Source organism: Thalassophryne amazonica, chromosome 18 (assembly GCF_902500255.1).
Source record: "Thalassophryne amazonica chromosome 18, fThaAma1.1, whole genome shotgun sequence".
Taxonomy (NCBI): Eukaryota; Metazoa; Chordata; class Actinopteri; order Batrachoidiformes; family Batrachoididae; genus Thalassophryne; species Thalassophryne amazonica.
In genome coordinates this window covers 40470426-40525316 of record NC_047120.1, presented here as the reverse complement: position 1 = coordinate 40525316, position 54891 = coordinate 40470426, and the positions used below count along the sequence as shown (strand labels likewise).

General features: G+C 42.1%; 2 protein-coding genes across 3 annotated transcripts; both read right to left on the bottom strand.

Annotated features, from left to right (window-relative positions):
• Positions 1 to 328: 328 nt before the first annotated feature.
• Positions 329 to 29653, bottom strand: LOC117531610 (kelch domain-containing protein 1-like). Its single transcript, XM_034194750.1, has 13 exons — positions 29177 to 29653; positions 18384 to 18454; positions 18132 to 18249; positions 17136 to 17248; positions 15602 to 15692; positions 14491 to 14589; positions 14325 to 14399; positions 9560 to 9618; positions 9350 to 9462; positions 9116 to 9188; positions 6230 to 6314; positions 5064 to 5143; positions 329 to 719 (listed from the first exon to the last, which is right to left on the bottom strand). The coding sequence occupies exons 1-13, from the start codon at positions 29276 to 29278 to the stop codon at positions 584 to 586; spliced, it is 1215 nt and encodes a 404-aa protein (XP_034050641.1). The 5' UTR covers positions 29279 to 29653; the 3' UTR covers positions 329 to 583.
• A 5283-nt stretch (positions 29654 to 34936) lies between these two features.
• On the bottom strand, positions 34937 to 54726 carry plekhm1 (pleckstrin homology domain containing, family M (with RUN domain) member 1). 2 transcript variants are annotated; one of them, XM_034194748.1, is made up of 12 exons: positions 54605 to 54725; positions 50577 to 50666; positions 47289 to 47530; positions 46497 to 47153; positions 45781 to 46273; positions 44457 to 44613; positions 43276 to 44253; positions 43051 to 43196; positions 40602 to 40795; positions 40419 to 40482; positions 36973 to 37130; positions 34937 to 35782 (listed from the first exon to the last, which is right to left on the bottom strand). In XM_034194748.1, exons 2-12 carry the CDS (start codon positions 50628 to 50630, stop codon positions 35674 to 35676), a joined length of 3252 nt encoding a protein of 1083 aa, XP_034050639.1. In that variant the 5' UTR covers positions 50631 to 50666; positions 54605 to 54725; the 3' UTR covers positions 34937 to 35673. The 2 variants fall into 2 exon arrangements, with proteins under 2 accessions (XP_034050639.1, XP_034050640.1); XM_034194749.1 differs by lacking the exon at positions 43276 to 44253 and having other exon boundaries at positions 54605 to 54726.
• Positions 54727 to 54891: the final 165 nt, after the last annotated feature.

The following is a 54891-nucleotide window of genomic DNA, read 5'->3' as shown; positions in this document are numbered from 1 at the left end:
TTTCTCTGGACATGATCCCGGACTCCAGTGCCTAGTGTTGAGGACTCTAGCAACTGAAAAAGTACATGGGATCAGCCAGTTGGCTACAAAAGAGACTGCTACTTCTGGGAGGTGGGGACGGACCAGATGTCTGAGCGCTCAAGATTTCAAAACCTACACCCTCCCCTCCATTCAGTAATCACTTTTCTTCTTCCTAACATCACGTTAGGATGACAGCTATTGAAACACAAATTTATGACCAACAGAATGAGAAGAATCTTTCGATCTGGATGATTTCCTAGAGACTGATTTTGACATAAGTAAAGCAATAAATTTTGCAACATGTAACTACTGGTCAAAATATCAGTACCTTTATTCAGAGACAAACACTGTACAAATTGCTTTATGCCAAAATGGGCTGAAGTAGCTGTTGAAAATAAGACAGAAGGAAAAACTTTATTTACAGAATATGTGAATGTATAAGTTAGAATGAGACCTTGGTATCAAGGTTTTTTCAAGTCATTTCACATTTTGCTTAATTAAAAGTGAAGACAGTGAGGTAAAGAATGACTGGCTCAGAACTGTACTGCTCGAAAATCAACCTTTAAACTGTGGACACAGGTTTGGTGGCAGAGAAAAAGACAATTCTTTTTTCCAGTTTGCTCTGCAGTCTTGATGGCAGGTAGCTCAACTTATTTCCAAACAGGTTGGCGTTTCTTCCTATGAAGTCCTCACACAGTCTAAAAGAGAAAAATAAAAGTATGTTCAAATGGTTCAACTTCCTTCTGTCCACCTGCTCTGACACGACCGTATGTTGGCTTGATGCTAGCTGGCTGTTAGCATGCACATCATTTGGTACCTACATGATTCAAGAGGGGGAACCAGGAATTATTTATTTATTGTATAATCTGCATTTTTAATTCCGCCAACGAAGTTGGGCAGAAGCTTTGTTATGGCCCCTGTTTGTTTGTTTATTTGTGAACAGCCTGGAGACCACAATTTTTCATATATCAATATGAAATTTTTACAGATTACAGATTTTGTGGTCATTTAAATTTAATTAAAGTTAAATTTAACAAAACCACATGCCCCCAATCACTCTCATATCTGAAAGTGAGGTGCAGACTGGCACTCACTATCACCTGACAAAGTTTGATCTGGATCTGATCCAGATTGTGGATTTTGTGGACATTTGAATTTAATATTGAAAGGCCCATTTGGTTTACATTTTGCATTATATTTCAATCAAAACTGCCTCAATCACTCTTATTTGTGACAATGAGGCGCAAACTGGCACTCTCAGTGAATAAACAAAGTGAGATTGGCATCTGATCCATATTGTGGATTTAGCGGATATTTGATTTAAACATTGAAAAGCCCTTATGATGTGTATTTTGTATTATATTTTACCTTTTGAAAAGGCAATTCTAACAGGACTTTGACCTTGAAACATTTTTCCAAGGTAAAAATTTGTGGAATTGGAAACTAGTGGCGGACGTTTGCACTCTACGAGTTGCGGTGCTCTAGTTGAGAATTGCATTCCTTAAAGCCCCCATCACACAGCAAGAATATGGAGGAGCCATTCCGACATGGCAAATATTGCCATTATCCGACACGGTCAGGAGGAAAAGGGGCGTGGTCTAAAGGTATCCGGACTGCCTCATTCACACCTGCACGATGGCATCCAAAGCGTGTTTAGACAGCAGGTGGATGACACAGATTGCTGTCACACGGCCATAAACGGCCGACCGATCTCCAACAGTCTGCAGGGCACGTGCACGTCTGCGCGTGTGTGTGGGCGGCACACCTGCACACCAGTATATTACTATGTGCACATGCAGGACAATACCAGACATACCGGCAGGCATACTGTCCCAGATCTATCTCGAGGTTCCGTCATATGCGCTCAAATCGTTTTGTATCGCGTTTTGCCGCCATCAGAATATGTAAATTGCAGTTAGATGGTCCTCAGACTGCTCATGGCCCGCGGTCAGAGAAGTGTCCCATCTTGACCACACCCGGAGAATTATGTACATGTGCTTCACACTCGGGGCTACCGGCAGATTTTGACCAAGTGTGTCGAGTTGACTTCCGCAGATGGCTGTCAGAACGTTTTGGAACTGAAATCTGACACCTTTCGGATGTTCGCCATTTCATAAGTCCGATCCCACTCTGCGTGATTCCTGCTGTGTGTAACCACGGTATCAGTATATCTAAGAAACAAAGGTTAACAAGCAAGAAAAGAAAAGCTGATGATCATGTAGGAAAAAATTGGCACTGCTGAAAATGGAAGATGATACTATATTTCGGTCACCACATTTTTTTTTTTAAAAATGCCACACTGTCAAAAAATTAAGTGTAAAAACAGAAGAGCCAGTTGTAAGAATAATATAGAAATAATTAATTTTTAATCAGTCCAATGGTAAGAATATTTCATGAGGTGAAAGACGGAATGTTCCATTCAACATTCCATCATTCACCGCATGAAATATTCTTTCCATTGAACAAATGAACAAAACATTCATTATTTAGTTTATATAATGACTAAAATAGATCCTTGTCACTTGATATTTTATTTATTTATAAACAAGAGAAAGGGACTTACATTTTGGAGCATGTCACTGGTCCTTTGATGTCAACAGGTTCCAAACAGTCCAACACAAACTTTAAATAGCCTCCTGACTACCAGGACATATATATATATATATATATATATATATATATATATATATATATATATATATATATATATATATATATGTGTGTGTGTGTGTGTGTGGGTGTGTTCTGGTAGTCAGGAGAATAGAAGTCCAATCCAAAATCCAAAATTGTTCCCAATGAACTAGCAAAAACAGTCAGATAGTTCAAAAACAATCTTGATGCTGTAGTTCATAGGTGATGTGTGCATCATGTACAGACTGCCGTCTGCTTTCTCATTCCAGCGAAAAATCGCAACAGAAATGTATCGACCTCTTCATCTGACAGCGGTTCCACTTCACCTAGAGACGTCCCAACGAATACTGCAAATGCCTCCAAATGGCTTACGGCGTACTAGATTTCTTTTGTGTGTGTGTATGTGTGTGTGTTAGAAGAATGAGCAGCTCCCGCCATGTTTGTTTTTAAGCTCAGCGCCGTCACTGCTAGTGTGAGCCCGCGCCATGGTCCCAGCGTGCAATAGCACAAATCATATTCACCTGATTCAGGAAGTCGGGGGGGGGGTGGCTCCATTCTGTCAAGCAACTTCAGGTTTGCCACTGCATCAATGATTAGCTACGCGAGAACACAGTACGCTAAAAGTGTCCAAACATGAGCAGCATTAATTGTTCAATTCGCGAGTGTCACAACAACTGGAAGAAGAGGAAACTATCGCTTTCAGAATGATGTTTTGAATGTGGAAAGTAGAGATCTGAGTGCTGTGGAGGAGCATTTAACTTGTTCCCTCCTCCACTGAAAGACGAGGATCTCCGGTGCTGGCTAAAGGCGCTGAATTTGAAAAATCCACCCAGATGTCCCGATGTCTGTTCTTTTTTTTTTATGGAGAAAAAACCCACACCACTGGATCTTTACCCAGAGAAATGGTTGGACTATAACGCTCCGTTGAAGAAGCCACAGTGGATGCTAGTGAGATAAACGGGTAAGCTGTGTAAGTGTGTTTGTAGCATTAGCTGCTATCTAACTTGCTATCTAACGCATTTTCTGCTATTTAATACAACCAAGCACTGCATGAAATAACACCATACGTATATTAATCTTGGCATTACGGTGGTACTACTTGTCGGGTAGTATTTTAACTTGATTGTGCTTTTATATGAGCTTCAGCAGCACTGTGCCATGTGAAGCTCATAGTTCCTCATAGCCAAACCGTCCACACCGAGTGACAACACAAAGTAGTTAAAATAATCGAAGGTCACTTTTTCATGTCATCGTCCCCCTCTGTCATGACCCGTGTCCATCCCTTTAAGCTTTTCAAAAAGGTTTTTGTTTCTACCCATGTAATATCTTCCATTGTTCTATACTGAAAACCCCGCTCCCCGGAAGTACAAAGACAAAACGGAAATGCCTCTGTTGTAAAAGTGGGCGGGGCTGAATAATGTGAATAGTGCTTTATCATATAGGGCTAAACAGCACGATTGCACAGTAAGTGGAACACAATGGCAAATGATATGAATAATCCATGTCACGTGACATACAAACCACCAATCAAATGACAAGGATCATATTCTGGCATTGGTTAGTGGTGGTGGTACGCAGTAGCTAGCTAGCTAGCTATCATGGCGACCTATCTTATTGGGTAGCCATGACGTATCATCTCATTATCTTCCAAAGTATAAACTATTCTAAAAAAGACTGAGTTAATTTGGACTGAGTTGTATGACAATACGGGATGTTGTTAATTATATTACTATCAGACACACTAGCTAGCATGCAGATGACTTGGAAATTAGCATGATTATCATAAAATAAGTGTGTGTGAGACATTATTTTGTGCTCAGACTTTAAAATATGGTCCTTCAGTGGTGCATAAAAACTACACTCAGATTGTCTACTATACTATCAATATGTAATGTCCAAAACTTTTCTGATTTCTTTATTATTATAAGTTGTCATGCTGGTTGTTAAAAAAAACTACATTTACTGAAGTAGAACAAACATTTGAAGTTATTATCTGGAACTTTACCTGACAGAACCATAAAAGGGCCAAACAATACAACAATCTTAAAAAGAGAAGTCCAATGAAGTAAGAACAACTTGACTGGAGTAAACAGTTCATTCACAGGTGGAAACATGTACTTTATTTTACATACGTTATCACCTAAATATAATAGTGATGTAGTCTAGTAAAGTCAGCGTGTCTCTGGGTTGTTCAGCTCAGACTGTCAGAAGTGTGTGAAGGGTCTCTGTGGACTTGGGAATGCAAGATAGATGAAAACAACTTAAAAACACGCTCATACATGCTCCTGCCTTCAGTAACTGCATATAATGTACAGACACGCATATGACTACAAAAGTCATACTGTTACAGGCGCGCCAAACTATGCACAAAATATGAAATTAGATCACACAGAAAGACAGCAGAGACTGACCTGAATAGGGAATACGGCTGTGTCTGAAAAACAACCACGTCTCTGCAGAGATGTTGCCCCGGTGATCTCAGGACAGCTATCTGATGTCAGAACAAACAACACAGAAATGAGGATGCACATTAATGACAGCATAGCAGGTCCAAAACACTTATATGTCTCTCATACGTGTAATAATAAATATTAAAATATATTTCACACATTCTTGCCTGGAAGGAGGAGTAACAGGAAGACAGAGGACGGGAAGGACAGGAACATTAGCAGCCAGTAAGCCAATAGCAAGCAGTATTTATATATGTATTTACATTTTGCAAATTATTTTTTACTTCTACATTTGATACCCTGTGTGCTGCTATACAATGCTGCTGGAACCTCAATTTCCCTGAGGGCGTCTTCCCAAGGGATGAATAAAATTCTATCTATTCTAATCTAATCTTGTCATACAATTTCAGACACCCCTAAAATGTATGACCGTTTTTTTGTCTTGTTAAATGTCTAGTCTACCTGCCTCACTCCCAACATCATCATTTAAGTTTATTGTCCAGTGGTAATGTTAGCTAGCGTTTGAATTTAGACTGAAGTTATAGTTTAACTAACATTAGCTAGCTAACGCTAATGTGTGCCTTTACATTACCCCCATCCCCAAATAGTAAGAACTCCAAATGTCATGGTATAATTCATACTCAGAGTATTTTTGATCAACCCTTTGTAATTGACTACGTTCGTGTAAAGAAGAGAAGGGCACTGATACTATGTCTAGGCCATGTCAAAAAGTTCACTGCCTTTAAAGCAACACCTATTCCAAATTTAATTTCCACAAGCAACAACTTTGCACCATGTTTAATTTAAACCAGCTTTTTTGTGCAGTAATACAACTTATCAGACATTGGTGAAAATATATCGTAACTTCATTGGCGACAGTAGAAAATGTTCAGATTTCTTTTGTACATGTACACCCTCAATATTGAAGTATTCTAAAGTCCCATGGTTTACAGAGTCAAATTATACAGGTGTTACATTCAGGTGCATTTGTTTTTTGTATTAATATAAGTGCATACTTTGTGTCTTTAAACCAATTCTGACATCTTAATTTAACATAACCATAGTAGACATTCTGCTGGGAAAAACTATGAAAATATTCAGACATATCACGTGTTCTCATTACATACCGTGTCCACAAGTACACAGAAGTTGCTGCTTCCCCCAAACATAATAACATCATTATCTCTTCCGACACATGCTGTGTGGCAAACCCTGAGGAGAGGGAACATTTGGGTGATGATTTGTGAACTACAATCACTTCTCTAATATGACACGGACAGAGATACGGCTGAAACCGTAACACTGACTACTTATCCACACAATCAGGAATTTATACTTGCTTAAATAACAAAGGCAAATAAAGAGATTCAAGAATTTAAAGGGTCCTTTTATGAAACACTTTTGGACTTTTGTAATGTATATCACAGAAGTCTAAAACAACCTATTTCTCTCCTGAATTTCATTTATGGCAAAGTAAGTTTCAGGGTTGGGATGTCTATTCATAATAGTAGCCTACGACTAACCCAACAAGGCAACTAATTTTCTTCTAGTCAACTAGTTGGGTAATTGTGACAGCATGATTTTCCTACAATTTAAATGTAAATCATTAAACATACATACATATATATACATATATATATACATATATACATATATATACATATATATACATATATATACATACGAGGGCTGTCAATAAAGTAACGGTCCTTTTTATTTTTTTCAAAAACTATATGGATTTCATTCATATGTTTTTACATCAGACATGCTTGAACCCTCGTGCGCATGCGTGAGTTTTTCTACACCTGTCGGTGACGTCATTCGCCTGTGAGCACTCCTTGTGGGAGGAGTCGTCCAGCCCCTCGTCGGAATTCCTTTGTCTGAGAAGTTGCTGAGAGACTGGCGCGTTGTTTGATCAAAATTTTTTCTAAACCTGTGAGACACATCGAAGTGGACACGGTTCGAAAAATTAAGCTGGTTTTCAGTGAAAATTTTAACGGCTGATGAGAGATTTTGAGGTGATACTGTCGCTTTAAGGACTTCCCACGGTGCGAGACGTCGCTCAGCGCTCTCAGCCGCCGTCGTCAGCCTGTTCAAGCTGAAAACCTCCACATTTCAGGCTCTATTGATCCAGGACGTCGTGAGAGAACAGAGAAGTTTCAGAAGAAGTCGGTTTCAGCATTTTATCCGGATATTCCACTGTTAAAGGAGATTTTTTTAATGAAAGACGTGCGGATGGGTCCGCGCGTCGGGACGCAGCCGACGCGGTGCGGCGGCACAGGAAAAACACCTCCGTGTTGATAACCATTTGTAAAATCCAGGCGGCTTTTGATGGCTTTCAGTGGAGTGAGTATATGAGAAATTGTTTAACAGGCAGGACATGTTCCAACTTGTCCTTAAGGCTTTCAACGGAGGTGTTTTTCCTGTGGCGGAGCGTCGCGGCGGCTGCGTCCCGACGCGCGGACCCGTCCGCACGTCTTTCATTAAAAAAATCTCCTTTAACAGTGGAATATCCGGATAAAATGCTGAAACCGACTTCTTCTGAAACTTCTCTGTTCTCTCACGACGTCCTGGATCAATAGAACCTGAAATGTGGAGGTTTTCAGCTTGAACAGGCTGACGACAGCGGCTGAGAGCGCTGCGCGACGTCTCGCACCGTGGGAAGTCCTTAAAGCGACAGAATCACCTCAAAATCTCTCATCAGCCGTTAAAATTTTCACTGAAAACCAGCTTAATTTTTCGAACCGTGTCCACTTCGATGTGTCTCACAGGTTTAGAAAACATTTTGATCAAACAAAGCGCCAGTCTCTCAGCAACTTCTCAGACAAAGGAATTCCGACGAGGGGCTGGACGACTCCTCCCACAAGGAGTGCTCACAGGCGAATGACGTCACCGACAGACGTGGAAAAACTCACGCATGCGCACGAGGGTTCAAGCATGTCTGACGTAAAAACATATGAATGAAATCCATATAGTTTTTGAAAAAATAAAAAGGACCGTTACTTTATTGACAGCCCTCGTATATATATATATATATATATATATATATATATATATATATATATATATATATATATATTTCAAATAATCATATAAGTAATACATTTTTATAACTTTAATGTTCAATTCACTCATAATTTAATGTAGACATTTTCACTGTACTTCCTGAGGAACAAAGATGACTTCACTGAAGGGCTTTACATCTAGCAGTACCACATTTTTCCATGTAGTTCATTGTGTTAATGCTATGTTTTGAACTTGCAATTCTACAGTTGTGTTTATATAGTAAATTAAATTCAATATAGACTTTCACCACATAGATTTGACCATATTATATTTTTGTCAAGATTAATCATCGATGACTAAAGGTACCTAACAAGTCAACTAATGATTTTCAGCAGTCATCCCAAACCTAGTAAGTTCTATGGTACATACAGAGTCATAGAATTGTAGGACTTTGAGGATGTTTAACATTAAAACCCTGCTATATGTAATTATAAAAAGTCGATTAAAAGAAATTTTAAATAATATGATCCCCTTTGAAATGCTTTGTGTTTCCTGATCTTTTTCATATTTTTTATGAAAAAACGCAAGGCCATATTTTCTATATATGGCCTTGCGACAGACTGCCGTTCTGTCCAGGGTGTACTCCGCCTCATGCCCTGTGACTTCTTGAATAGCACACACATTAATCTGCCGCTATCTGATCAGTTATGACTAAATTAAATCAAATCAAATCAATTTTATTTATATAGCGCCAAATCACAACAAACAGTTGCCCCAAGGCACTTTATATTGTAAGGCAAAAGCCATACAATAATTACAGAAAAACCCCAACGGTCAAAACGACCCCCTATGAGCAAGCACTTGGCGACAGTGGGAAGGAAAAACTCCCTTTTAACAGGAAGAAACCTCCAGCAGAACCAGGCTCAGGGAGGGGCAGTCTTCTGCTGGGACTGGTTGGGACTAAATATGTACTTCGGCAGTCAGTGTCAAAACACAAACGTTTCTACCTGGGCTTGTTGTTATGTGTTTGTGTCATCTTTGTCCACTCTTTCTTGACTGTGTGGAACCTCCAGGCATCATCTAAAGGGATGATTGTAAAGATAAATGAGATTTGAATATTCACTTTTATTCCATGGGGGAGAATTAAGCAGATGTCCCTGGACAGCAAGAGTGATAGCTTTTGTTTTTGGAGCTGAATTAAAGATACACTCACTGGTAGTTACTCGGGACCTGAGACTTACTCAGAGTGTTTCCATCTCTCCCGAGACCTCCGTATATGAAGAGTGTGTGATCTGATACGGGTGTCATGGTATGCATAGAGCGCCCTGGAGGTGTGAAAGACAGGGGGGTGTCGCTGAGGACAGAGGAAAGTGCAACAGTGGTAAAAAAAAACATTGAGAAGAAAAGATGAAGACGTCAAAAGTGCATGTTGGCTTGTGTGTGGGAATTACAATGCAGTCCAAGTCCAGGTTTCAAGATCTAAGGAGAATATGTCCAACTCTGCTCTGCCCTGAAAACCAAAGACAACAGTCATATTTATTTATAAATGCACATTTTTTTTGACAGAGACAGTCCTCTTTTCTGCATGATTAAAAGTTTAATTTGGCACAGTGGTAAAGTTTAGTGGTGGCACATTAGCATCTGGATTTGGTCCCCAGGCACTGGACTGTGGCTGCCCACTGCTCCTAGAGGTTGTGTCTAATTGTAATTAGGATGGGTTATTTATTTGCAGAGGACACATTTTGGAGTATATTCATACATGCATGTACAATGACAATAAAGGCATTTCATTCATTTGCAACTTATCCCATTTTCCAAACATAGGACAGCACCCCATTCTCATCCCAAGGCATCACATAGCACAGTCTTTTCTCATGAAAAATTTTTCATAAAACATATGAAACGTAATGCACAAAGGTTTCTACACATTCATACATATTTTTCAACCAAACTCAGTATCAAACATATTCCTCCACTGGGAGATGATGACGACGTCACCGACAATAAGATGGCGGATCATCCAAATCATCTTATATTTATTATTATTGTTATTGTAACCATAATCAAAATGCAAATATGCATTTCTGAATGTTAAATGCAAAACATGCGCTGCACGTGTGTCGACGTTTGTAGAAATATGTGTGAAATGTTGCACTTTTCATATCATACCATATAAAACTCATCGTGAAAATATGTTTTACTGCATCACAACGCAGAAGGCTAGTTTTTGACAACATGCACCAAGAAGCACAGAGAAAAGTGCTGGAACCAGCAAAAATGGTGGATGTTGGAATTCTCACAAGATCAGCTTTGCGCCACAGCTCCAGCAACAGTCACCTTGTGGTAGTGCAAATTTTGTGTGCAGCCATTATGAAAGAATGGGTACACTACGGAATGCTGGACATGGATGTTCTGTCATGAAGCCAGACAGTTGGAAGTAAAAATGAACCTTTAGAGAGAAGGTAAGGGTGCAGTTTAGGCTTCAAGCTGGTTTTACTGGCAAGCATTTAAGCAGATATTACCAGCTCAAGTCTACCAACATCAAGATGTACCTTCTATGTATACTTGGTAATGCTTTGACACAGCAACATGATGTGATATCTTGAAATGGTCCAAAGACACTGATTTGTACACATACAGTCATTCTACAGTCTACAGTTTGAAGGTAGCCACCATGGTGAGTCAATACCAGTCCCCCACCCCCACCCCCCGCCATGCATAATACTTGTCATCGTCATGCATATCAGACTTGGTAACCCTAACCCTTTTTTGAGTTCTCCAAATGCATTTTCACCACCAGGAAATGATATTTTTTGGAACGTGAAACCTGTTAGACAACTTTAGTCAAAACTAAAAACAAAGGTGGACAAAAGTTTGTTCCTCCTCAAACAAACATGTTTATTACATAGAGATATGCATTGCTCTCCCGTGATCCGATGCTGGATAAGCGGTTGGAGATGAATGATATTGATGTATTTCATCTGCAGTGGTTCCAATAGAAATTGTTGGAATTCAGGGCCAAGTCATGACATGGTATTTTGTCCCAGGAATACTTCATAAAACTGATTTGACAAAAACAAAAAGTGGTTGAATCCAATAATTTCTCTGAGATCAAAACCTGCATTGAACAATAAGGCAAATTGATACACTGAGCATCCGCCGCCTGTAATCTGTAACGTGGTCTACAATTGGCTTGATCACTTTAGTTGGTAAATTAGGATGTATTTACTGAACTGTGTCTTTTATATTCTGACACTGCATTTGGAAATAAAAAATAAAAACAACCAGCTGTGTTACTTGCCAGATAATGTTACCACATTGGACAAACAGAATGTTGGTACAACCCCTGGAAAAAATTATGGAATCACCCTGTAAATTTTCATCCCCAAAACTAACACCTGCATCAAATCAGATCTGCTCATTAGTCTGCATCTAAAAAGGAGTGATCACACCTTGGAGAGCTGTTGCACCAAGTGGACTGACATGAATCATGGCTCCAACACGAGAGATGTCAATTGAAACAAAGGAGAGGATTATCAAACTCTTAAAAGAGGGTAAATCATCACGCAATGTTGCAAAAGATGTTGGTTGTTCAGTCAGCTGTGTCTAAACTCTGGACCAAATACAAACAACATGGGAAGGTTGTTAAAGGCAAACATACTGGTAGACCTTGGAAGACATCAAAGCGTCAAGACAGAAAACTTAAAGCAATATGTCTCAAAAATCGAAAAATGCACAACAAAACAAATGAGGAACGAATGGGAGGAAACTAGAGTCAACGTCTGTCACCGAACTGTAAGAAACCGCCTAAAGGAAATGGGATTTACATACAGAAAAGCTAAACAAAAGCCATCATTAACACCTAAACAGAAAAAAACAAGGTTACAATGGGCTAAGGAAAAGCAATCGTGGACTGTGGATGACTGGATGAAAGTCATATTGATGAATCTCGAATCTGCATTGGGCAAGGTGATGATGCTGGAACTTTTGTTTGGTGCCGTTCCAATGGGATTTATAAAGATGACTGCCTGAAGAGAACATGTAAATTTCCACAGTCATTGATGATATGGGGCTGCATGTCAGGTAAAGGCACTGGGGAGATGGCTGTCATTACATCATCAATAAATGCACAAGTTTACGTTGATATTTTGGACAATTGAAAGGATGTTTGGGGATGATGAAATCATTTTTCAAGATGATAATGCATCTTGCCATAGAGCAAAAACTGTGAAAAAATTCCTTGCAAAAAGACACATAGGGTCAATATCAACGAGCAGATGTGATTTGATGCAGGTGTTAGTTTTGGGGATGAAAATTTACAGGGTGATTCCATAATTTTTTCCTCAGAATTGAGTGAGTCCATATTTTTTTCCTCTGCTTGGTCTAAAAAAGTAACAGTTACTGACTGCCACAATCTTTTTTCTTGATTTCTTATAGTGTTTCTTAATGCCAGAAAATTGCCATTTGAAATGACTTTAGTTTTGTGTCATGTCTGTGATCTGCTTTTTTTCTACAAAATTAAACAACTGAATGAACATCCTCCGAGGCCGGTGATTCCATACTTTTTGTCAGGGGTTGTAGTTCTGCTCTCAAAATTTAAAGCTGGAAGGTTTGCAATTCATGTAGACCACAGATTATTTTTTTGTGATGGATTCGTTAGGGTAGGGATATGAAAAAGAGCCAGTCGATGCTGCCAAAACAAACAAACAGAAAACAACTAAACAAACAAAGAAATATACGAGTATGACTGGTAGGGGGATAATAAATCAGTGCTCTGTTCAGTAAAATAGGATGTCCTTCAAAATTCTTGGGGAAACCAGAGCTCCAGATTTGAAGGTGTCTAAGATATAGTCATTTGGAATATCCAGTTCAAATTTGGTGAAAATATACTAAATTTAATTAAAGCTATCATGGGCACAGGAATCAATACTACATTCAGTAAGTGGGCGGCCCTTAGAGGGTCTTTGTGAAAACCAAACATGCGCTAAATTCAAACCCAGCTGAGACAGACTCATTTGGGATATCCAGTTCAAATATGGTGAAAATCTGTTCAATTTAAAGACATCATGAACACAACAAAGAGTGAGCGCACAAACACACAGACAGAGTGCATTTTTACATCGAGCTTCTCGTCTTCTGGCCGGTGGGGAACAATCTATATACATAAAGGCTACGTCTGTCTGTCTGTCTGTCTGTCTGTCTGTCTGTCTGTCCCAAAATATAATATGCAGCCCTAAAAACTATATATATATTCTGAATCCTCATGACATGGGGAACAAAGTGATACCATTTTTTAAAAAGTTGAACTGAAAATTACCCCCAAAATAGCCATTTATGTAAGACCATACAGTGTTGTACCGTGTGCTTTTCATGCTGCCACTTCTGTCTGTCTTTCTGTCTGTCCGGGATAAACTCCCAAACTATAATATCTAGCCCCAAAAACTCTATATATTCTGAATCCTCATGACAAGGGGAACAAACTGGTACCATTTTTTAAAAAGTTGAACTGAAAATTAAACCCAAAATAGCCGGCTGTGGGTATGACCAGGCAGATTCAAATTTCCAGCCCTGTATATGTGTTGGCCATCTCTGTTTATTTAATCCCTTTCTTCACCTACTTTATGTTCTCAGCTGTTAAGCACCTGACTGTCCTGTACAACCCAGTTTGCCTTCGTGTCTGAATACATTCATTTTATGTTTGTAAAATTGCAATGTAAAAACAGTGAAATACACCACTATCTCAATTTTGATTCATTGATATTTACATTTACTGTTACCTACCTTTTGTGTGTAATTTTGTTATAAATTTGATTGCAAAACAAAGTGCATGAAGGACTTCAAATGTGTTTGTCTTTTAACCAAGTATTTCCACTTTTTCACAGTTTGGGGAGTCCACCTCTTATAGTTCTGCTGGACAAACTTTAGCTCATTAACTATTATATTTATAAGACATCAGCATTACATAAAACAAATGATGGGCAATTGTTTTGATTAAAATGATTGGCATTTGGCTTATGTCTAAAACAGGTTAACCCGGGCAGCGCTGGGTACCCCAGCTAGTAACACATAAATCAATCATAACATAAGCATACATCATTGATTAGAGTAGACTTGTGAGTAGCCCTCTATTGACACTTTCAAATCAGCTGTCAACATTACGTATTTGACCCACGTGACTAAAATTATGTTAAAAAGTTGTTATCGTCAACAACTCACCAAACCACCGGAAATGTAGCCTTTGTTTCCGAGAAGCGCACTGGCATGGCAACTTCTGGGGCTTGGAGCAGAACCCTGATCAAAGACAAGACGCACATTGCTTACACATAGTGTATGACTCAGAAAATTCATGTGGCTTTCATATTAAGAGTCATATTTCCCTCACGTTAGTCTCAGCCAAGCTCCATATAGACGTGTGTATGTCAAACACAGTGACTTCATTGTTCCAGCCCCAGCACGTGAACAAGGTGCCCCCAATCATTGTCTAAATGCAGGAGAATTATGTCAGAAATTAAGAACATCATATATCAATGCATGACTTGTGGAATGCCAAATAAAACCTTCATGGGCAGATAAAACGGTATAGTTTGCAATCTTTGTGTGACCAAATATAGGTGCTGCATGGTCACTTTGTTTACACTACTTCACTCTATCCTCAAAGTCATTACAGGATTTGACTTAAATGTTACACATAATGTTAATGCTGTTCATAATGTTGATTTTGTGTTCTTTTTTGTCTTCTGACTAAGGTATGAAGCCATAACAGTAGCAACTATTGTTACAGCAACTGGCTTGTTAGCTGACAAGCTTGCTGGGTGAGCTACGCTTAGTCATCCTCCAGACATTCGGACAAGGTCAGAATTATTTGCACCACTTATTTGTAACTACAGAATTTAAAATATGTTCAGAAATGAATGCAAATGATCCAATTTTGTAAATTCAATATGCTTAATAAAGTATTCAAGTCAATGAATAAAAACAACTGCTGGTGTACAAAATACAGGTAAAATGTACACCATATACAGTTATAGGTACGTTTTGATGAGTTGGGCTCTTCTGATTGTGACAGCAGCAGTCTGACACCGTAACAATAAATATCAGCAAAAGAAAAATTTTAACTTTTCGGCCTGGCGCAGGCAGTTAGCCTCATTTCTTTTTTGCAGGCAGTGATTGAAAAGTGGCACGTCACTAAACTGGAGAGGTTTCTGTCTGGCGTTCTGGTAAGAAGTCATTTTCTTCCTTCACATCCAATTAGGGGGTGGCTACATAAACATTTCTGATTTAGTTTCATCATTCAGTAAGAAATACTGTGTGGTACTCTATGGTAAAGCTCTCTAGAGCAGCCTGTTCTCTAAACCTGACTGCACACTCAAGAAGAACCTGAGTGAGGGGAAACCGCCAAGACACCCATGAAAACTGAGTTATAGGCTTCTACTGAATTGACTGGAGAAATCGGGCGATCACACCAATCACAACTGTTGCGTTGTTTTGCTAACCCAGGCCATCTCTTCAACAATGAAACTGGACGATGAAGTGTTTTGGACTTCTGCGATGGTCTTGCACCCATATCCACCAAAGTAGATCAGTCTGTACAAAAGGGGGGGTGGGGGGGAGAATCAGAATTTTTCTCACGACCAGTTCACGCTACTGAAATAAATGATTGACCAAAATGGCAGCCTTCATCATGAAAACATTTGAAAGGTCATGGGTTGGGGTGCAATTTTCATTTTTGTAAACCTGTGCCAATTCAACATGCAGCTCCACCTTGGATTTGCTGTGGCGGCCCCGAGTGTAAACAAGGGAGCAGCTGAAGGGACGTATACTCAGTTCCTTTATTCCTGTCAGAAATCGTGATAAGACACCAAAATCATTGAAATCAGATCATCTTAACAGGAGTAAATTTGGTACTTGACCAAAAGTCCATTGATCTTTCCATGTTTACCAAATGGAAGATCAGAGATGGGGTTGGTAAACTCTTCATTTTGTGATTCTGTAGGACAAGTAATTTTGTATTATTTCCAGGACTTTGGAAATAGAGCTTCTTTTTTTGCTTCATTTTGACTGCTAATACATTGACGAGGGACATCAAAGCCAAATTTGTTCAGAATGCTTCAAACAACTCAGGACCACTTTTAAAACTTTATCCTCATGAAGCTGTCTCAGTATGTTGCGATTTTGCAATTATTTGACATATCTGTTCATCTAATCTGTTAATCATACATAACCAGCACACCAATAGTGGAGCAGATACATGTAAAATATCACCATGATTGTGTTTTTATGGCAAAAGCACCAAATTTTATATACTTTATTTGATACATAATTTTTTAATATAATGCTTGATGTTTTTTCTTTAATTTTATAAAATCAGTCTAAATGTGGTTGGAACAGCATCAGCGTGGAAAAAAATGACACTTCATATGTCATACAGAGACAAATGCAATAATCCATTCCAATCACAATTACAGTGATTTAAAAACAAACACACATATAATCAACTCTCTCAACTCAACCTTTATTTCTAAAGCACCTTTAAAATGACAGCAGTCGAAAAAGTGCTGTACATAATAGAAACATGGGCAGCAAGTTACCCCGATCAGAAATTAATTAATTAAAAATAGCAAAAAAAATTGTAACAGGCAATAAAATGAATAAAAGACAAAGTAAAATAAAGAGTAAAAGTAGTAAAAAAAAACTGAGATGCAATCACTCATTTAGGAAACAGCAGAGAAAAGAAGTAATAATCACCTCATACATCTGCATCATTGCAATCAATAATGAAAACAGCCCTAACTGACATTCGCTGTGACTTTTAATCATACAAAACGAGATGTAAAGGTACATACATAAACTCTAAATTCCATCAGATTAAATCCACTGTTGAAAAAAGGAACTGTTTCATTTGCCTCAGCTTGTAGTTTTAAACACTGAATCACGAACCTCTTTTTGGGATACAAAGACGGCTCAGCTGGAGCTTATTGTGTTTCACCTGCATGCCCTGGTGTGGCGTTTCCACAGGACACAACTGACCTGTCTTTGTGTACCCAGCAGGTGTGTTTGTTTCGAGGTGAGGGGGTCGTTCCCTTGGTGTTGGTCACTCTCCTACATGAGCAGCAGCGCTCACTCAGGTCAACAGAAAACATCTACCAACAACATGAAAAATGCATCAGACCTTCGTGGGTTTGAAGCAGCTCTGGGACGACTCATAAAAATCATTAGCCATCTAGTCGGGTGCCATTAGTCATCAACTACAAAGCAAATACATTTGACATTGAATGAATTAAGCCAATTTCAAATCTTGGGGAAACTCAAATGTGGCATTTATTTTAACAAATACAAGCACAAAGTCACAAATACAAAAAAAAATGGCATTAGCGTGAAGACAATACCTGCATTCATTTACTCGGCATAGGTGACCCGTTTGAGCTGACTGATTCACCTGCCAAGGTTCACACACATTCTTCACTGAGTGAAGAGAGTAGTGGCAACTCCAGCAAGTCAATTCTTTTAAGGAATAAATGAACTTGATGAATGGCTTTCGACTAGTCGACTAATAAAAAATAGACGACTAGTCGGATGCTAGCTAGTCGTAGTCGACTATTACGGCTAGTCGTCCCATCCCTAGTTTGAAGTCCAGAATCACATTTCAAGAGCTCAAGGGGAACAGAAAGTTAGCATGTGTCTTATTTCATGTATAAACTGGAAATTGCATCATATTTTCCTTCTTGTTTTGCAGCTGAAGTTGTTTTACCCTCACAGATGCCTCTGCGTGCATGTGCATGCTTCTATATATGCAAAGGGTGACATGACACTGCTGCTCTTTGATAAAAAGCAGATAAGCACAGTGTGACTCTTTGACTCATTGTCTGCACACATTCCACAACCCTGATTTGGTGAGCTCAAGTCACGAGAAGCTTTGCACGAAAGATGTTTTTCATATCAGTGATACCAGCTGATGAGCAAAAGGTCGAGCCAACATTTGGAGCCAGAATCTTTGACTTATTGTGGCCGTCTATCGCAACTCACTTGATTGGAGTATCCGTTGGGGTCGCATCCTCCAAAGATGTAGAGCGTGTTGTTAACATAAGAGCCACAGAAGCCTAATAAGTCTGGTGGGATGTCTCCGGTGATCTGCCTCCGATGCCTGGTTCACAGAAATGGGGATAGGATGAGCACATTAAGGTTGGGAACCACTTGTAATGTCTGAACCAGGACCTAAAAACAACAGACGGAAAGCTGTAGAGCTGCAGAATAATTGTCTGCAGGCTGAATTCTCACCAAATTCCACTGTCTAAATCACAAAGCCAAATCTCATCACTGGGCAACATGACATCCTCTCCAGCAATGACCTGTAAGGAAACAAAGACAAGATGTCAGCATTCTTATCTATCTTTGGATTAAAGCCCAGAATTTCGTCACACTCTGGATTTGTCTGCAACACACTACGACGTACGAGATAAATCAATTTTACGGCCTTGCATAAATGTTTTCACATATTCCCCAGTATGTTTATACATGAAGGAACATCTCTACGCACGGTGGTAAAAGATCTTTATACCAAATGCTCTCATGCTGAGGTGTGGTTTAGCAAAAACGCATGTACGTGCACTCATGAGTGAAAAATATACTCACTGGCCGCTAGATTAGGTACACCTGCTCCACGGTCATTAATTTAAATATCTAATCAACAGCAGCAGGCACAGATCAGCTAACAGCTACCTAGTGAAGCTAACCATTTTTGTGAGCGGATTAGTTTTTCAGCTCACTTTGAAAACCATTAGCAGACCAATTAGCTTTCACTAAATTTAGTTCTGCTAACAGTTTGGAATAAAGTTTAACAGTCAAAAATTGTGGTAAGCTCTGAAATCATTGCAGCCTGCTCAGTTGCTTGTTATTTATTTAAATATCTAATAGACAGTGGGCACAGTTCAGCTAATTAGCAAAGCTAACCTTTCGTAAAAAGATACATTTTTCTGCTAACTTAGAAATTCACAAGCGGACCAAATAGCCAGCACTAAATGTAGTTGTGCTAACTTTGTGATGTTACATTGTTTGGAAGTTAAACAGTAAAAACATTTGTAAATCCTGAAATCTTTGCAGCTAGCATTTTTGGTTGCGGCTCTCCACAGGGCACAAACATGTTGAGTGTCAATTAAAGCTAGTTCTGTAAAGAACTCAGTCCATCCTCCCCACTCCAAGTGGATGGCCGGGCTAAGGTAAGACTAACTGTATAATAGGCCCTTTAAAACATTTTATTTACATTTAGAGGTGACTGGTTCCATTACAGATTTGCACAAAATGTTTTCAGAACGCTGACAAAAACAACAGTGAAATGACCACAGACTGTATATATAGGAAATGTCATTGAGTGATTTTAAGCAACTGCTGGGTTTTGTCCTCTCACAATAACTCATTACAGTTAGTCATGGAGACGGATGGGTATGTCCTGCTAAATATTGGTATTTCATTGATTTTCCAATTCCAGTATTTTCATGGCATCTCATAAGGTTTAACAAGTTCCCCGCCTCTTCTTCTATCCATATATATTACACCAGAATTATGTACATAAGTGATGGTGTTTGGGCCCCAGCTGTTGTGAAAGTGTCGTAACACGGACCCACAACCGGGGGCGTTAATGAACGGACAATGGATAAGCCAAAAGTAACAATTTAATGTTGTGAATCGCACAACGACGTACAGACAATAACAATATGGTGGAATGTCAATTATACACCAGGTGACGTGTGGGCAGGCTCGACGATAGAAGACGCCTGGCGAGAGAAGAGCCGGATCCCACACAGCTTCCACCACCAACCTAGCTGAAGAACACTGGAGCCGCCAAGCCCTGCGCCCCAGGTGGCCGCTGTCTTCAGCAGTCAGACCTGGTACTGCTGGCAGAGAACAGAAACAGTATTGATGAGTGCGAGTTCGCACACTCAGTAATCCCACAGTCTGTGTTTAGTTAGGAGGGAGAACCTCCACCTCCAATCACACACTCGTACAGCTCCTGTGAAACCACTTATCTGGTTTCGGGTGTGAGGTGAAGCCATCGCAGTCCACACCAAACACCAATACCACAGATAAGGACACCGTCACAGGAAAACGGCTGCAAATGAGATCAGACTATTAGTCACAGTTAAGCTTAGCAGAGAAATTACCTGAATGGTAGCTGATTTCTCGGCGGGGAGGTGGAGTTGCAGTCCGGCCTTTATGATGGTGGTGATGAGTAGTGGATGAGTGACAGCTGGTACGGATGACGAGTGACAGCTGTCACTCCCGGTCGCTCCGACGCCCTCTCGTGCTTGAAGCCCGCTCTTCAAGCAGGGCGCCATCTTGTGGTGGTGGGCCAGCAGTACCTCCTCTTCAGCGGCCCACACAACAGGACCCCCCCCCTCAACGGGCGCCTCCTGGCACCCGACCAGGCTTGTCCGGGTGACGGGTGTAGAAGTCGGCCAGGATGGCCGGGTCCAGGATGAAGCTCCTCTTCACCCAGGAGCGCTCTTCGGGGCCATAACCCTCCCAGTCCACCAGATACTGGAACCCCCGGCCCTTTCGACGGACGTCCAGGAGCCGGCGTACCGTCCACGCGGGCTCCCTGTCGATGATCCGGGTAGGAGGCGGCGCTGGTCCCGGGGCACACAGTGGTGAGGTATGGCAGGGCTTGAGTCTTGACACATGAAAAACGGGGTGTATCCGCAGTGAAGCTGGCAGCTTCAGCTTCACTGCGGCCGGACTGAGGACTTTGAGTATGGGAAATGGTCCGATGTACCTGTCCTTTAGCTTGTGGGATTCCACCTGCAGGGGGATGTCCTTAGTGGATAGCCAGACCTCCTGCCCGGGCTGGTATGCAGGGGCCGGGGAACGCCGGCGATCTGCATGGGCCTTAGCCCTCGTCCGGGCTCTGAGCAGGGCAGAGCGGGCGGTACGCCACACCCAACGGCACTTCCTCAGATGGGCCTGGACCGAGGGTATCAGTCTCCTGGGCCAGCGGGAGCTTCGGGAGGGCCACGAAGTGGGCCGCCTTGGAGAACCGGTCCACTATCGTGAGGATGGAAGTCATGCCCTGGGACGGCGGGAGGCCCGTGACAAAGTCCAGGCCAATATGAGACCAGGGGCGACGAGGCACGGGCAGTGGCTGGAGGAGGCCTTGGGCCTTGTGGTGGTCGGCTTTGCCACTGGCACAGGTGGTGCAGGCCTGGACATACTCCCGGACGTCGGCTTCCATAGATGCCCACCAGAAGCGCTGCCGGACCACTGCCACGGTCCTTCGCACCCCTGGATGACAGGAGAGCTTGGAACCGTGACAGAAGTCAAGGACCGCAGCCCTGACCTCTGGTGGGACGTACAACTTGTCCTTCGGACCTGTCCCCGGGTCCGGGCTCCATGTCAGGGCCTCCCAGACGGTCTTCTCCACGTCCCAGGTTAGGGTGGCCACGACAGTGGACTCGGGGATGATGGCGTCAGGGGGGTCTGATGGCTCGGTCTTGACCTCCTCTTCATGCACCCGGGACAGGGCGTCAGATCGTTGGTTTTTTGTCCCGGGGCGGTAGGTGATCCGGAAGTCAAAACGCCCGAAGAACAGCGACCAGCGGGCTTGCCTGGGGTTCAGACGCTTCGCGGTCCGGATGTACTCCAGGTTCCGATGGTCTGTGAAAACCGTAAATGGTACCGATGCTCCCTCCAACAGGTGTCTCCACTCCTCAAGAGCCTCCTTCACCGCAAGAAGTTCCCAATTGCCGACGTCATAGTTCCGTTCAGCTGGGGTCAACCTGCGGGAAAAGTAGGCACATGGATGGAGAACCTTGTCGGACTCCCCGCTCTGGGATAGCACGGCTCCTATCCCTGAGTCAGAGGCGTCCACTTCAACTACGAACTGGCGCTTGGGATCGGGCTGCACCAGAACCGGTGCAGTCGAGAACCGGCGTTTCAACTCTCTAAACGCGGCTTCGCACCGATCCGACCAGGTGAAGGGGACTTTTGTGGAGGTCAGGGCTGTCAGGGGGCTAACTACCTGACTGTAGCCCTTGATGAACCTCCGGTAGAAATTTGCAAAACTGAGGAACCGTTGTAGTTTCCTACGGTTCGTTGGTTGGGGCCAATCTCTCACCGCCGCAACCTTGGCTGGATCAGGGGCGACGGAGTTGGAGGAGATTATGAACCCCAGGAAAGACAAAGAAGTGCGGTGAAACTCACACTTCTCGCCCTTCACAAACAGCCGGTTCTCCAACAACTGCTGTAGGACCTGACGTACATGCTTGACATGGGTCTCAGGATCCGGAGAAAAGATGAGTATATCGTCTAGATATACGAAGACAAACCGATGCAGGAAGTCCCGCAAGACGTCATTAACCAATGCTTGGAACGTCGCGGGCGCATTGGTGAGGCCGTACGGCATGACCAGGTACTCAAAGTGACCTAACGGGGTGTTAAATGCCGTCTTCCACTCGTCTCCCTCCCGGATCCGAACCAGGTGATAAGCATTCCTAAGATCCAATTTTGTGAAAATTTGGGCTCCATGCAGGGGCGTGAACACTGAATCCAACAGAGGTAACGGGTATCGGTTGCGAACCGTGATCTCGTTCAGCCCTCTGTAATCAATGCATGGACGGAGTCCGCCGTCCTTCTTGCCCACAAAAAAGAAACCAGCACCCATCGGGGAGGTGGAGTTCCGGATCAACCCAGCAGCTAACGAGTCCCGGATGTAGGTCTCCATTGATTCGCGTTCCGGACGTGAGAGGTTGTACAGCCTGCTGGACGGGTACTCAGCGCCCGGTATCAAATCAATGGCACAATCGTACGGACGGTGTGGGGGTAGCGTGAGTGCCAGTTCCTTGCTGAAGACGTCAGCAAGGTCGTGGTACTCGGCTGGCACCGCCGCCAGATTGGGGGGGACTAAAACCTCCTCCTTAGCTGTCACACCGGGTGGAACCGAGGATCCTAAACACTCCCGGTGGCAGGTTTCGCTCCACTGAACCACAACCCCAGACGGCCAATTAATCTGGGGATTGTGTTTTAGTACCCATCGAAAACCCAAAATCACTCGGGAGGTTGAAGATGTTACATAAAACACAATCTCCTCCCTGTGATTCCCAGACCAATGTCACTGGCTGAGTCTGGTGTGTGATTAGTGGAAGAAGGGTGCCATCTAGTGCCCGCACCGACAATGGTGACGGTAAGGCCACTAGAGGGAGCCTGACCTCCTTTGCCCATCTGCTATCCAGCAGATTCCCCTCCGACCCCGTGTCCACCAGTGCTGGGGCGTGAAGGGTTAGATCCCCACTCAGGATCGTGACTAGGATACGTGCAGATCGTCGGGGTCTCCCCACGTGGGTGTTGTGACCCACCCTTAGCCCAGTCTCTAAGGACGAGTGCTGCTGTTTTGACCGTTTGGGGCATTCTCTGTGTGTGCTCCGTTGAGCTGCAGAGAAAACACTCTCCACGGATCAGCCTCCTTTGTCTCTGATCTGATCGCTTTTTGGCCCTGCTCGTTTCCATAGCAACGTCAGCAGGGGGAGCTGTCGTCACGTGGAGAGCCCTGGCTGTGGAGCGTGGGGAAGTCGGCTCCCTTTCGGACCCGGGAGGAAGAGGGATGGCTTGGGCCTGACCACGCCCTTCGTTTCGCTCCCGTCGGTGTTCTGTCGATAAGCCCATCTAAATCCCGCGGCTCGTCCTTCGCCACCAGGTGCTCCTTAAGGACCAGAGACAGTCCGTTTACAAAGGCGGCGCGGAGCGCAACAGCATTCCAGCTGGCTCGCGCTGCCGCGATGCGGACGTCGACTGCATACTTCGCTGCGCTCCGACGCCCCTGCCGTATCGACAGCAGCACGCTTGAAGCGGTCTCACCTGACGGAACTCCCTCACAAACTCAGTGTAAACCGTTAGGAGCCGTGAATTCTGCTCCCAGAGCGCCGTAGCCCAGGCGCGTGCCTCTCCTCGAAGCAGATTTATAACGTAAGCCACCCGGCTAGCGTCTGACGCGTACATGACGGGACACTGTGAAAAGACGAGTGAGCACTGCATCAAGAAGTCCGCGTCTCCACACAGCCTCCGTACGGCTCCGGAGGGCTTATGTATGCTTCAGGGGAAGGTGGGGGGGTTCGTTGAACGACCAGCGGAATGTCTGTCACGGCCAGCAGGAGGAGGTGCTGCAGCAGCGCCCTGAGCATGCGCTTCCACCTGGGCGGTGAGAGCCTCCATCCTACGACTGAGAATAATGCTCTGCTCGGTAACTAAGTCCAACCGAGCGGTAAAGGCGGTTAAGATGTGCTGCAGCTCACCCAATACGCCTCCTGCTGGCGCCTGTGCACCTCGCTCTTCCATTGGCTGTTCAAGCGATGGTTGACGCCCCTCAGGATCCATGACGCTGGCCGAGAAATCCTGTTGTGAAAGTGTCGTGACACGGACCCACAACAGGGGGCGTTAATGAACGGACAATGGATAAGCCAAAAGTAACAATTTAATGTTGTGAATCGCACAACGACGTACAGACAATAACAATATGGTGGAATGTCAATTATACACCAGGTGACGTGTGGGCAGGCATGGAACACCCAGTTCAATTCTCCACTGCAGTAGAAGCTGATTAAACGACTAACATAACAGCTCAATATAATAAGATGTGAGGGACACCACATTTACTGACTTAGTCACAAAACCTAAAGTACCTCAGGAAGTGTGCTGACGAGCGTGAGACCTCACCCCCTCCTCTTTCACAGACCATGGCATCAAACCTGGTACGGTCTCTGCGTCCATGATGATGAGATGGTTCTCTAAACGTCAATCTCACCCGTCTGGTCACAAGGTCGAGTCTCTGGCAAATACACACTGTGTACTCCAGACTTAAATGCAACCATGCCCCAATCCATATAGATGCACCACAGCTGTGAGTCCTGACGAGCTGCACATGACCAGCCTCAGGTGATCAGGGTGAGGTCCTAATAACTCAGCCACACAGCCACTCAGTCCTGAACGCATGCCACCTGGAAGGAAAAACAAAAGACAGAAAACAGAAGACAGAAACAAAAGCCAGCCAGGCACCCCAGCCACAACAGTTTAATGGTTTCGCCCCCCACTCCCCCTCTTACCTCTCTGAGCTCCTTCAACCCTATGATCCTACTCGGTGCCTCAGGTCAGCTGACCTGTTGCTCCTGGAGGTACCGAAGTCCAAATGGAAGCTCAGAGGGGACAGAGCATTTTCCATTGCTGCTCCAAAACTATGGAACGAGCTTCCATTGAACATTAGACAAGCTTCCTCACTGTCCATTTTTAAAACCAGTCTTCAACCCATTTTTATCTTTTAACTCCGTATGAGACTCTGTTTTTGTTTTAGTGTTTTATGGTTTGCTTTTATTTATTTATTGTTTCTAATTGCTTTTAACAACAGTGAAATAATTATTTTATTGCTTTTAAATGTTTTATGTACAGCACTTTGTTTTCAACTTGGTTGTTTTAAGGTGCTATATAAAGTTGAGTACACCATGTACAAGTATTTTAGAATGTCATGTGTCATGTAGTGTTCAGAATAATAGTAGTGTTATGTGACTAAAAAGATTAATCCAGGTTTTGAGTATATTTCTTATTGTTACATGGGAAACAAGGTACCAGTAGATTCTCACAAATCCATCAAGACCGAGCATTCATGATATGCACACTCTTAAGGCTATGAAATTGGGCTATTAGTAAAAAATAGCTGAAAAGGGGGTGTTCACAATAATAGTAGCATCTGCTATTGACGGTATAAACTCAAAACTGTTATGTTCAAACTGCTTTTTTAGCAATCCTGTGAATCACTAAACTAGTATTTAGTTGTATAACCACAGTTTTTCATGATTTCTTCACATCTGCGAGGCATTAATTTTGTTGGTTTGGAACCAAGATTTTGCTTGTTTACTACTGTGATTGGGGTCATTGTCTTCTTATTGTCCTCGTCAGCATAAGGCAACATGACCTGTATTTTGACATATCCAAACTGATCCATGATACCTGGTATGCGATATATAGGCAAAACACCATAGTAGGAGAAACATGCCCATATCATGATGCTTGCACCACCATGCTTCACTGTCTTCACTGTGAACTGTGGCTTGAATTCAGAGTTTGGGGGTCGTCTCACAAATGTCTGCGGCCCTTGGACCCAAAAAGAACAGTTTTACTCTCATCAGCCCACAAAATATTCCTCCATTTCTCTTTAGGCCAGTTGATGTGTTCTTTGGCAAACTGTAACCTCTTCTGCACATCTTTTATTTAATAGAAGGACTTTGCGGGAGATTCTTGTAAATAAATTAGCTTCACACAGGCATCTTCTAACTGTCACAGCACTTACAGGTAACTCCAGACTGTCTTTGATCATCCTGGAGCTGATCAATGGGTGAGCCTTTGCCATTCTGGTTATTCTTCTATCCATTTTGATGGTTGGTTTCCGTTTTCTTCCACACGTGTTTTTTTTTTTTTTTTGTCCATTTTAAAGCATTGGGGATCATTGTAGATGAACACCCTCTAATTTTTTTGCACCTGCGTATGTTTTCCCCTATCCAATCAACTTTTTAATCAAACTACGCTGTTCTTCTGAACAATGTCTTGAACGTCCCATTTTCCTCAGGCTTTCAAAGAGAAAAGCATGTTCAACAGGTGCTGGCTTCATCCTTACAGAGGGGACACCTGATTCACACCTGTTTGTTCCACAAAATTGACAAACTCACTGACTGAATGCCACACTACTATTATTGTGAACACCCCCTTTTTTTTTTACTTTTTTTTTACTAATAGCCCAATTTCATAGCCTTAAGAGTGTGCATATCATGAATGCTTGGTCTTGTTGGATTTGTGAGAATCTACTGAATCTACTGGTACCTTGTTTCCAATGTAACAATAAGAAATATACTCAAAACCTGGATTAAACTTTTTAGTCAGATAGCACTACTATTATTCTGAACACTACTGTATATTTGCATTGTTTCCATTGCAGTTTGCATATGGCTTTTTCCAAAAACCTGAAAACATTTTTGTGATATTAGAGTTGCTTGTTTGTTTAAGCATGATTTCAATTCCCTGCTTCAAATTTGGAGCGTAATGGAAATTCTAATGACATTTTTGCCTGTTCAGTGGAGACAAGAAGCGTTTAATGTGATTGCCCCATCCTGTAACATTAATTAGCTGGATAGCTTCTGCTTGCTAATGTGGTGTTTGTTTTCTAAATAATGCACCAATTTTGGCAAGACTGAAAAGATGATTGAAGATGTCTTAGGCCACCACAATATGTTCACTGCCCCCCAGATATGTTCTGCATGCACCCCTGTGCGAGTGGGGTGGGTGCATCAGGTACTGTACTTGCAATTTGTACTACGTGAAGTTACCAGTGAGTGCATGTCTATAAGAATAAGAGTATATCAATGTGAGTGTAATAACTCAGCCCTCCACTGAGCATCAATTACAATAACAATGTATTTTCTAGTCTTCCTGAATATTCCTGCCTGAATATAAGATCACAGTTTTCATGTTGAGACATACGAGGTCTGTTAGAAAAGTATCCGACCTTATTATTTTTTTCAAAAACCATATGGATTTGAATCACGTGTGATTACATCAGACATGCTTGAACCCTCGTGGGCATGCAAGAGTTTTTTCACGCCTGTCGGTTACGTCATTCGCCTGTGGGCAGTCTTTGAGTGAGGAGTGGTCCACCCTCTCGTCGATTTTTTCATTGTTTAGGAATGGCTCAGAGACTGCTGCTTTGTTTGATCAAAATTTTTTCAAAACTGTAAGGCACAACTGAGTGGACACCATTCGATAAATTCAGCTGGTTTTCGGTAAAAATGTTAACGGCTGATGAGAGATTTTGGTCTGGTAGTGTCACTTTAAGGATGGCCCACGGTGCCTGACGGCGATCTGCGCTTCGAGGCGGCAGCGTCTCGCCGTTTCAAGTTGAAAACGTCCACATTTCAGGCTCTGTTGACCCAGTAAGTCGTCAGAGAACAGAGAACTTTCAGAAGAAGTCGGCATGAGGAGTTTATTCGGACATTCCATTGTTAACAGACATTTTGTAATGAAAGAACGTGCGGGCAGAGTCGCATGTCGGGCCGGACCCGACCGCGGGGGGTCGCGACAGGAAAAACACCTCCGCTGGAAACCTTAACGGACAAGTTGGAACATGCCCAAGCTGTTAAACAATTTCTCAGTTACTCACTTGTTGAAAGCCATCAAAAGCCACCTGAATTTTACAAATGGTTTTCAACACGGAGGTGTTTTTCCTGTCGCGGTGCACACAGATTCGCCGAGTCGTTACGGAAACGACTCCGCGAATTTGCGCGCACGTCTTTCATTACAAAATGTCCTTAAACAGTGGAATGTCCGCATAAAGTCCTCATGCCGGCCTCTTCTGAATCTTCTCTGTTCTCTCACGACGTCCTGGGTGAATGAAGCCTTAAATTAGGATGTTTTCAGGTCGAAACAGGCAGACGACGGCGCCTGGAAGCGCTACGCAACGTCCCGCACCGTGGGAAGTCCTTACACCAACAGAAACACCCCATAATCTCTCATCAGCCGTTAAAACCAGCTTAATTTCTCGAATAGTGTCCACTCGGATACTCCTCACAGGTCCAGAAAAAATTTTGATAAAGCAACGCGCGCCGTCTCGAGCAGCGTGTGAAACAAAGGAATTCAGCCGAGAGGGCTGGACCACATCTCACTCAAGGCCTGCCCACAGGGAAATGATGTCACCAACACGCGTGAAAAAACTCACGCATGCGCACGAGGGTTCAAGCATGATTGGTGTAATCGCACGTCATTCAAATCCATATAGTTAAAAAAAAAAAGTGTCGGTTTCTTATCTAATAGACCTCGTATTCCTGCAGCGAAGCTTCTACATGGTCACTGCTGTTCTGTTTACACACACACACACACACACACACACACACACACACACACACACACACACACACACACACACACACACACACACACACACACAAACATGAGGATTTTCTCAGAAGTGCTGCAGCAGATTTTCTGTTGTGCTCTTTGTTTACATTGTAACATGGCTCTCACCTGCAGGGATAAAACTCAAAAGCACTCACCTGGTAACCTCCCCAGACGTGCAGCGTGTTGTTGGTGTCTACAAATGCCGTGTGGCAGCTCCTCTGCAGCTGGCTTATGGGGTCACTGCTCCCAGCATCCATCCCACAGTCACTGCAGCACCCCAATGGCCTCCTAAATCTTGGCTGAAGTAGTGAAGCTGCAGAGAGGAATGCTGGAAGCCGGGGAGCAGATCTGATCTGCTGCTTTAACTGCAGAAAGAAAAGCCCAAAAGCATTTGCCAAACGTGTTTGTCAGGCTTACTCTTTTACTCCTCCCATGATTATGAACCGCTCCAAGGAAGATTAAAAATTAGTGGCCAAGTGGTTAGTGCACTTGTTTTCATTGTGAAAGGTTCCTGGTTCAAACCCCACCCCTGCCACTTTTTTCCACGTAATGTGGAGGTGTGTCAAGAAAGGCACCCAGTGTGAAACCCATGCCAGATCAACGTGCAGATCTACCTCGGATCTGCTGTGGCAACCCTGAGTGGATTAACAAGGGAGAAGCTGAAGGGATTTAATTTGAGAGTAAGGCTCACTGAAAGCATTTTTAACAAACCAACAAACATAAAATATATTTTTAATTTAAAATTCTGCATCTCATACGAAAAGGTAAACAAACTACATTTTATATTAAAGGAGATTTTAAAAATAAAAGCGCACTTTAATCTAACCAAAAGAGCACATAGAGTGCATACAACTGCCAAACAGCAATATTTTAAAGGGGTCATATTGTACATTTGAACAAACTAATATAGGTTATCAAATGTTTAAAAAAAAAAATAATTGCTGCAGGTGATTATGACAGCAGGCTACAAACTCCAACACTGACATAACGTACTGCATGAGTCATCAACAGGCAAACTTGCGTCGAAATTAATGCCGTAACCAGGGTTGGGTAGGATTACTTTGAAATGTAATCCAAAAGTAATCAGATTACAAGTAATCCAAATCTATGTACATACATACATGTAATCCACATGTATTCTTTCAAAGTAATCCTACCCAACCTTAGCCATAACATTCCACTCCAAACACACATGAAATAAAACAGCAATTTGTTTTTGAATTGTAGTCTGGGTTAGCATCTTTTCAAATATGAGTTTTATTCATTGGTTGTAAGGGAGTTCTTTGAGTTCTTGCACATTGATGTTGAAGCCCAAGTCAATGAGTGATTCCATTTACTTTTTAATATTGGTGTTGGTTTTGCTAGCTGATGGTGATGATTTTTATGAGTTGCTAACGTTAACAGGAACATTAGCATTTGGGCTAGCATTAGCACTGTCATTTCTGAATATTGTCACCTTCCTAAAATAATGGCCTAAGTCATATTCTTCAAAACATGACTATAGGCCATTATTTTATGAAGGTGACGATACGTTAGGCAAACCTACCTCCTGTGTCAGCTAATTTCTTTTGTCCTACTACCAGATTAGCTAGCAAACTCATAACATTACCACCATGTAAACAGTAGCATAGAAGTCACACCACCACTAACCTCAGACATCTTTCTCATGAAGACCACTTAAATTATTCATCATAAAGCTGCACATCAGACAGCTACATATTTGAATAATGTTAAATTTGATTATTAATGCAAAACCATTCATATTTTATGTCAGGAAATTTTAAGATTGACCTCTTTGGGCGGGCTAAACACAGAAACTACAACCTGTTTGAAGCCTAAATTTTGCTCATGGTGCGGCTGCTTCTATACTGAGATGGGACTTTGAGGATCTTTAACATAAAACCACGATAATGCAACTGTAAAAATTAGATACGACTATGCTAATATTTGTTCCCTTTACTCATGTTTGTGGCTCAGCCCCCAAAAGTTTTTTTTTTCCAAGTCCTGACAATATTTTCAAGATGTTTTATGAAAATCACTCCATCAGGCTGTGGTGCCCTCCTGCCTCAAAAGTGCTACCATCATTCCAGTCCCGAAAAAAAACAAATCCCACTGGCCTCTCTGATTTCGACCCTGTAGCCCTCACGCCCATAGTGATGAAATGTTTTGAACACCTGGTCATGCAGCGCATTAAAAACTGCCTCCCTGCTGACCTGGACCCACTACAATTATTACAGAAGGAACAGATCCACAGAAGATGCAATTTCCACCATGCTCCACCTCACGCTGTCTCATCTCGACCAGAAGAACACCTATGCCAGGCTTCTGTTCATAGACTTCAGCAGTGCCTTTAACACCATCATCCCACTGAAGCTAGTGGAAAAGCTTCATATGCTAAAGGTGGACAAAGGCATCTGTAACTGGGTCTCCAACTTTTTGACTCAGCGACAACAAACAGTTAAGGTGGGCAACCGCACATCAAAGGCCATCAGAGTAGGCACAGGCTCTCCACAGGGCTGTGTCCTGAGCCTTCTGCTCTTCAGCCTGCTCACTTCTGACTGCACTGCCAGATTCTGCAGCAACCACATCTTGAAGACTGCAGATGATACAACAGTGGTGGGTCTCATTAAAGACAACAAGTCTGCATACAGGAAAGAAGTGAAACAACTGAGCTCATGGTGCAAGTCCTATAACCTCTTCTTCAATGTGGATAAAACCAGAGAGGTTGTCATCGATTTCAGGAGGGCTGGCAAACAGGATCATGCACCACTAATCACTGATGGGACTGCTGTGAAGAAGGTCAGCAGTGTTAAGTTTTTGGGGGTTCACATTGATGATGACCTCACTCCAACCACTAACACCTCGGCAGTCCTCAAAAAAGCTCAGCAGCGGCTTCACTCCCTCCGCAGACTCAGGAAAGCAGGCCTTCCCATTACACACCTCACCACTTTCTACAGGGGCACTGATGAAAGCATCCTGACCTATGGCTTCACCTCCTGGTTCGTGTGCTGCAGCATCAAGGTCAGAAAGCGGCTAAACAGACTGGTCAAGACAGCCAGCAAAATCATTGGTGTCCCACTCCCCTGTCTGATGGAGCTCTACCAGCAGCGCTGTATCAGCAGAGCCACCCCTCCCACCACATCTTCTCCCTTCTGCCATCAGGAAGGAGATACAGCAGCATCAGCTGCAAAACTAGTAAGATGCTGAACAGCTTCTTTCCTCAGGCTGTAAGACTTATTGAGTGTCCCCCATTCCCACACCCACCTATGACAGCTAGCTGGCTTAGATTGGAGGGTATTTTATGTTTTTTTGACTATATTATTTTATTATGATGTGTTTTATTTATTTATGTCAACTATTCTATTGAGATTTTCATTGCACTGCAGTCACTGATTGAGAAACAAAATTTCATTCTCTTGTGTATACAGTAGTGTTCAGAATAATAGTAGTGCTATGTGACTAAAAAGATTAATCCAGGTTTTGAGTATATTTCTTATTGTTACATGGGAAACAAGGTACCAGTAGATTCAGTAGATTCTCACAAATCCAACAAGACCAAGGATTCATGATATGCACACTCTTAAGGCTATGAAATTGGGCTATTAGTAAAAAAAAAAAAAAAAAAAGTAGAAAAGGGGGTGTTCACAATAATAGGAGCATCTGCTGTTGACGCTACAAACTCAAAACTATTATGTTCAAGCTGCTTTTTTAGCAATCCTGTGAATCACTAAACTAGTATTTAGTTGTATAACCACAGTTTTTCATGATTTCTTCACATCTGTGAGGCATTAATTTTGTTGGTTTGGAACCAAGATTTTGCTTGTTTACTAGTGTGCTTGGGGTCATTGTCTTGTTGAAACACCCATTTCAAGGGCATGTCCTCTTCAGCATAAGGTAACATGACCTCTTCAAGTATTTTGACATATCCAAACTGATCCATGATACCTGGTATGTGATATATAGGCCCAACACCATAGTAGGAGAAACATGCCCATATCATGATGCTTGCACCACCATGCTTCACTGTCTTCACTGTGAACTGTGGCTTGAATTCAGAGTTTGGGGGTCGTCTCACAAACTGTCTGCGGCCCTTGGACCCAAAAAGAACAATTTTACTCTCATCAGTCCACAAAATATTCCTCCATTTCTCTTTAGGCCAGTTGATGTGTTCTTTGGCAAATTGTAACCTCTTCTGCACGTCTTTTATTTAACAGAGGGACTTTGCGGGGGATTCTTGCAAATAAATTAGCTTCACACAGGTGTCTTCTGTCACAGCACTTACAGGTAACTCCAGACTGTCTTTGATCATCCTGGAGCTGATCAATGGGTGAGCCTTTGCCATTCTGATTATTCTTCTGTCCATTTTGATGGTTGGTTTCTGTTTTCTTCCACGTCTGTTTTTTTTTGTCCATTTTATAGCATTGGAGATCATTGTAGATGAACACCCTATAATTTTTTACACCCTATAATTTTTTTTGCACCTGCGTATGTTTTCCCCTCTCCAATCAATCAAACTACGATGTTCTTCTGAACAATGTCTTGAACGTCCCATTTTCCTCAGGCTTTCAAAGAGAAAAGCATGTTCAACAGGTGCTGGCTTCATCCTTACATAGGGGACACCTGATTCACACCAGTTTGTTCCACAAAATTGACGAACTCACTGACTGAATGCCACACTACTATTATTGTGAACACCCCCTTTTCTACTTTTTTTTTTTTTTACTAATAGCCCAATTTCATAGCCTTAAGAGCGTGCATATCATGAATGCTTGGTGTTGTTGAAATTGTGAGAATCTACTGGTACCTTGTTTCCAGTGTAACATAAGAAATATACTAAAAACCTGTATTAATCTTTTTAGACACATAGCACTATTATTTTGAACACTACTGTATAATGCAAGTTCAATGAGAGCAGACCAGCTTAATCATGTGTACGGCGAAATTAAAAGGTTTTCAAACTGAGGTTGCTACCTCCACATCTTTAGATATTACAAGATAATTACTCCAGCAAAAATAGAGTAAAATTAACCATGTTTAAACTTCACGATTTAAAATAGTCAGTGCAGTGTTAGAGAATTTTTGCATCCCAAGTTTAAACTAAATAAAAGGCCCTGACATGAATGTCTGAAAGGCCTTCAAGTTTGATGAACATGAACTCAATTTTTTTTGCCACTTGCAGAGTGCTGTGGAAATTCTTTCCATTTACAGACTCAGATGAATGACCCCCCCACCCCACACACATACCCTTTAAAACTCAAACAAATGATACAAATCCAAGATGAACACACTTTCTTCAAACAACTCCAAAGGTAAGAGTGCCATTTATTTGATGTCAACTATACGTCATTCATAATCAATAACATGACATTGCCATGAACAACTAATGTAGTTTTTTTTTTTTTTTTCCTCCATTTTAGCACTGTAAAATGTTCAGGACATCAAAGGTGTAAGACCCCCCCCCCAACTAAAGCTTTAGTAATGTAATGCTAAATCCTGGATCTGCAGTATTTCTATTTTTTCCTCTGCAGCACAGTCATTCACCAGATGGCATGACAAAAAATGGAAATGTCACTAATTTGGGGTGGTTTAAGGGGGAACTTCATGCATCCTTCTTGAAATACCCATTTAACAGCCACAGCTAGGGTAATGGCGCAAAACATTTTTTAAGAGTAGTGATAACTGAAAATTGTGAACTTGCAAACATTTGCTGTTTTGTTTATTTTTACACTTTATATCATCTTTTAGAATTGTAGCAACGTGACTCAACACCACATAAGCATATATATATATATATATTATTTTTTTTTAACACAATAAATCTTGGACCTGCATATTCATACTGAAACATTCCATAAGTATTTCTCAGTTCTTTTACACATAAACACAATCAGAAAACATCTCAGCCAGTAAGACAGTTTTCATTGTGTGGTTATAGCAAATTTAAGAACAGCCAAGGCATCTCCACACAGCTTTTTGGCCCCATATTAGTGACATAAGAGAAAAACAGTGTCAAGCCTAAATAAAAAAAAAAAGGCACAATAACAATATGTCACTACATTTCAAGTGCTCACTTCATTAATTTCTTTTTGCAATATTCAATCTCATTGTGTTACTTAAATATGTATGGTTTGTGTGTCCATGATAAATGCATAATATACTATACAACATTACAGGTACCAAAGTTTAAGAATGTTGCACTCCTGGAAACAATGGAAATATCCACAAGCTGCAGACAAGCACATGAATTGAGATTCTTGGCAGCTAACTTCACCATCATCTAGTCTTTTTGTTTGTGCCGTGGCATTGCTGAGTGTGAATTCAGAGAGGTATTAAAATCACTGGTCAGTAACAGCTGGCCGTGGTAGATCAGCATCATGTAAACAAAGCTTATGGAGCCTTTAAATTAGTGCAAGAGGGCCCAGCTGCTGCAGCCCAGTGGCTCTTATGTCTTCCTTTTCAGTGGGTCACATTCCAGATCAGTTAGAGCAGATATGCTGCATTCATAATTGCACTTGATGTTAGCTTAAAGCTAGATTCAGATTCCCCCCCCCCAAAAAAAAAAAAAAAAAAAAAAAAAAAAAAAAAAATTGAGCTCAGAGCTTCCTGGCAAAAGATTGTTGGTGTGAACTCTGCTGCTCCCTACTGGTCGCGCTCAGTCTTGCAGATCCCTTTCCAGGTATTTCTTCATTCTGACACAGCGTGGACACGAGCGCGGTGGGACCTTACAGGTCAGGTGAAACACGGCCTTACATTGTTTACATCTGAATCAGAGGACACAAAAGCACAAACATATTCATCCACTGTTGGACACCAACAGATAACAGTGACACTATTTCTGTATCAATCGAACCATTTGTTCCTTTAAAAAGGCTTAAGACTGCAGGCAGAGATCCATCCTGACCACTGAACCCAAACTGTAGCATCCACCTACACTCGGGCTCATCACTGACAGTTCATGCAGAGAAAATTAATGGTATTTTAAATCCAGGAACCAGAGTTCATAAAAAGTGGGAGGTCACTGTTGAACTCTATAGAGGCTTTGCACGTGACGTCACACAGGTCACATGCAGGGTGGTGCCACACACAGCCAAAGGTAAAGTTTAACCGGTCACAATACACTTGGCTGTGTAACAAGCCATCTCAACTAGTCGTTTGCCATTTTTTGTTCCACTATTACACCATGCCAGAGACGTGTTGTGCAGTTCACTGTTACAACAGATGTGGACAGAAGAAGAATGTGAGCTTCTACAGGATTCCAGTGGACACAGTGTTGTCTTTTGCCCAACAATCCCACAGCAACGTACACAACATTCAATGACGTTAATGACGAACATTACCACGAAGGGCAGTGTTAGGAAAATATATATATATATATATATATATATATATATATATATATATATATATGTGTGTGTATGTGTGTGTGTGTGTATAGTTGAAAGTTGACCGCGGTGAGTTTGATGTCAAGCAGTGGAACGTCGTGCAAGCTTGGTTTTTGCATGATGGTTTTCCAATGAAAAGAATGGGTTTTAGAGCAATGCTCGCTGTGTTGTGCGTGCTTGGTGTGAAAGGCCCTTTAGGTTTTATTCAAATTCACTACATACGTTGGTAACAAATGGGGCAAATTTGTCTTTGAGGACGAGGTACGTCCCCAAAGACAAAAGACAGACAGCGATACGCCACAACACAACACAACACACCCTATCTCAAAGTCGGAACTGATAAACACACAACCCCACCAGGAAGTAATGGGGACTTAGCAGGAAAATACTGATCTTTGTTCTTGCACAGTGCACGGCTTGTGAATATCTAGTGTGACGGCATTACTACATGTTAATGTGAAAAACTAATAATTTATTTGTGCTTTTGTGAGTGACTGTGTATCCAAAAATGAAAATGATCCTCGGACCAGGGGGGCAACAAAACATTTAAGTGGTCAGAGTGATCATACCTTGTTGTGCTATCAAACTGGAAGGGGAAGATGATGTCATCAGAGTGGCACATCTGGCAAATAAAGCCACGCTGAGTGCACAGATCACAGTGGTACACGTGGTCAGAGGCATAATGCACCAACGTCTCCAGGTAGGTTACATAGTGGCCCTCTGCAATCTGAAAAACAAACAAAAAAAGCACAGTATTAAAGTGAATCCAGATGGCAAGGGAATCCGTGGGTTAATGAAAGGAATCTGTGAGCAAATCCAGGTAGCTAAATTACAACCCCATTTCCAATGAAGTTGGAACATTATGTGAAATGCAAATAAAAACAAAACACGATTTGCAAATCCTCTTCAACCTATATTCAATTGAATACACCACAAAGACAAGATATTTAATGTTCAAACTGATAACCTTATTGTTTTTGTGCAAATATTTACTCATTTTGAAATGGATGCCTGCAACATGTTTCAAAAAAGCTGGGACAGGGGCAACAAAAGACTGGGAAAGTTGATGAATGCTCAAACACCACCTGTTTGGAACCTTCCACAAGTGAACAAATTAATTGGAAACAGGTGAGTGTGATGATTGGGTATAAAAGGAGCATCCCCAAAAGGCTCAGTCGTTCACAAGCAAAGATGGAGCGAGAATCACCACTTTGTGAACAACTACATGAAAAAAAATAGTTCAACAGTTTAAGAACAATGTTTCCCAACATTCAATTGCAGGGAATTTAGGGATTCCATAATCTACAGTCCATCTATATCAGAAGATTCAGAGAATCTGGAGAACTTTCTACACGCAAGCGGCAAGGCCAAAAACCAACATTGCATACCCGTGACCTTCGATCTCTCAGGCGGCACTGCATTAAAAACTGACATTGTGTAAAGCATAGGTGTCAAACTGATTCCAGAAAGGGCCAAGAGGGTGCAGGTTTTCTTTGTAACCACCCACTGCACCAGGTGATTTCACTGATTAACTGATTCCATCTGCTCAAAGTGATGTTAATCAGTGAAATTATCTGGTGCAGTGGTACAAAGAAAACCTGCACCCTCTTGGCCCTTTCTGGAATCAGTTTGACACCTATGGTGTAAAGGATCTTACCGCGTGGGCTCAGGAACACTTCAGAAAACCTTTGTTAGTTAACACAGTTTGTCGCTACATCTACAAGTGAAAGTTAACACTCGACCATGAAAAGCGAAAGCCATACATCAACATCATCCAGAAACGCCGCTGCCTTCCCCGGGCCTGAGCTCATTTGAAATGGACAGACGCAATGTGGAAAAGTGTGCTGTTGTCCGATGAGTCCACATTTCAAATTGTTTTTGGAAATCATGGATGTTGTGTTCCCCGTACAAAAGAGGAAAAAGACTGTCCAGATTGTTACCAGCACAAAGTTCAAAAGCCAGCGCCTGTGATGGTATGGGGGTGTGTTAATGCCCATGGCATGGGCAGCTTACACATCTGTGATGGCACCATCAATGCTGAAAGGTACATCCAGGTTTTGGAGCAACACATGCTGCCATCCAAGCAACGTCTTGTTACAGGGACGTCCCTGCTTGTTTCAGCAAGACAATGCCAAGCCACATTCTGCATGTGTTACAACAGCGTGGCTTTGTAGTAAAAGAGTGTGGGTACTAAACTGGCCTGCCTGCAGTCCAGACCTGTCGTCCACTGAAAATGTGTGGCATATTATGAAGCGCAATACGACAACAGAGACCCCGGACTGTTGAACAACTGAAGTCGTACATCAAGCAAGAATGGGAAAGAATTACATCTCCATACTTCAACAATTAGTGTCCTCACTTCCCAGAAGGAAAGGTGATGTAACAGTGGTAAACATACCACTGTCCCAGCTTTTTTGAAACGTGTAGCAGGCATCCATTTAAAAATGAGTAAATATTTGCACAAAAACAATAAAGTTTATCAGTCTGAACATTAAATATCTTGTCTTTGTAGTGTATTCAATTGAATATAGGTTGAAGAGGATTTGCAAATCATTGTGTTCTGTTTTTATTTACATTTTACACAATGTCCCAACTTCAATGGAATTGGGGTTGTAAATCATACCACGACATTCTACACAGTGCAACACATATTCAGCACACTGTGGTTAATGCTACTTATCCACTATTTACTTTCTGCTCACATTATGCTGTCAGCAAAGCCAGCTACAAACATCACCACACGCAGTGACTACGTTTACATGCAGCCAATAACCCTTTCATAACCGGAATATTAGCAATAACCAGGCTGCGCATGGCCATGTAAACACCCGCAAAAACCCGAATATGCTCATACGTGTATTGTTTTTTTAAAACCAGAATAAGACCCCTGGGTTACTCCTTTACTAACCCGAATATCAGGTCATATAAACGCGCATCGGGATATCCCCATAGAAAGGAACATTATTTTGTGTTCTGTGCATGTCCTATCCGCAAGGAATCTTGGCCTTTTGAGTACAGCAACTACTTGTATGCGGCGCCTGCAGCCCACCGGACACCACAGAAGCCGAGATAAACAGCGCATTGTGTTCTGCGTCCTTATCAGGCGGGCCGGTCGCGGCACATAATATCGCCACGATTGCTCTGCCTCCGATGCGCTTACCATGTCTGCGGGCTCGGTAAACGCCGCAGCGGATTACTCACACCACCCCCCTCTCTTCTGTGCGTAGCTGCGCCAAATCTGGCAAAAGGTCCAGAAACTACGCTCGCTGTTTTGATACGGAGGCAGCCCGCAGGAGAGAAAAATGAGAAAATGCTAATGCCTGTTTGAGAAAAGTGTGTGGGTTTTACACGAAGCAGGATTTGCACGAACGGCAGACCAAATCAAGCACCGGTGGAAGACGTGCGTCACTGTTTAGATGGGGATATTCCAAATGATACCAATGACCATGTATACAGGAGTAACTCTTCCTGCTTAAGCATGTAAACGGGTTATTCCTAATGATTCAGAAACCGGAATATTGACCTTAACCCGAATATTAACAGCATGTAAACGTAGTGACTGTTGCTTGCTCAGGATTTAATCTGCACCCTTAACTCTCAGCATAGTGCACTTTTTAGCTTTCCCTGCTGTATATAGTTTGTCTGCATTTCACCATATCACGTGTTGTTCTCATGTTTTCCCAGACTGTATTTTATTGTCCTGAAGCCCTAAAGGATAAAAGTGTTAGTGCAGTCTCATTGCAGCATGCTGTCCATCATGACTGACTTTCTAACATTCCACATTCAGAAAATTTGCACAGTTGGTTTGTGAGTAAAGAAACTATTTGTCTACGGTAATAGATTTATATTCCCCAATCATACAATTTCAAAATTATACCAGTTGCTTAATTTTTTTCTGCCAATTACAACAACAGACACACATCCTTTACAGTAAGAAAATGTTCCAATATTCCATACATTCTGGGTTAATGGTCAATGTAAACCCCCCCCCACAAAAAAAGAACAGATAGAACACCTGTCGCAGATCCATGACACTGTACAAATGACTCGACTCCATCAGGTACGTTCGTTGCTTTATTCTAAACAAAGAGAAACCACAAACATTTACACGCTGTGAAATATCGGAGATGATCATATTACTTTAAATGTCAGACTTTATTACTTAATTTATTTATTACTTGAAATGTCAGACACACACCTGGACTGGAGTTTCTTGTAGGCCCTGCTGTGGCAGGTGAGTAGGTATTCACCAAGCAGGCGTAACCTCTGCCGCAGTCCGTGGGCCTGACCCATGGGCTCGGCATGTTTCACCAACTCAGGGTTTAACAGCTCCAGGTTCAGCAGCGGCTCGTGTTCTATCTCAGCCAGTAGATGGAGTGCTTTCCTGGAAACCTGGACAGACAGGTTAGGAAAATATGAAGGGATCTTACCTCTTAGAGCTGACAGCTACCATCATGTATATTTCTGTCTGCACCACAATCAGCCACTATTGTTGTTAATGCTTAATAAAGTTCTTGTTACCTCCACCAAGGAGGCATTAGCTTTAATGCTTGTTCTTGATTCCTTTCATCCTGTAATAAGGATTGTTCAACAGTTTTCAAATTGGGATCAAAGATGAGTGATCAGAGTCTAAGGTCAGCAACCAGCATCAAAGATGAATGATTAGGATCAAAAGGTCAACAGTCAGAATCAAAGCTCAAGATCAAAGGTCAGTAATAACCATCAAAGATGAGCAATCTGATGGGATGCTACAGATAACGAAACAGTTCGGATCATAGTTTTTAGTCATGGATTGGCTCATTTTTGGATGAGCAAAGAAAAAAAAAAAAAGAGGGAGATAAATAACTGCTTTCAAAGTGGTGTACTCTGCAAAAGCCTGTTTGCGAACCAACCTGGGGGGGCCCACGAGGATCAATTATCATCGTAACACCACTGGTGATCATAATCAAAGTTCAGTAACCAGGATCCAAGAATGTTGAAGAAGAGGTTAAATAATATTCCAGTTTCTGAATCATTAGGAATAACCCGTTTACATGCTTAAAGGAGACCTGCACTGAAAAAAATGCAGTCAGAGTTTTTGAACAAAAAATGACTTACATTTACACGAGATCCTTCTGAATGTAGTAAAGTAAATCTGCAAGCCCAGATCTGTCATTCAACTGAGAAATCTTCATTTGAAAATGACAAATTTACAGCTAACATTTAGCCCTCCGCAAATTGTCCCTCTTATCATGGACGCTGCCGAGACGTCACGGACAAGACCCTCTCCCAGCATGCATTGCGCCAATTGTAATTTGTGGATTTACTTCAGTTTGCATCTGCACCTTTTTCTTGTCTTATACGGAAGGATCTACTTTTTTTAAAACTTCATATTGTCTTGTGGCACGTTTGGTGAGTACACATTTCTTTTATTTGTGCTTTAAAATTATTTTGGGGGACTTTTTCATACGCCCGTTTGATTGAGTGGTGTCGCAATGAAAATCTACTGTCTTTCGCCTCCGGTACCATCGCGGGATATGGAGGCGAGACCCGCAAAGAATCCCAGTCATTAAAAATATATAAACCTCTCTCAGCGTCCATGGAGCTCTGGGGCTCCGATTGCCGAGACGTGCGGTGCTGTGGACTTTGCCGCAAGAAGTCTGTCCTTGCAGCAACAGGTGTACCGGCCGCTTCGCATTAAAACAGCGAGCGTAATCTCAGGACTTGTGCCAAGTGTGCTGCAGCTCCATTCAGTAGACAGAGAGGTGATGCCGGTGTTGTGCGTTGAATCTGACAACACCAGCTGCAAAGCAGACACGGGCGTGAGTGGCCCGCGTCAGTGGTTAACAAGCTCGTTAACGAGCCCGCAGACTTAATAAGCGCAGCGGAGGCAGAGAGCGGGAGAGGAAGAATGGCGCCCGCTGTCGATGTCATTGCTGATCTGAGCACACAGATCTGTATCTCACATTCATTGCAGCTTACTTTTGGATGTTGAAACCAGGACGTGTATAAGTAACATTACTAACAGATAAAATCAATTTCAATGCGGGATCGGACTGAAGGCAGGAGCGCGTCGTCTTGTCCCTGACGTCATGGAAATGATACGGCTGTACAAAATGTTTTCAGAGGGCTGCAAATTTGGCATTTTAAAAAGAAGATTTCTCCGCTAAATTACAAATTTGGGCTTACAGATTTACTTTACTGCATTCACAAGGGTCTTATAAATACATTGAAATCTGACCACATTTATTTCAATGCAGGTCTACTTTAAGCAGACAGAGTTATTCCTGTGTACATGGTCATTGGTATCATTTCGAATATCCCCATCTAAACAGCGACACACGTCTTCCACCGGTGCTTGATTTGGTCTGGCGTTTGTGCAAATCCTGCTTCGTGTAAAACCCTTCACTACACACTTTTCTCAAACAGGCATTAATATTTTCTCACTTTTTCACTTTTTCACTTTTAAAAACTGGAATATGAGAATTTTCGGGTTTTGCGGGTGTTTACATGGCAGTGCGCAACCGGGTTATTGCTAATATTCCACTTATGAAAGGGTTATTGGCTGCATGTAAATGAAGTCAGTGTTGTGAAGCCTGTATGATCTTGATATCTATACTGCTAAGTGCCTTGTTTTAAAAAGAGTGGCACACAGGTACTGCACCCACCTCCCTTTGTGTGATGTCCCAGTTGTGCACCATGCGTGCAGGGATGATGGTGGTGTCACCTTGGTGACAGGAGTCACAGTAGTACTGGCCTGAGAACTCACATAACCTGGCTCTGCCCCGGGAGGGGCCAATCTGTTGAGTGCATCCTGCATACGGCACAGATAATAACTCACTCAAACCCTCACACCCACAACAAACATTAATGCAACTCTAAGTTTATGTCACCTGCACACTTAAAGCTCTGAGCGTCCAGCCCTTTCTCAGACGGTACGGTGTACAGATGAACAAGCAGAGCTCCGTCTTCTTTCAGTCGGTGCTGCACTAGTCTGTGGAGGTTTCCAGTCACACCCGCGCATGGGGCGACTGTCTCCTCTGTGCCTCCATCCTTCCCACTCTCCAGGTAGGAATCAAGCGCACCACGGGTCAGAGCCCTCCAAGAACGTGCCTCCTCAGGACTCTCTGCCCTGAACCTAAGGGTCTCCTTGATGGTCAAGATTTTAAAACAGGCTGGTCCCCCTAGAGAGACATCTGGCACTACATCTCGGATTTCCTCAATGGAGTAATTAACCCGGAGCATCTTTCTTCTCTCTTGTACCTGAAACCCCTTTAAGGTCTCCAAAGAAAGCGAGAAAACCAGAGGGGTCCATGTCCGAGCCTCAGGATCTGTGGACAAGTACAAAACAGCTTCTTTGATGGCGTCGGTTTCCAAATCAGCACCTCGATTCCAGTCAAATTCCTGTGGTGGAGGAGGAGGAGGAGCGTGCTGTTCTGTGTCAGATGATAAGCCTTGCTCAGGGCTGGAGGGGGCAGATGTCTGCGATGAAACTGAGGTTTCTTCGAAACCATTCTCCCTGCAGGCTTTCAGCACCACCCACTGCTCGTCTATGTAAGTTGCTGGGCGGCATTTATTAACAGCCTCTATGATTCGATCCACCCAGTCTTCAGCTTCATCGTGATTGGCTGCCCGTAGGAACAGTCGTTTCCCAGAAAACGCCAACTCAAAGCGACCCTCGGGAGAGGTGATGCGAGCATCTTCGCATCGTACCAGGGAGCAGTTATCACAACATGTCCGTTCCTCGTCGTTAAGATAAAGACGGAACTCGAATGGCGAAAGCTCACAGTAGTAGTCGCGCCAAATTCCCACAGCACCCCGTCGTTCGAGGTGACCAAGCTTCAGCAAACCTCTAAACGGGTTGGACAAGCCTGATGGATAAAGACCGGAAGTACAACATAATCAAAATTCCCTTTATTTCACATAACATGGTAAACACTTTTACCTTTTCATGTCACATTGGAAACCAAAGCAAAAAAGGACAACTGATCTACTTTCTGTACCAACTAATGAATACTAAATTTTTTTTTCCACTTTTAAGTCAAAGCAGGAACAAAACAAATAAATAAAATACCTATCTGTCTGCGATGGACAACACTGGGAGGTGACTGAGTGATATTAGGTTCAGGTATGGGAGCACTCAGGTCAGCAGTGGGTGACTCATCTATGTCAGACACCTCCAGCTGGTGGGGCTTGTAGATGTCATCATCGGAAATCCAGGAATGGGGACGCTGCAATCAGATACATCAAACACTCACTGAACAATTTTATAATACAAAAAAAAAAAAAAAAACTCATTGCATTTAAGAATACTTTCAGGTCCGTAAGTATGTGGACAATGATCATTTGTAAGTTTGCCCCTGTTGATGCAACAAACAAGTGTCACTGTGCCAAATTTTTCCAATCACAGCCACAGAAGCCGACAGGGTTAGGGTTAACAGAAGTTGGGGTTGAGCTAAAGCTTCATATCTTAATACACCGCTGTGCAAAACACTACAACTCTGGTGCAGCTTTCAATTAATCGCTGTCCATTTTGTAAACAGTGAAAAATTACTGCATTTGACATCATCTACAACTGTGAATCAGAAAAAGTTGGGACAATATGGAAAATGCAAAAACAACAAAAACAAACATGCAGTGATTCTCAAAACAAAAATAAAATAGTAGGACTTCCACGCCATCCTCCCAACTTTTTCTGATTTCTGGTTATGTAAGCACTCCGTCCCTACCAACTTTTATTCTGAAACACAATCTGTTGACTCCGTATGCGCTGCTGTCTGATGTTTGTCTCCTGTACTGCATGCCATTTGTCATTGCATTTAAGAATACAGTTGGGTCCATAAGTATGTGGACCATTAAGTATGCCGACTCTGTGCCACAAGAGAAGGCACCTCAGATGGTCCTCTCCCGCTTTCTTACACTCACCCCATCCTGCAAATTTCTTGTTTTAATGTCAATTTATTTCCTAATCTGCACTGGACCACATAAGACGCTGAGAGGAGTTGATAAGGACATGATCACGATCAACAGGATTTTAGAGACTAGATCCATAATATGTAAGAAGAGAGTGATGACAGAAATTTTACATAAAAACTGAAGCGTGAATGTCAAATCTCAGCCAGGCTGGTCTTTTGTAAATGCTTCATGTATGAAAGGTGCTAGACAGGAAGACACCGTCTGTTTGATACACCATTTTTTGCCCAATTTGGTGAATGTATTTAAGCTACTTTTGAGCAAAACAATTACAGAAAAATGTGTCTTTTTATGGAAAATATTTACTGTATTAATATACCACCTATCTCTTATGTACTAGTGCATATATACCTACAAAACTCAAGAATTGGTTAGTGTGGTGTTCTACTCTAAAGTATAACATTTTTTCCTGTGAACACACTTACCGATAGTAAATCTAAGGATCCATTCCTTCTGAGGATGCTCGTAGTGCGGCATGGTACTTGATGTACTGAAGACTCTGAGCTGGGGGCCTTTCCAGACTTTTGTGCTTTCTCAACAACTTCATTACCATGCTGAGCATTGACTGCTTGCACAGTCTCCTCAGAGTCGTCACGGTCACTGACCTTGGAGAGCGTGTCAGCATGCAGATGCATCTCAGAAGAGGCGAGAATGCACACATCAGAGGGTGAGGGGTTGACCAGGCACTCTTTGGATAACTGAGGTGCACTGGATGTTTGTGGCTCTGAATTAGAAAGTGCAATGTTTGGGGCCTGGTCTGAGAGGTCTTGGAATGGCGTAGTGGGACCCTGGGTCTCACTGTCAGAGCTGCTAAATATAGCCGTCTCAGAGAGATCCTGGCCCGTGCTGGAGACAAAGGAATCTTCACGCATGGAGTCCTGACTGCAGGTGCCACTCTCCCGGAACTCACCAAGCGTGCTACAAGGGCAAGTCATGACATACAGTACATACACTACAGTGAGCTTACAATAGAACACAATCTGTTCCTACAGTTTAAGGGAAATAAAGCATTTAAAGTACATATTTAACACTTATGTACAGTTGTAATTTTTGGCTAGCGAAACAAATCCAAAAGCAAAAAATTCATACTTATTTTAACTGTAATTTCTTGTTATGGTACATTATAGACATAGATACACACTCTTTGGCAGGCTTTGTGGCACTGATGTTGAGAGACACTTCCAGGTCACATGAGGACCACTGCTCGCCTGTTGGGCTGCGAGGATCCTGCCCCTGCAGGAGGCCATCAGAGCTCAGGCTGGAGGAGAGTTGAGAGGAGCCTGTGGTGGCCAAGCTTAAGTTGGATGAATTGAGCATGATCATACTGGATCGCATTATGTTTGCATCCCTCTCTACCGCTGGGCAGCCATTCTGCATGTCTAATGCATCTGACAAGCTGGATGACTGTGACACTGTATCCCATGATTCTTTACATGTGGTCGTGGCCGGGTCTCCACCATTGAGCGGTAGGTCAAATGTGTCCGCCTGCAAAGGCGGGCAGAGTCCAGCTAGAGCAAGAGGTGTAGTGGTCCAATCATTGAGAACAGCTGATTTGTATGACAGACTGAATGTTAACGAGTCAAGACCCTGGAGGTAGCTGAGCAGTACTTCTCTCTCCTCAGTGTTCAGGAGCAAAGCGTTGGGCTGATAGTGTGCTCGCAGCTTGGAGTTCTCACGAAACAGTGATGTAAGGTAACAGTCCAGCAGCCCATCGTTGAGGGCCAGCCGTAGCCATGCACGGCAGCGACCCACATCTGTGCTCACAAAGTTGAGCTTCTCCAGCTCTGAGACCACATTACTGGCGGGGGGAGAGAAGAAATCAGAAAACACTGTGCAAATTTATGACCATGGAAACTTGAGTAATACACTAGAATAACAGAATGACAGTCGTACAAGTAAGTGGGCAACAGTTCCTCATCTGAATTAAATTTACCCATGAGTGACAGTCTTGAGGAGGCCCCAGAAGAATGGCTGGGGAAGAAGACCTCGTTCACCCTTCCGACTCCGGCTCCCAGTATCAGATCGGATGTACTTGCTCTTGATACCATGGATGAAAAGGGCCTCCAGGGCACAGCACAGGAGGTTAGCGTCTCCATCGTCACTGGTTACCAATGCATCTGACGTTATGTATCGCTTCTGCAGGGCCTTCAGTGACTGGACCAACTTCTCTTTGATCTATAAGGAGGTGTGACAAAGCATGGAAAATATAAGTCTGAACATCCTTATTCATTCATTTTATTATCACCTGCCAGCTGAATGGCCAGGATGAAGGATCCACTATCACACTCTATGTGTGTGTGTGTGTGTGTGTGCGCGCGCGCGCAAATCTGACATTTTTTCTTTCACCACTGCAAGTCTTGTGGAGTTTATTACAAAATCTATATGCATAAGCATATCCCATGTTTCCTCACCCTAGGAACTTTTGAGCCATTTATCAGTCGGAATTTTTATAATGGATCTGCTTCAAACACTGTGGACTATAAATGATGTGCTAAATGTGCAAGTACAGTAGTGTTCAGAATAATAGTAGTACTATGTGACTAAAAAGATTAATCCAGGTTTTGAGTATATTTCTTATTGTTACATGGGAAACAAGGTACCAGTAGATTCTCACAAATCCAACAAGACCAAGCATTCATGATATGCACACTCTTAATGCTATGAAATTGGGCTATTAGTAAAAAAAAAAAAAAAGTAGAAAAGGGGGTGTTCACAATAATAGTAGTGTGGCATTCAGTCAGTGAGTTCGTCAATTTTGTGGAACAAACAGGTGTGAATCAGGTCCCTATTTAAGGATGAAGCCAGCACCTGTTGAACATGCTTTTCTCTTTGAAAGCCTGAGGAAAATGGGACGTTCAAGACATTGTTCAGAAGAACAGCGTAGTTTGATTAAAACATTGATTGGAGAGGGGAAAACCTATACGCAGGTGCAAAAAAATTTATAGGCTGTTCATCTACAATGATCTCCATTACTTTAAAATAGACAAAAAAAAAGCCAGAGATGCGTGGAAGAAAACAACCATCAAAATGGATAGAAGAATAACCAGAATGGCAAAGGCTCACCCATTGATCAGCTCCAGGATGATCAAAGACAGTCTGGAGTTACCTGTAAGTGCTGTGACAGTTAGAAGACGCCTGTGTGAAGCTAATTTATTTGCAAGAATCCCCCGCAAAGTCCCTCTGTTAAATAAAAGACATGTGCAGAAGAGGTGACAATTTGCCAAAGAACACATCAACTGGCCTAAAGAGAAATGGAGAAATATTTTGTGGACTGATGAGAGTAAAATTGTTCTTTTGGGGTCCAAGGGCCGCAGACAGTTTGTGAGATGACCCCCAAACTCTGAATTCAAGCCACAGTTCACAGTGAAGACAGTGAAGCATGGTGGTGCAAGCATCATGATATGTGCATGTTTCTCCTACTATGGTGTGTTGGGCCTATATATCACATACCAGGTATCATAGATCAGTTTGGATATGTCAAAATACTTGAAGAGGCCATGTTGCCTTATGCTGACGAGAACATGCCCTACCAACAAAATTAATGCCTCACAGATGTGAAGAAATCATGAAAAACTGTGGTTATACAACTAAATACTAGTTTAGTGATTCACAGGATTGCTAAAAAAACAGTTTGAACATAATAATTTTGAGTTTGTAGCATCAACAGCAGATGCTACTATTATTGTGAACACCCCCTTTTCTACTTTTTTTTTTTTTTTTTACTAATAGCCCAATTTCATAGCCTTAAGAGTGTGCACATCATGAATGCTCGGTCTTGTTGGATTTGTGAGAATCTACTGGTACCTTGTTTCCCATGTAACAATAAGAAATATACTCAAAATCTGGATTAATCTTTTTAGTCACATAGAACTACTATTATTCTGAACACTACTGTACATGGTTAAAAAAATATTGATGTTTCTGTTGCATTGTACATAGGTATGTAGCCAGAACAGTGACATAATTTACTGAAAGTAAAATTTGGTCTTGAAAGACAAAGCCTCGACTGGAAAGAAAGAAAGAAAGAAAGAAAGAAAGAAAGAAAGAAAGAAAGAAAGAAAGAAAGAAAGAAAGAAAGAAAGAAAGAAAGAAAGAAAGAAAGAAAGAAAGAAAGAAAGAAAGAAAGAAAGAAAGAAAGAAAGAAAGAAAGAAAGAAAGAAAGAAAGAAAGAAAGAAAGAAAGAAAAAAATCACTGAGACTGAAAAAGGCTGCTTGAGTGAGGAAATACTTATAGGCCTCTGTGGTTGTGGCTTGAGAAACTGCACACATTGCAACATTTAACTGTTCCATCCCCTCATATACAACTTCATAGTGGACTGGCACAGAAAGATTTTTTTCTTCTTCAAAGTGTAACACTTCAGCTGTGGTTTGTCAGAAGGCACATGGGAGATCCAACCCTAGATATGATCAGTTTTACTGTACAAAAAAATCTCTCTTTACTCCACTCTCCTGTAAATGGTGATGCAACAGACAAAAGTGGCACAACACACACTATTTCTGCAATCACAGCCACAGAATCTAATAACTGACAAAGTTGTCATAGGCGTCTTGGTGGCTATCTTCGTCTACAACTTGCACAATCACTCAAATTCTGAGAACTGCCTCTTCCAGACTGATTTAACATTCACTACCACACTTTTGTAAAGACTGATGTAAATAAAGTCCAAGACAGTCAGTGAATTGAAAATGTTCACCATCCCTGGTTCTCAAGACCAGGTACCTAAGTGGCTCTACTCTACTGTACTCTTTTCTACTCTCCTATTTTACTCTTCCTTTTTAGATATACCTTTGTATACTGGTATAGTTCCACCTTAGAACTGGAATATAATATATAAGATATACCTTACTGAATTTTCATGTATCCATCCACTGACTTGTCCAAGGAAACCTGGCTGTACAAGTGCCAATTTGGTTGTGTTACACTTATAGAAGTGCATACGTATGCACACCACTGTTTTGACTTTACATTTTTATATTATTCATGTCACATTGTAGAGATTAGTTTTCACAGCAAGTGCAAATGGTATCATTTTGAAAATGTAAATATTAACAAGCCTAAATTATGTCCTTAAAATCTGATGCGATTACAAAATTCAGATGCGTAAAAGGTCAAGGCTTTTCACAACACTGTATATCTGAAGGGCTATCATGACAGCAAAGGGAAACAGAAAATACTGCAAGGGCACAATGCATTAGGTATCTGGATCAGCTTGTGGTTTACCTGTTTGACATGTTTAGCCTCAGGAGGCGTGTCTGTCGACTGTGTCGCTAACATAGCACCTTCTGGGAAGGTTTACCTCCACAAGCCACACTGAAACAAACAAGACGCACTTCAATGGCCTGATGATCATCCTTCACTTCCCACATTATAAAGTATATTCATAAATATTGAGTATTAGTAGATATCCCGTTCACGAGGGAGAGTTTGCCGTCATTAACGTGCACATTTATCCACAGAATTTCCCCAAAATGTAAACAGCTCATCTGCTGTGCAGATACTGATGTCTAATGTGTATTATTACTAAATTATGTTCACAAAATTGTGTCAAAACACAAACACGCATACATACACAGATGAACGGATGGAAACCTGATGACTCATGTTCAACATTAGGGTGGTCCTCAGATGGGGTTAAAAATAAAAACCATTGTTGTCCACTGTTTTTCCAGTGAACAAATGTTAGATAGCAGAATAGAAGGAAGTGCAGGTCTGTAGGGGTTAGCTTTTAGCCTGGTGCTAATACCTGCTTGACTGCCCCTCTTGCTAGGTCTCGCACACCGCTTGTACCACATCCAGTGTCAGCTGGTGGTGGGAAGGGAGTCCGCTGCCTTGTAGGCCCCTGGGTCTTGCCCTAGCTCGCAGAGTGTTATGCGTCCCAAAGCCAGTATAACTCCAAAAAGATTTTTTTTGAAAAGCTGGAGTTTCGTAGTCTGAGTATTGAACTTCTGTTGTAGACTGGTCACATTACATTTATCAAGCTCTGTATTAGGTCTTAAATTTGCAGACTCCAAGTATCAACTTTAAGGTTGATAAACTTTTAACCCTATTGCTCCCGGTGTGTAGTGAGCGCCTTGTATGGCAGCACCCTGACACTGGGGTGAATGTGAGGCATAATTGTAAAGCGCTTTGAACATCTGATTCAGATGGAAAAGCGCTATATAAATGCAGTCCATTTACCATTTAACATTTTTTCCTTAAACATAATGTCCTGTTTCAACAAACAGAAAAAGATTCTACTGAAGAGATAAACAGACAATTGTAAACATAACAGAATACCTATCTTTTAACTTTCAAAAATGTAATACAAAGTACAGAAGAAATGGTTTTGTATGTTGGAGAAACAAATGTGTTTGGTGGGGAGGTGACAGTCTAGTGGTTCAGACCAGAAGGTCCTCGGTTCAATCCCCAGCCTGACCAGAAAAATCACTAAGGACCCTTGGAAAAGGTCCTTAATCCCCAAGTTGCTCCTGATGTGTAGTGAGCACCTTGCATGGGTGTATGAGTGTGTCTGTGTTAATGGGTGAATGTGAGGCATAACTGTAAAGCGTTTTGAGCGTCTGATGCAGATGGAAAAGTGCTATATAAATGCAGTCCATTTACCATTTGGTAAGGCATTATGCATGGGGGACAACAAACATTTTCATTTAAAATGTTTTATAATCAGAGATAGGGTGAGATAGGAAGAGAAGCTCAGTCATTCGTGAGGAGCTCTGAGTCGAGATGCTGCTCCTTCACAGCTGAGGTGGATTGAGCATCTAAGGATGCCTCCTGGGCGCCTCCCTAGGGTGGTGTTCCAGGCATGTCCAGCTGGGAGGAGACCCCGGGAAGACCCAGGACACACTGGTCTGGGAACGCCACGGAATTCCCCAGTCAGTGGTGATTAACGTAGCCTGGGAAAGAGACGTTTGGGGTCAGAAGTTTGCCCTGCAACCCGATCCCGGTGTAACAGTACATCTCCCCCGGATAAGTGGTTGAAGATGTATGTCACACTCACTCATCTTCAACCGCTGAATCCAATTTAGGGTTGCGGGGGGCTGAAGCCTATCCCAGCAGTCATAGAGCGTGAGGCGGGGTACACCCAGGACAGAACGCCAGTCTGTCACAGGGCCACAAACAGACAAATAAACACATTTACACCCACTCGCACACCTATGGACAATTTTTAAGAGTCCAATCCACCTAATCTGCATGTCTTTGGATGCGGGAGGAAACCGGAGCACCCGGAGGAAACCCACGTAAACTCCACACAGAAAGGCCACAGGCGGGAATTGAACCCATGACCTTCTCGCTGTGAGGCAACAGTGCTAACCACTTATCCACCGTGCTGCCTGAAGATGTATGCATGTTTTATAATCTTAAAAACAAACTGAATAACCATACAACTAAGAGTATTCCACAATGAAAGTAGTCCAGTTGCACCCCTGCAAACAACAGAAGTTACATTTGACACACAAGGCATGTGATATGGATTTCTCTTCCCTTCCTCATTCTTGCCATCAGCAGATTTTCCACCCAGCCTTTATAAGACATTTTCCACTGTCAGATTGCATTCTGTGGCCTATCTATAAATTTGTGGTTTGGACCGGGGTTATGTTAGTTGGATATTCAGACAATCAGCATGAGTACAGTTCAATAAGCCTTTAGTCACACCGTCAGTGAAATCCAAACACCCTGTACATGACATGAAATAAGTAAACTTAGGTTTTATAGCTCTTATTTTAGATATTTTTGCTTTTGTTTCGAAGTGCACAGGGAAAAACGACCCCGAGATGCATGGCACACACCAACAATTGTGAACAGAGGCGGCCTGTGATTTAGAAACCGTTGAACAACTGCGTATCAATTGAAAAATGTGGAACCTTGATAATGTCTTATCTTTTGCATTAACATAACTAAACTTACTGTCATTCAGTTGTCTAGAAAAGAACACTTGTATAGCTAAAAACAGAAAATCCAGTTTGAAACAGTTGACAAAATATATTTTCTTGATATTGATATTATATTTTCCAAATGGGAAATATACATTCAACTTAAATGCGACTTCTTCGATGTGACTGATCTTATATTTAATATTTATATTTATTGCCGCTTAATGAACGCGGAATGTCTCTGTGATGATTGACACACACATATATATATATTTAGTTATTTATTTATTTGATTTTTCAGTTACAGGCTGCGTTTATGACTAATTGCAGCAGGCGCACAAAACCTCACAGCTGCAGCTTTTACTGTGATTGCATCAAAATGAACAGTGATCACTTAAAAACGAGTCGTCATAATAACACAATATCACACCTGTGTAAATTTAGGAATTAATCTGTGCCTCATCTCATTGAAGCGCATGCTGGGATGCTTCTAGTAACGATGTCACCTGTCAGAAACACTCAAGTACTTATGAGTACTTTGTTTTCGGAAGTCTTGGTAGCTGTTTGCTGCGAATACTTATACTTTGAAACTGGTCACAGAAGTGAACAAAGTAATCCTGGTGGATCATTGGATGGCCACTAACAGCCTAAATCTAAATTATGATTTCAGTGCAACATGTCCTTTAAGCACGGTGACGATAGTCATCTGAAAAGTATTGATGTAAGTACAGACAATTATTAATTTCACTGCAGGCATTTTCATTGTTTTAATTTAACTTTATTAAGAACGAGTCAACATTTTTTTTAACTGCAAGGTTGCACTCAACTGAATCAAGGTGTTGAAAACTGCAGGAGGTGACATGTCATTTCTGACTTCGATAGGAGAAGAAATTCAATGAGAATTGTCATGCTTAGTAGTTACGTACTTTTTCGACGGTCACTAAATTTCCCGATTGCCGAATGTCTGAATATCGAAAGCTAGTCATGTGAGGCTGTGATTAAACATTTGTCGCAGGGAAGTAGCTGCAAATTGTTCCGAAGCAGCTTCCTCAATCGCACGATGCTTTGACCAAGTATAAATCCAAGACCAAGTATAAATCACACAAGACCAAGTATAAATCACAGCTAAACAACACAAAGAATGAACTTATTTTAAATAAAAACAAGTAGCTACAGCAGGTTAGCTACATTTTGAAAGCGGCAATCACTATAACTGATCATAGACTATATACACACAAACACAAACATGCACACAACATATACAAAAAGGAACAAAATTTGCGTTTCAAAAGCACGGCATTAGCAAATACGATTTAGCGTCGCAGCTAAGACATTAGCAACGAGGTAATCCTCATAGCCGAAGCAGACATGTTAACTTACCATTTACGTTCAAAGAGTACAATACAGACTTTACCAGTTACGACAAGAAAATGATAAACAAACACTAAAGTCACTCCAAAGAACGGGTTTGCAGCGTTGCGGTTCCATTCGGGAACACTACAAGTTTTCGAGAATCAGACGCTCTCGCTATTACTGTTGGACTGAGCCCAGATGCATCACGGGAATCTGCCTGTCAAATGCTGCTTTCATGGACTCCAAGAAGTATAGTCAATCTGATCAACCACATACGGACTTGTCTTTAAGTGCTTGTTTTTCAGGTGTACTTA

Bases quoted from the DNA above. Each gene is read 5' to 3' on its own strand.
- LOC117531610 (XM_034194750.1), bottom strand. From the start codon at position 29,278: ATGGATGCTGGGAGCAGTGACCCCATAAGCCAGCTGCAGAGGAGCTGC. The intron at 18,250-18,383 runs GTGAGAATTCAG...TCTGTGAACCAG, and splicing joins GATTTAGACAGTGGAATTTG to GCATCGGAGGCAGATCACCG. The intron at 14,400-14,490 runs GTGAGGGAAATA...GTCTTTGATCAG, and splicing joins GGAGCTTGGCTGAGACTAAC to GGTTCTGCTCCAAGCCCCAG.
- plekhm1 (XM_034194748.1), bottom strand. From the start codon at position 50,630: ATGTTAGCGACACAGTCGACAGACACGCCTCCTGAGGCTAAACATGTC. The intron at 43,197-43,275 runs GTGACATAAACT...TGCCGTATGCAG, and splicing joins TCAGAGCTTTAAGTGTGCAG to GATGCACTCAACAGATTGGC. The intron at 35,783-36,972 runs GTATGATCACTC...CCTCTGATTCAG, and splicing joins CAGTTTGATAGCACAACAAG to ATGTAAACAATGTAAGGCCG.